A 72089-nucleotide genomic window follows, 5' to 3' on the forward strand; every position below is an offset into this window, starting at 1 on the left:
TGCTAAGGTAGGCAAGAAGCAGGCTGGAGACAAGACAGTGGGGGAATATCGTATAGGCACTAGGAATAGCAGGGGAGAGTTATAAGTAGAGTTTGCGGAACAGAATAATACGCGTATAGTGAATGCCTTCTACCCAAGCGGGATAGCCGAAAGTTGACGTGGAGGAGCCCGAACGGCGAGACTAGAAATGAAATAGACTTGATACTCTGCGCTAACCCTGGCATCATACAAGATGTGGACGTGGTCAGCAAGGTGCGCTGCAGTGACCATAGGATGGTAAGAACTCGAATTAGCCTAGACCTGAGGAGGGAACAGAAGAAACTGGTACATAAGAAGCCGATCAATGAGTTAGCGGTAAGAGGGAAAATAGAGGAATTCCAGATCAAGCTACAGAACAGGTATCCGCCCACACGTTAGGAAGAGGACCTTAGTGTTGAAGCAATGAACGACAATCGTGTGGGCATCATTAAGGAGTGTGGAATAAAAGTCGGTGGTAACTCCGTTAGACACGATACCAGTAAGCTATCGCAGAAGAGGAAAGATCTGATCAAGAAACGCCAATGTATGAAAGCCTCTAACCCTACAGCTAGAATAGAACTGGCAGAACTTTCCAAGTTCATCAACAAGCATAAGACAGGTGACATAAGGAAGAATAATATGGATAGAATTGAACATGCTCTCAAGAACAGAGGAAGCGTAAAAGCAGTGAAGAAGAAACTAGGAATAGGGAAGAATCAGATGTATGCGTTAAGAGATAAAGCCGGCAATATCGTTACTTATATGGATGAGATAGTTCAAGTGGCTGAGGACTTCTATAGAGAATTATACAGTACCAGTAGCGCCCACGACGATTATGTGAGAGGGAATAGTCTAGAGGAATTTGAAATCCCACATGTAACGCCTGAAGAAGTAAAGAAAGCCTTGGGAGCTATGCAAAGGGGGAAGGCAGCTGGGGAGGATCAGGTAACAGCAGATTTGTTGAAGGATGGTGGGCAGATTGTTGTAGAGAAACTGGCCACCCTGTATACGCAATGCCTCATGACTTCGAGTGTACCGAAATCTTGGAAAAACGCTAACATAATCCTAATTCATTAGAGAGGGGACGCTGAAAAATTATAGACCGATCAGCTTACTGTCCGTTGCCTACAAAGTATTTACTAAGGTAGTTGCAAATAGAATCAGGAACACCTTAGACTCCCGTCAACCAAAGGGCCAGGCAGGATTCCGTAAAGGCTACTCAACAATAGACCATATTCACACTATCAAGCAGGTGATAGAAAAATGTACGGAATATAACCAACCTTTATAGATAGCTTTCATTGAGTAAGAGAAAGCGTTTGATTCAGTCGAAACCTCAGCAGTGTTGTAGGAATTACGGAATCAGGGTGTAGATGAGCCGTATGTAAAAATACTGAAAGATATCTATAGCTGCTCCACAGCCACCATAGCCCTCAAGAAAGAAAGCAACGAAATCCCAATAAAGAAAGGCGTCAGCCAGGGAGATACGATTTCTCCAATGCTATTCACAGCATGTTTACAGAAGGTATTCAGAGACCTGGATTGGGAAGAATTGGGGATGAGAGTTAGTGGAGAATGCCTTAGTAATTTGCGATTCGCTGTTGCTATTGCCTTGCTTAGTAACTCAGGGGACCAACTGCAATGCATGCTCACTGACCTCGAGAGGCAAAGCCGAAGGGTGGGTCTAAAAATTAGTTTGCTGGAAACTAAAGTATTGTTTAACAGTGTCGGAAGAGAACAGCAGTTTACGATAGGTAGTGAGGCACTGGAAGTGGTAAGGGAATACATCTACTTAGGACAGGTAGTGACTGCGAATGCGGATCATGAGAATGAAATAATCAGAAGAATAATAATGGGCTGGGGTGCGTTTCGCAGGCATTCTCAAGTCATGAACAGCAGGTTGCCAATATCACTCAAGAGAAAAGTTTATAACAGCTGTGTCTTACCAGTACTCACGTACGGGGCAGAAACCTGGAGGCTTACGAGAAGGGTTCTGCTTAAATTGAGGACGACGCAACGAGCTATGGAAAGAAGAATGATAGGTGTAACGTTAAGGGATAAGAAAAGAGCTGATTGGTTGAGGGAACAAAGGCGACTTAATGTTATCTTAGTTGAAATCAAGAAAACCAAATGGGGGGGCATGGGCAGGACACGTAATGAGGAGGGAAGATAACCGATGGTTATTAAGAGTTACGGAATGGATTCCTAGGGAAGGGAAGCGTAGCAGAGGGCGGCAGAAAGTGGGGTGGGCGGATGAGATTAAGAAGTTTGCAGCTACAACATGGCCACAATTAGTGCATGACCGGGGTTGTTGGAGAAGTATGGGAGAGGCCTTTGCCCTGCAGTAGGCGTAACCAGGCTGATGATGATGATGACGATGCATTGTGGTTCCGTTATATTCCACCAGCTGCCCCAACATGTAGCAGATGCATGCTGCGGGTAGATGGACCTGGTTAACTCAAGCTGGCTAGGTGGCTATTTGTCCCCCCTCCCCGCCGTTTCGATGGGGATGCCAATAAACTCTTGTCATTATCATCATCTCCATCAACAGCAACGTACCGTACGTGGCACGAGTCAAGGGACGTGATATGTGCGCCCGTAGTCTCGATATCAGTGTTTATTCTTCAGTACGCGGTATGGCACCTCCTCGCGAGGTACGAACCTCTGCTGAAGAAGCCAATCGTAGAGCTACTCGCACGGCTGCAACCAGGCAACATCGCGCTCAGGAGACTGCTGTGCTGAGAGCAGGACAAGCCACCGCAGCACAAGCCGCAGCTCGCCATCGACGCCGGGCGGACAGTTCATTTCCTTCTGGCGAACATGACGCGAAGAGACTTCGCCGCGAAAAGCCTGTAGCGCGTGGTGCCGAAAGTGGAGCTCTTATGGAACCGCTCCTCCAGCTTACGCTGTGACTGTGCTGCGTGTGCCACGTAGGCCTGTGACTTTTTTAGTTTGTATGTATTACTGGCACCAGACGCGCTCGTCGGCGGCGCGCGCAGGTTGTCCGGTACTACGATATTCTCGTGCATAGTTCTCCACTTCGCCAGTCAGAAATGAGCGTCTATAAATAACTCGTTTTAAGGAACCATCACACGACGCACTTCCAAAATATGCCCGACTCATTGTTTATACAGATAAAATTATATACCAGGAAATGTCATTGTGATAAAGATATAAATTGAGCATTTCAATCGGAACAGACAGGCTACCATTGAAAGTCCATCCATGTGACAAAAAGGGCATTTATTAAAACTCAAATCCACAACAAAACGCATCGTTCACTTTAACATAACATTTAAGCGCCATCATCAGTCATGAAGCGTTTTTCTCTAAATTTGGCTTCTGTGAGTGGCACTGCTTTTGTTAGATTAGTTGGCCAGCATGAAAAAAAAATCCTGCATAAGAAGTGATTGTCCTGCGGAAAGGTCTGAGTAGGAGTAAAGTCCCATTCCACGGTTATCGACGAAGATCCTTGCATTATAGATGTACTCCCATAAGCACGGATGTCGTATTCATGTATTTCATCGCCTAGAGTACTACGTCTCACTAGGTATTAGCATCGTAACTAAGTAATAATTAACAAAGTAAGTACAAAAGAAGACAACCTACACTCTAAAAACTAGGAAGGGTATCGCAGGAGTGAAGCGGCCGGTTCACTCTTCAAAGCGTCGTTTTACTCTCGCAAAATGTCGAGGAGAGTGAAATGCATTGTTCACTCTCTCACCAAGGAGAGAGTGAAATGTGCTTTTCACTCTCCCCTTCAGAGAGAGAGTAGAATGCCCGTTCTACTCTTGCGGCATAGAGAACAAAACGTAGCCTAATCATCTGCTTCAAATGTAGGTGGCTGGCCCCGAACATGGCAATGTTTCATTCATGCACGCTGAGCAAAGAACACATCGTTTTGCTTCTAAGAGAACCGGCCGCCGCAGTTCAAAGGAACGCGTAGCGAGCGCTCTACTTTTTCACTCGGAGTTGCTCCACCGCGCGCGCGCGCGCTCAAGATCGCGGAACAACACAGCACCGGAGAAAGGTGACCCGTCCGCCCAGCAGCACAGCAGCAGCAAGGGAGATCCAAGGGAGATCGTATATCAGCCATCTCGCGTCGCCACGAAAACACGACAGTCGTTCGTCATGCCTTGGATATAACAGCAAATCCTCCACGGTAAGTGAATTCTAACTTAGGTGCACATTGTCCGTATATGTCATGCTATCGCCAGGAAGTCGTCGCTGCGCTTAGCCGACGCGATTGACAAAGGACTAGGCATACGCGCTGTGTCTCTCGATGTCAATCGAAAAAGCCAGTCGTCGCGATAACTGCATGTGATTTTATCACTTTGCCGTTGTCCGTAAGAGCTTTAAAGATCGAAAACGCTGCCAGAACTATGGTATGTTCAATAAGACGCCAGGCGAGAGGACGCTTAAAATGGTTCGCTCACCAGCCTGTGATTCCGAGCCTATGTGGAGCGTGATTAGCGTGCGTTTTGTGTGTTTGAATTTATTCAGTTTGGCAGTATACTGTGTACGGAACGCTGTTGAACTAAGGAATCACATAACAGAAGGCGTCATTTTGCTGGCAGCATGCTTTTTTTGTAAATAAACCGCGCGCTTGACGGTGTCTCGCGCAGGGGGAATCTGCGACCACTGAAGTTACGTGCAGCACCAGGGCTAGTTAGAAACTTTGCCGCAGGCATTCAGCTGCATGCTGCAAGAGGTCAGTTGGGCGCGTTATCTTGAACTTACTGAAAACGCATGAGGAGTCCATGTTTTATGCTGAAAAAAGTATAAACCCCATATAAGCGATCTTGCGTGCGGCAGCTACAAGCGACGCGATGGAGATCGCTGTCGCGTTCGCTCGTCGCCTACAAGTCGTACTCCGTGCGAGCGACGATATTGAGCGACGCCTCCCCGGTGTTGCCGGCATGAGGGCTGCAATCACGCGTGACGCGTGCTTTAGTAATTTACGTTGATGTATTTTACTATAAAAAGTAGCATAAAATATTTCCGGAGGTCTAGCCGTAGGTTCTTATCCTTGCACGTATAAAAATTGAATCATTTGCTCGTTCCGCGCGACAATCGGTAGTATTTGAGCTATGTACATGCAGTTCCGGCTTCGCGCTATTGGCTAGTCGCTCATAGCACTTTCGGGCGACGAGCGACGATTTCTAGATTTCCAGAACCGAGCCATCTGTTCAAGCGACGGTCCATTTTGTCGCTCGAAGCCGTCGCTCATCGCCGTCGCGCACTAAATCGCTCTCAGTGTTTATCCCTAAGACTGAACTGTTTTTGCTCATGTATTGAAATGGTGTGATTATAGGTAGGTCTGGTTTTGTCTCCTGTTGCGATTTTCGTGCACGGTGCGAAACTGAAAGGATGCTTATGTCTACGAACTCGGTGAATTGTCGAGCAGCTAGTTATGCATCGGCATCGAATATAACGGCTGCTGTGTGGAATTACAATTGCAAGTGCGCTTTGCATACGCTTATTGTTTTGGACATGCCTTTGCATTTGCTAATATGAGTTGGCGTGTCAGAGTTATGTCATATGAATAGCTAAATCGGCCTTCCTCTGGGGGTTACAAGCGTAATGTGTGCATTTTGCTATTGCATGGCAGATCAAAATGTGTTTATCGCTTGAATATTTTTAGTAGAGAAATAAAATATCAAACTAAAATGTTGCTTTAATTCCGTGTTACCATTCTGTCGTACACAGAACAATAGGTTCGTGTAATAAACTAATAACTGCCGTTTAACTGCAACTTTTACATGCCTTCAAGAATATAAAATGCTAGATTTCAAACTGCAGCAGTAAGTCGGGTCTGTAAAAAATGAACTCCATTTCGCACCTCATACATGAAAATAAGTTCATGCCTTTTAGTAAGCTTAGATGCAGGTCGCAGTGAACTTTCTTGTTAGTATTGAAATGTGGGTAAGCTTGCCATAACAAGCCTTGTTGCCCTTTTTTTATAGGCACATCCATATATCCATTGAACTGAAGGACAATATTTTCATCCCTACTGAGCATCATGTTTGCAGCTATAATCCTCAAATTATGGCTTCAGCAGTGGCACAACCAGGGATGGTGTGGGGGCACACTGGGCACGTGCTTAGGATGTGTCACAAGTGGTGTTTGCGATACACCAGACTCATGACAGACCTATGATGTCTGAAAATGACCAATATTCTATTCATTAGCAGGAGTATTCGAACATTCGTGCCGAACGAGGATGAACTGTCCGTTATTTCTTTTTTGTGTAAATCTAAAATTGAAGTTAATTTAGCAGTTGACTGTTGCAGTCATTTGGATGTTTTGCATGCATTTCACTAAGAAGACTAAGAGCTAAGACTTTCTTTTATTGCCATGGCCTTGACTGTCTTGATGTTGTTTTGCACCATGCCCTTGTGTTGACTTTTGAATACGATATTTTTCAGGCACCTGCTTTATATAACGGAAGAAGGCAGCTGCAAGGACACAAGGATGTGAAAGAGCCAGTGCAGCGCGACTTCACATAGTGCAGAGAAGCCAATGTCAAAAAATCAAAATACATTGGCATGCAATTTGGACAAGAAAACTAGTATGTGGGCATATTGGGTGTACCATTTGACCAAATGTAAACCAAGATACAGTATGTTACACCAAGATGAAAATTCTCACGTGCTCCAGGCAGTCATCTTAACATGATATATTTATGTAATGTCTCCGATTGGAAAGTCAAATCAAGTATGCTCTCTGGAGACAAACACATAGCAGCAAGTGTCATTGAAAAGTTAGAAATGTGTTTTAAAAAAGCTGATTAGTTCTGGGAAGTGACTGCTTTATGTCTTGCCTCTCAACAGATACATCCATGTGATAAAAAATAGTGCTACAATGAAATTGCATATTTGCTTAGTGACATGATACATACTTGCAATGAGCACGGTGCCTGTGTTTACTACAAAAAGCAACAGCCCATGCTTGGTTAGGTAAGGCCCCCTACAACATGCAGGCATGGGTGATCGGCGCTTTTTTTTTATTTCTGTGTCGTGAGGTTTATTGACGTGCGTATAGGTGCAATGGCACGCAGTATGGCTAGTACAAAAAAGGGGGGGGGGCAGATATATGTAGCTCACTGTACACGACACAGGGCAAAGGAAATCCGTGTTCAGCAACTATGTTAAATGCCATGTATGTAAATTTTACAACGCTACTCATTCGAAGCGCGCACAGGTGCATATTGAAAAGTTTTCCACGGTACATAATTTAGTGCGTAATTTACACTAATTTTGCTCTAACCACAAGGCATAATAAATTGAATATACTGCACGGAAAAACCTAGAGCGAATTAAATTGTGTGTCAGCTTCGTGTGTATAAATATAGTCTTTCCTATGCATTAGGTTTTTCGCGTAATGCATTACCAGTAGACAGCCTATCTTATCATGTGTACTCTGTTTACATTACAGTTGTTTATTAATTTACTCATTTGTTTTGCAACTTATGAAATGCCGGTGTATATATATTTTCAACATTTGACATAACCCTGTATGTTTTGTAGGGACAACCCAGGACGTGCATTTCTCAGCACCCAGTCAACTGCCAGAAGCGACTCGAACACAGGCTACCAGTAAGTGGACATCAGTTGCAATTTCACATTATGCAGTTGGCTGCTGCCTTGTACTGAGGCTTTCTTTTTTAATGAGATGGTGGTGTCGTTCTAATGTACATTTTGACCACAAAGGTGCGATCATGTCTCACAGAGGCATATATGGTTGCTATTCTCTGAGAGGGACGTGTTCTCGTGTTCGTGAAGCATTTGTGTTTGGCAGTATTGTCGCCCAATGAGTCAGATATAAACACTGGAACTCGCCACTGCCGGCAAGTAGTTGCGAAAAACACAATATATTATGACGCTGTAAAGTTATTTCATTAATTCGAAGGAACATTTTGCAGCGGGAAAAAAAGGTTGCTATTCCATTCCAGGTAAACATGTCTTTTTCTCACAAGTTATTTAACCAAACTGTGGATGCGTGAAATTCGTGACTTATGAATAGATTTTAATTCATCCTTTAGTAATGCTTCTAAAAGAGACTAGAAATAGCATGTGACTACCTCTCCAATCAGCAGATCATACACTTACAGTCATAAGTGGTAGTTCCATGCAGTCTCGCACTTTATATAACCTTTCCTTTCAGCAGCATTGGAACTGGCGGCTGCGTTTTCAGATGGAGGAGTGCACTTGGCACTGTATAAGTATGTGTGAATTCGGTTTTCTTTGTATGTGTCGGCTCACTGACACAAACAGTGCGAAAATCAGTTGTACCATGAGGCTGACGGCGCCTTCTGCTGCTAGAAATGCGGCACTTCATATTTTGTAGTACTGCATGACATTTAAATCAAAGCTAGCACATAAAATGATCAAGAAAACTAACCGCTGTTATAGCTGTTTTCCTCAAAGAAAGCTTGTCCTTTATGGGCTGTATTAATCTGAGCTCTCCACCGATGTTTCAGTAGTATTATCCCTTAGTAAGTGAGAGGTTGGGGGCAATTAATCGTGTTAGTCTTTAAATGGTGTCCTAATTATGTGTATTTGTTCCAACAAAGTTGTCTAGATTACTTTATTGTGTAGTGTAAAGCTTATGAAACCATCAGCAACTAGCGAGTTGCTAACATGCATATGCATTTGTCACTATACAGGTGGCACTCGGCTGTACCACTGCAGTGCTGCAGAAATTGCCAGCACCAGCGGCTTTGCAACAGCTGTTTCACAGCATGTCGGTATGTGCTAATTTATAGTTATGTTGGGATGGGTTAGTATTATGGACCACTGCTAATCTGTATTGTGACAGATCCATATGATAAGTGATGTAATGGGCACAGCGAAAACCTGTGAATGTTTTACTATGGTACATAAAAAGGCTCTCCTTTTCGTCACTGGAGCAGGGGAGAAGAGCATGCAGGCACTCCTGAATGTACATATATTTAAAAACATGAGAGACACACACATATATATATATATATATATATATATATATATATATATATATATATATATACATACAATAAACTAAAGACAGGGACATTCCATCTTTCATTTTGAATTGACTTGTAGAGCACAAAAATACAACACAGACCACAGAGAAGCCCGCATGTTAACAGGTTTGATACACACAATAATTCAACAGATTTGATACTTCAGGTGTGCTATTTTACGCAAGGGGGAAGGGAAAGGGGAGAAAACCAGAAAAAAGAGGAGTGGAAAAGAAAGGAATCGTGCCAAAAAGCATGAGAAACATCGTGCAGCCAGAATCGCCAGCAGGACATCTAAAAAGCACTCTGATAAAATTACATACAGGGAAACCTTACGTATTGTTTGTTTCAATCAACTCTGATCGCATGCAGCCATTACTGCAATCAAGTTGTTTCCTTATGTCATGAGGACAAACTGGGGGTGCAGGATAGGTCCAGAGAGGCGCACAGGGTTGTTTTCTTCATATTGTGGTGCTCCCACAGTGCTACACACTGCGGTGTTTGGCATCGTCAGTTGTGACGGCATTCTGATTTTGATGCGCGTGTTTACTTGAAATGTTCAAAAAATGTCGAGAAGTGGTTTAGGGGCCCTTTAAGCCACCCTGAGCAATTATTCGTTCAGATATATCTAAACATACATTAGTGATGATGCATAATAAAGTGATCTAGTCTGGCTCCTCAGTGTTTTAAAATTTTTGGTTTCGAGAGACATGTTTCCCGTGCCTCTTGAGTATCTCTTCTAATTAGGCTTAACTGTAATGTACACACACAATTGTGTAAGTCCTCCTGCAAGTATTATTCATTAAGCCTGGTCACTGATGTGCAAAGCTTGTGGTTAAGTTTTAATGTCCGTACTTTTTAGAGGTATGTTTAAAAATTCAGGCTGTTCTTATTGGTTCTTCGATGCAGGAGGCAATGCCTACGAAATTATTGGCCCTGATGACGAGAGCCCTCAAGGGGCAAACGACATCTCTCTTGCAGAAGTGAGTCCAATACCACCTGAAGTTACCATGACAGATGACACGGCAGCAATAGATACAGAGACTGCCATGTCTACTGCAGCTGCAACAGTGTACGAGGCAAGCAGCAGTGTGTCAGCATCAGCAGCAGTGTCAGAAGGAACCGCACCAGGCCTGGTAGAGCAACATGTGTGCTATCACTGTGACTTTTTTTGTAGTGCATACAACTCATTTGCTCAACATACAAAAGCTTGTCACCACGACTGTGAGCCAGTGTTCTTGTGCAGCAAGTGCAAGACTAAGTTAAGTGTTATAACATAGTACAAGCATCACCTTAAGATATGAAAACATATTACAGTTGTTGCCTCCCCAGCCAGCCCACATAGCGACAACAATGTGGAACACATGGTTGGACACACATCTCCATTAGAAGATAGTAGAGACTGTCAGTGTTGTTGTTAGATTAACTGGTCTTTGTAGGCAAATAGAAGGACAAACAGGTGTCATAAGATTGTTGTTTATGTTGTTGTTGAAGAGGTAAAAATATTGAGCAAATCAAAAACAACCACCTGAGAAAGCAACACTATCGAAATTTGGGTATCTATGTGCCGCCAACTCTGGTAAGGATGGCATAGGACAGAAGTGTGTTGAAAATCATACAGACACTGCTGTTCCATCACTGGTCACAGTGAGCAGTGACTTGTAGGGCAAGAGAGTCAACTGAAACGAACATTATGGCAGTGTCATGCTCCCATGTGACCACTTTCCATGTTATTTTGCATGATACAGCTCAACCTCCAGAAACGAGACTGCAACTTGTCTGTAAAAAGCTTTCGCAAAAAATTATTCATAACACAATAAACACAGCAGTATCTTCTTTTTTTATGGGTTCGAGGTTCCCTGGTGCAAATGCAAAAATTGCGGAAAAAAAGAACATGTGCCGTACTTGCACCTTTTTAACACGTACGAGGGGGACAGAACTTTTCTAGTCATGCATCTTCATCATACTATCAAGTTTTTAAATGCCATTTATAATTATTATTACCAGTTAAGTCTGAGTGCATTGTATGCATTTAGCAGGTGTAAAATCAGGTCAGTTGGATCAGATGCTTATCTGCAAGAGAGCCCTATATTCAAGAAATTTGAATTAAAATAGGTACATTAGAGACGCAGTCTTTCTGCACTTTATTGCGTGTGGTTTAAGCATTGCTCAATACTTTTGTGGATGACAGTTTCAACCGGCACAGCACTGCGCTTTGTCACGGTCAAGTGTCTTCAAAGCGGTGTTTACCATTTGTGTTGATCTGTTTGTGTATTCATAGAGCAAGTTCTTAATTTATTTTTTCCGCATTCTTGTGCTTGCACTAAGCTTGTATAAGGCAGTTACAAAATGGGCGTCACTATAACCAACTGTTCTGTTGAGCTTACACTAGCAAATAATAGTGTTCAGATGGCCGCACTTCTATGTAGGTGCACCGATAGCTTTGTGTATGTTCTCATGTTTGTATAAAGCTTGTAATAGCTAGTTACAAAATGTATGTCACTAAGCATTGTGATATTCTTTAAAGAACTGCATGGTTGGTTTTACACTTGTGAATTAGTATTGAGGCAGTGGTATTTCCATGTAGGCCCACTGCTAGCTTTCTGTGTGCTCACGTGTTTGTATTAAGCTTTTACAAGGGAGTTACAGCATGTACATCACTAAGCGCTGTGATATTTTTAAAGAACTGGTTTGTTGGTTTTACACCTGTGAGTAATAGTACTCGGGTGGCACTAGTCATGTGTAGGTACACAGGGACCATTTGTATACATTATGCTCATGTAAAGCAGTTACAAAGTGTATGTCACTAATCACTGTGATATTTGTTGAAGAATTGCTGTCATGGTTTTACACATGTGAGTAATAGTGGTCAGGACACAGTGCTTGCAATGTATAGTTGAACTTATGCAGTGTCAAGACATGGGCTGCATACGTGCCAAAAGAAATTTATGCCAATATATTGTTGGAATAATTACTGTTTGGATTTGATTAAACTCTAATAACATTTTTTCTTGTATCTATTGAGGTATGGCAATTTGTCATGCAACCAAACTGAGAACCTGAACATGTGCATACAAATAAACAGCTAATTTAAGAGTATACTGCTCATATTCTGCAAAACCAGTTTAACAAATCTTGTACTACAATGCTGGAAAAATGACAGAGCTAACAGGGATGTACAGAAAAAGTTTGCAGTGGCTGAAGGAATGCCCCACACTGGAGTTGGTAATGTTGCGTTTAATGGAGTAGAACAGTAAGTGCACTTCTATTAAAAATGTGACAGTCAATGCAGAAACATAAGGCAGACGAGCAGATGTGGCACATTTTTTTTCAGGGCCCTCCATGCCTACTACTGCATTTCTAGTCTTCCTATGCTCTTCGTATAAGCCCCTGTTCAGCCAAGGTTTTTACTCCATGACAGTTGTTCTACTGGGTTCGTAGCAATATTGAAGAAAAAAATGCAATTGTTTTCAAGAACTTTCGAGGCCCCGACACAGTAACTTCAAGGACCTCGTGCGATTTTTTTAGTAGTTTGGACAGGCAATAACTTGTTCAACAACATCGTTAACTTTAATGCAAACAAAATAATACAAAATAAGTCGCATTTCACTGATTTCAAACATTTCAAAGACTGCTAATTTGCCTTTCACCGCCCATCACTAAACGCACACAAGGAAGCATTTCAAGAAAGCGCGCAAAGTTTTTCTGCAATAGCACAATTAACTACTTGGACCTGCAACATTTGCAGTTTTTGAATACTGTTTGGTTTGACAGTGTATGGGATGTCATCTGTTGCCTCAGCTTTTCACCACCAAATAAGCAATAGTCATTTGTAATTTCCTTTTATTGTGTCTGTAGCTCTCAAGTTACTCATCACGGCCTTTCTTTGAATGCCTCAACTGTTGAGCTTCCTGCTTCTGCTCCTCCAAGTACATTTGTCGCCGGTTCCATGTGCCTAAAACTGGTATCTGCAGCTCCTTTGAAATTTCAACATTAAGGATGTCGCTTTCCTTCTGTTACCTCCACAGACAGTACTCTGTGACATGCGAAGAGTGTCACAGAAGGGAAAAAAACGCTTGGAAATCTCTGTTAAGTCTAGCCAAGTGTACAAATTTAAGGACTTTCCAGTACTTCCAAAAATTCCAGGGTTTTCAATGCCTTGAAAATGGCATTTTAGAAATAAAGGGTATTCAAGGATCGCTACAAACCCTGGATTCTAGCACCTAAATAATTTTACAAGCTTATTTTGGCATGGAGTTCGGAAATTCATGCTTGTTAGCTAACGCTGCACTATCTCTGTAGATTGAAGCCACGAGAGCGCAACCATTTTGGAGTAAACAAACGTACTGAAAGCTTTTAATACCACTCTTTTTCTATGGAGCTTCGTATTGCCTAGTTAAGTTTACGAATGTGCCTGGTTTTTGTGGGCGTTTCTTCGAAATTTTCTGTGAGAAGTAGATGACTAACCGCCGTATTCAGAAATGTATATTAATACGAAGCTCATGCTTGACTTTATATAAACGACTCCTGGTGCGAACGTCCCCCAGACGCTCACTGCCTTTTTTTTGGTGCGTTCACGACTTGCGTCATTTAGATCAAGCGAAGCATGGGCTTCAAGTTATGATTCATTTCTGAATATGGGGGTAAGCGTGCGCAATTCCGGGCAACCCATTGTGCCATTGACACTGAGAGGAAAAGGGGAAAACAAAGTTAACGCCCTATGCTCCTAAACTTTCGCGTACCTGTGGTGTGCGTGTATCGTGGAAGAAGAAACAGCGCAAACACCAGGACGAAAAAAAGCATCAACCACACCAGCGCTTCGTGGTGTGGTCCATGTTTTTGCGTCGTCCTTGTGTTGCGCTGTTTCTTCTAAAATGCTCAACCAACTAGCCGGCAAGTCCATCCTGTGCATATATATTGAACACACGTATGAATGTAGATGGTCTTCGAAGCTTTTATAACGAGCACTGCCACAGGATACGAGCAGTGCACGCGTAACATGCGGACACATTAGTCATTTAAACATGCGTGCCAATGCATGTGACGCGGCTATCGGCATAAGCAGTCTCCAAATGCTGGAATGCATGCTCTTCAAAACGATAACGATCCGCTGCTCATGCAGGACAACAGCTCACAGCGGACTGAACCAAACTCTAAACTAATGCACTTGAAAAGAACGCCTTCACGGCCGGGTGAGGCACGTCGAAATGCCTGGTACTGGCGTCGCAGTTGACCACATACGAATGGAACTGGCGGAAAAAATAAACAGAAATGCTCACCAGTATACGCGCGACTTAAATTCACATACGTGGATGGTTGGCACGATACTATGTATTAGCGTATTTTAGGAGACCATATAATGCATGGACTGGAAAAGCACTCGATCGTGAGCTGACCGGCACATTTGTTATTTTCCTGGGGTGTCGACAAGCCGTGAATAGTTCTCACGTCGTCGTCTACGTTGTATTCCTTCGTTAGTCGTAGCAAGGAATGGAAATGATGCAAACGTATTCCAGTACACAACAGCACAGCACACTGCAGCGAAACTCCACCCACCGCAGCCGATTCCTCAAATACATTTGTTATGTATATAACCTCTAAAAGTACACGACTGAGCGTGGTGGCTCTGTGGTGTAGTGGTTAGGATGTGTGCTTCGAATTGTATAGATGTGAGTGTACGCGGGTTCGAATCCACGTGATGTATAGAGCAATGTTTCTCCATAAGTATGTGATTCCCTCGACTATTAATTGTGTTCTAATTAGATTATGTGTCTCATGATTGTGAAATGTGCGAAGATAATTGCGGATTGAATGTTAATTAGCTTTTTTTTTCTCCGCAGTGGCGTTCGGGACACATACGCATAGGCCGATTCCGAGCAGTCACGCCTCATGGTAGGCAGCAAATAGCCAGGAAAAATGACTTTAAAATCCTGCATAACATTGCTCACGCCTATTCTGAAGGCCGCTTGGAATTGGGCCACTGACTCTGAGGAGCCGCCTAGGGAACGGTGTATCAGCGACCCTAATTTGATCTGATTTCCTGCCGGCATGCGTGGCCAGGATTTCGCTAAGAGGGTATTGGGAAGAGTACTAACACTCTGTTTGGGGGAGTAGAAGTACTCGGTCTGCTGGAGTGCCATTACCCCTGTGGTGGGAGTATTAGCACTCTGCGGAAGAGTACTAGCACTCTCTGTGGGAAGAGTATTATCACTCTGCAGAAGAGTACTAGCAATCCCTTGCGGTGGAGTAACAAAACTCTGTCAACAGGAGTTAACCTACTCTCTCTCAAAGAGGGTCGATCTACTCTCGAAAAGAGAGTGAAATATGGGACAAGCCGCTACTCCCTCAAAAAGAGTGCCCGACACTCTCTTTGTTTTTAGAGTGTACTAAATATAGAGGCGATGAAATGTTTTTTTAGAATACCACGGCCACGAAGCCAGCGGTATTGCTTTGTCAAGTGGCAAGCTGAGCCACGCAGACGCGAGCTCTTTCATGAACTTGCGACAGAGAGTCCTCGTGGTGACTTGTAATTTGCGCGGATAGCCCAATAGTGCGTAACGCGACACAGCCCGCGAGAATCGGACAGCCGACCACGATGCGAAAGAGGCATCCAACCCTCGTAATTCGTGCGCACGTTTTTGGGAAAAGGGTCTCCTGGCACGCGCATCGAGCCGGCTCCCATCGATTGGCCATCGCCAACGGCGGAAGGCAAGGCATTTGTCAGCCTTCTATCAGGTGTCGTCGCAGGGCGGAAAATGACAAAACAAAAAGGATTGAATAGATGTACTCGTTCTAAATTGCGCTGTCAGATACTGTGGGCGTTTGGCCGGGCCCACCGATACACCGCGAGTGCGAAGGACAGGTGCGCGTATTTGGAAGCAATGCCTTTGTAGTCATGGTGTCCTGTGGCGGCTGAAACGAGAGTGAGGCATATTGCGACAGTGCGAAAAATGCTAGTCTGTAGAAGCTGGGCATCGTTGTTCAGCGGAAGCGAGCGTGTGCATGCCCTGTAGAGCGGGTGCTTCAACGCCGAGCAGAATGACGACATCTGCACGTTGTGTCACAGTGTCGGAATCGAGATCCTCGTCAGAGACACGGGCAATAGCCGTGTTTTTTTTTCACCAGAAGTTATATTTTAACGAAGCTAGTGAGCTTCGAAATTAGCGTTTCTGTTCGACCAACCGAATGAATTGTTACTGTGTGGGTGTAGGGGAGATGTATGGTATTATTAACATATTTCATACCCATGTGTGTCATGAGAGGAGAAGCACACCAATTATTACGTGAGTGGCTGAAATAGCCCGTCCTAGCTCTTTGACTGCACTAATATAAAGATATGTGTCCGCTACTCATTAGCTTTGGCGCCTAAACCCCTTGAAGATTTGAGTCTTCTGTGGGGTGTTCCTCGCCAATGTCTATATAAACACTGCAAGTGGAGTGCAGTTAGCACCGCTATTGAAGTTTTCCGTTTTACCTTTCATTCGCCAGGATATAAATTGCAATGAGCAAATATGATATATATACGAATGTTGATTGCCACTAACGTTCTCATTTCGTTTCTCTTCCTTTTTATAGTGCAATAATTTCATAGCAGTTGTTTTTGGTGCAATATGATCACATCCATATGAAAAGTCGAGGGGTCATCGTCGCCTTCTTGTTTGCTTCCACGTGAGCTTACAGCATCAAGAGTTTGGGTGGCCAGCTGACCATAAGGGTTTGGGTAGTCGCTTCCCCGTATAAAAACGTATTACCGGTAGACTCGAAGAGCTGCCCAGCTCGACCATTTCGGCTCCCTGAACATGTGAAAACCACATAGTTCAACCTTTGAACCCTGTCCGGAATGAGTATCCCAGTTTAGCAGCTGTATTTTGCATCCCAGTTGAAATTTATGCGGACGTACTATACATTTTCTCGAATCATCGTTTATGTACACATTATTTTCTCCAATGTTTTGCGGCATAAAATTTTTATGAAATAAAAACGGCATATGCAGCCATGTAATCGCTCATTCAATGACGTAGTGCAACGTTCATGGAATGGCGTAATCGTTACCAGATGACTTTGGTTCGAATCGTGTGTTGTTCTGTAGCAGCTAATCTTCCCTATATTTTCAAACTACATTGGGTGACTATCTGCCTTCTCTTATATAGGTCGTTACAAGGATTTCTGCGTTTTCGACGCACAGCTACCGTGATGAAGAGGACGAGGACCGAGTTTTATATCGTTATCCCGAACAAGGGGAAAAAAGTAAAAATGTACAGTAAGAAGATATAATTTGATCATAAGAGCTTAATGCAATAACCCATTTCTCAAGTTTGACAATAAACAATAGCACCGCAGAGTTATTTAGGTAGTTAGTGCCTCAAATTGGACAGTGTGCGTGTATCGCTAAAATATTGCAAATCCTTTGTAAAAAAAGTTAACCATGTAAAACAATCTAAGGCACTAATACGGTGCAGCGACTGACCACTGACACCCCAAAATATTGTTAGTTGGCCCCGCGAAACATCCCTTCGAACCCTAATAAGCGCTAAAAATGAGCCTCCTTAATCGCAACTTTACTAGCACTAAGATTATGGTATGCGCACTCAACAAAGACTTGTACTTCCTTCTTTATTCTTGAGTATGTTCTGCAAAAAGTCTGCGCGACATTCCTTCAAAGCCGTGCTGGTAGTTGAGCTTTAAGGTGATGGTGACATGAAGCGAAGCCATAGGAAACACGTTTCAAGTCTTCGGGAACGTGGCAGTGGAACGTGCTTCCGAGAAATGTCTCCAACGCCGTACAACGCACTGACAGTCGATGTTATTTACAAGGATTTAAAGCTGTTTCAACCTAATGCTATTTCCCAAGTACTTCCATATTCAGCGCGAGATTATTGTGTATAGCAGTTGAAGGCTTAAAACATAGGGGAAGGTAGGTTTGAAGATTATGCCCACCCATTGAATTACAGGCAATAGTAGATTTATGCTCACCATGCTTGTGCTCATGGCATTTTACTAAATTTACACAATAATTATCAAGCGCTGGCGTATTACGTAGTTTGTAAGACATAGATTGCTTTGGGCACATTTACGTCGAGTGCAGGAGACTGTACACACACAAGTGTTAATTTCAACAAATCTTTTAATACAAACCGCTACAGATATTTAGAGGCCTACAATTTGCGCTCATGCGCACGCAAAAGTGCGCTAAATCATCTTCATAAGAGGCAGTTCCTTCGTCGACAAAGCAATTAAAGGCAAGCGGACACACTTGTCAGCAAAGCTTTCTCATTTTGCTACATCAGTAATCAGCCTAGGGATTTCATTTGGGCATCGTGATACGACAAAGCATTTTTTTGAAGCAACGGTTCACAAATACACCCACTACAATGCAGAACTAATCAGTCATCACGTCCTTTGTTCGCATTGTTGATGTGTTCTCTTAATTACAGATGTCTAAATGACAGATTACGAGAACACAGCAACAGTGCTAGGAAAGGACAGGATCAATAGTTTGCTCTTCTTTGTAACACGTATGGTGGTCAGCCGTTTTCTTTTTTTTTCGAGAATACTTGGCCTTTTCAAGGCAGAGAGGAAATCACTAGTCTGATTATGCAAGCAGCAAAAATATAAAGCCTAATTGAGAAGTTTGTGAGCATGCCTTCAATTCATTTGCCACGAAAATAAATGTTCTTCCTGAATGTGATTTAGTGCTCGCACAGGCCTCTTGCCTGGGCATGAGCATAATTTGCAGACCTATATATATATATATATATATATATATATATATATATATATATGAACCTGTTTTTAAGAAAGCATTTGTTAAAGTTGGCGCTTACGTGTGTCCACTAGTTTGTACTCGTCGTCAATGCGCTTAAAAATTTTAATGGACACTAAAGGCAAACACTGAGTCTACATGCGTTGTTGAAATAACATTCCAGAAACATTGAAGCGCTTGTTTAGTGGAATGAAGAGGCTTGGTTTACAAAAAGTTGCTTCTGAAGGGTCCGCATACCATTAGCGCAATTCAAGTCATCCGCCCCAAATGGGGAGTGGTGAGGTTACATACGCTATCACCGGCGTTTACAGCCATCGAAGCGTGAAACGGCACCTGGCAGATGGCGTTGCGGTTTTCTCCGCAAAATGTAAACGGGGGCCGTGGAGAAAGCAAGCCGAGACAGGCTGTTGGATTGGCCGCTGCAGCTGATCTTAGTCAAGTAGCGTGGACCGTTCGGGAATACCACGACATTACATGGGCGTGGGACTCTCTGCTACTTGAAGTTGTGTGAGTTACGCGAGCCAGCAAGACCAATGCAGCACTACGCGATATTGAAGATACTGAAACGCAAAAGTGCGCACGGAGCAGAGTGGAGAAACAAAACCTTTCGAACGCCCGCATCGTTGTCAAGGGTAAGGTCAAGGAGCTATATTTTCTTACTATCAGATAGAACTGGACAAGTAGCATTCGTTTTTCGTCTTATAATTCAATGCAATATTCTTCCTAATACGCGCGTTATAAGACTGGATAAGTATTCTGTAAGAGTCCACCTAGTGGACTGTCCATTTCGGGCGATGCTGATGAAATTGAGGACGACGCAACGAGCTATTGAAAGAAGAATGATGGGTGTAACGTTAAGGGGTAAGAAAAGTGCAGATTGGGTGAGGGAATAAACGCGAGTTAATGACATCTTAGTTGAAATCAAGAAAAAGAAATGGACAAGGGCAGGACATGTAATGAGGAGGGAAGATAACCGATGGTCATTAAGAGTTACGGACTGGATTCCAAGGGAAGGGAACCGTAGCAGGGGGCGGCAGAAAGTTAGGTGGGCGAGTGAAATTAAGAAGTTTGCAGGGACGACATGGCCACAATTAGTACATGACCGGGGTTGTTGAAGTATGGGAGAGGCCTTTGCCCTGCAGTGGGCGTAACCAGGCTTCTGCTGCTGCTGCTGCTGCTCATGATGATGATGATGATGATGTGCTGATTGTGTGGAGTTGTGCGATCGTGGAGAAGGCGAGCGGCCCCAGCCAGCCAGCGGCAGTTGAAATGGAGAGTCCAGTAGGTGGACTCTTACAGACTACACCCCCCCCTCTCTGGTGGCAAAAGTATTACGAGGACTGCCTTCGTCATGGTTCTAGTAGTTGAATGTTCCGGCGGAGTCTTTGATCGTCTCGTGCATTTACCTCATTTTGTCGATTAATGAAGCTCTGTTCTTGATCATATCGACGCCTTAGAAGTTCTTGAGCACTCACCTATCACTTTAATATGGCTTAATATTTGCCTTTAGTGTCCACTTAGGTATGTAGCGCCCTCCATTGCGCGGCGCCTACAACCCGGATAGCGCACGCCCGAAGGAGAATAAAGAGAGCACCTGGTCATGGCGGCGGGAAGCAACGGCTCCGGTTTTTTTCCGAATACCATTCCGATCCGCTGTCTATCTCCTTCGCAACTGAGGCATCAGCCTACAAATTGTGACCTAGGACGAACACAATGACTGATACAGCCGAACCCTTCACGAAACTGGACTTACTTCCGCAGGACGTCTCGTTGTTGCAGCTTGGCCACCCACCCTTCTGGCCCCGAAATCCGCAAGTTTAATTTCATATCAAAACACAATTGTGCTTCTACGACATCCCCCTCGTAAACGACGCGCGACTACCGTTCGCCTCAGGCCTTCTGCCTGAGGTGAGCAGCAAGCTCTCGGACGTTCTCTCCGCCCAACGGGTGCTGCACCATATGAGCACCTCAAGACTAAGGTGCAGGAAAAATTGATGCCGTCGGAACGCACCCGTCTCCAGCAGCTCCTTATCAAGGAGGCCCTGGCGACCGGCGCCCCTCCCAGCTGCTTCGCCAGATGCGACAGCTTCTCCGGGAGCGCGACGTTCCCACCCACTTAGTATTGCTTCGAGAACCTTTCACCCAGCACTTTTCCCAGCCCATACGCCTCGTCCTCGTGGCGGCGGGCGTCGTCACACTCGATTGCCTGGTGGAGCTCGCCGATCAGTTTCATGAGGTGACCTCCCCGTCCGTCACTGCTATCTTAACGTCTACAGACCCGGTGATCTCGCGCCTTGGGGCCCGCACTGATGAGCTCGCCATCTCAATCGCCGCACTCCAGTGCCCCGCACAGGGGAACCGTTCGCCTCGTCTCGGGCATCGCGCTCTTCCACGCACACGTCAAGCTGGGTTTCCAGCCCCCCGCCTCTCTGCTGGTACCACCGGCGTTTGCGACACCGAGAAACGAAGTGCATACTTTTCTGTTCGTGGCCGGGAAACGCCCAACCGAGATCACTGACGGTGGGGTGTGGTCTCGCTTGTCGTTTCAGCCGCCTTTTTATGGTAAACGACAAGTTCTCCGGCGCCCGGTATCCTACATACACGGGCGCAGAAAACAGCGTGGTTCCCTTGATTAAAGCTGATTGTTCCAAGTCGTCAGGTCAGTTGTTTCGTGCTGCCAATGCCTTTTCTACAGCGACGTATGGAGTCCAATCTCTCAAACATAGTTCACTCGATCATTGGCTCGGACTTCCTCTTCTACTACGACATGGAGATCAGCGTGCGGCATCGTCACCTCACGGAGGATCTGACTTGTCTCTCCACCTCTGAAGTCCTGTCCGACCTTGCTCCCATGGGCATCCGCACGCTGATACCTTCGTCTCTGTTCGGAAAAAATCTTGGCGGATTTTTCCGGAGGTAACAAAGCCAGCCAACCTCTATCAGCCGCCTAAACATACGGTGACGCACCACATCGTCACCTGTGGTCCAGCAGCAGCAGCTCGTCCACGCCGCTCGACCACGCCGCTCGTTTGGGGACCGTCTAGCTGTCGCAAACGGGAGTTCGAGCATATGCTGCGGCTCAGCATTATACGCCCGTCGTCGAGTGGGTGTGCTTCTTCGCTGCATTTATTGCCCAAGCGTGATCCAGGTGACTGGCTTCCTTGTGGAGACTATCGAGCATTGAATGCCAAGATTGATCACAACAGCTATCCGCTGCCTCCCATCCAAGACTTTACAAGGCGCATCGACGTGCCACTTTTAGCAAAGTAGGCCTGGTTAAGGCGTACCACCAAATTCTCATAAAACTCGCTGACACATTAATCACCGCCATCACGACGTCCTTTAGATTGTTGAAGTGCGTGCAGATGATTTTGAACTCCGCGATTCGGCTCAAACCGTCCAGTAATTCATCGCTGAGGTGACGCGGAGCCTTCCTACTGTGTTCGCGTACCTTGATGATGTCCTCATCGCCAGCCCCACGCGCGAAAATCATGAGCACCACCTACGTGCTTTTTTCCAACTTCTAAAGCAGTTCGGCCTGGTTGTGAACGCCTCCAAGTGTGTTTTCGGCGTATCTCAGCTCCAGTTCTTGGGCCATTACTTATCATCCGAGGGTAACGCCCTGTCCCGTCCCAGGTCAAGTCCATACAGGATTACCCCCAGCCTACAATGCTGCGCCAGTTACGCCAATTCGTAGCGCTTGTGAATTTTTCCGGCCGCTTTATACCACACTGCGCAGAGCTGCTTCGCCCCCTCACTGACTTTCTTTGGTCAACCGCCAGCCCGTCCTCTGCCACCTTAAGGTTATCGGAAACGCAAGCCGCCTATACTACCGAACAAGCACTTGCGAGCGCCGCGCTTCTTATACATCCGCGCAGCAACATCCAAACTCGGCTGATGGTGGAAGCCTCTAGCGTGGCCGTCGGTGCCCTCTTACAGCAGCGCATAAACTCCGAGTGTAGACATTTGTCTTGTTACTCCCGAAAGCTATTTCCTGTTGAGACCCGCTACATCGTCTTCGGTGGACAGCTACTAGCCATCAACAGTGCCATGCAGCATTTTCGGCATTTTCTGGAAAGTGTCAGTTTTTCGCGCTGACCAATCGTAAGCCAATGGCATATGTTTTGCGCAGCAACTCATCGAAGTACGTGTCACGCGTATTCCGCCATCTCGCTTGTATTTTAGAATTTACAACTGACATGCGCCACGTGAAAGTTTCTGACAACACCGACGCTGATGCCCTTTCTCGTATAGCTGCGGTTGACTCTCCATCTTCAACAGTCGACCGGGCCGCATTCTCTTCCACACAGCATAATGACAGAGAGCTCACCGCTTTTCGCGAGAGCCCCCGCACTCTTCGAATACGGCTTGTGCCCCATCCTAGCTTGCCTGAGCCTTTGTGGTGTGGTGTGTTAGCAGACCTTCCCGTCCCTTTCGTTCCGGCTTCACTACGACGCACCATTTTCCATTCTCTACAGGACATGTTTCCCCCACGTATTCGGGCTACCCAGCGCCTTCTTACCCAGTGCTATGTCAGCCTCAGAATTAACGGTAATGTGCGCGCTCTAACGCGCACGTGTCTGCCCTGCAAGACGACAAGGATCTACCGACATACCAAGCTGCCTCCCCAATCCTTCCTTCCACCCGACCGTCGTTTCGACCATGTTCATTTAGACATCGTCGGCCCTCTAACCGTGTCTCAAGGTTATCGTTATAAACTCGCCATGGTCGACCGTTTCACACGCCGGCCGGAGGCTGCTCCCATTCATGACATTACCGTTCAGAGTATTTCCCGCGCTTTCATTTCTGCGTGGTATCTCGCTTTCGTTGTTCTGACATTGTGACAACAGACCTTGGACGCCAACTTGAGTCCTCCCTGTTTACTTGCCTTAATCGCATTCGCGGCGCCAGACATTGCCTTACCACTGCTTATCACCCGTGTGGCAGAGGCATTACGCAACGCTTTCACCGACCACTGATGGCCGCCTTGGCTACCCGCATCAATTACGGCATCTGGGTCGACGCCTCGGCTCTTGTACTCCTGGGTTTGCGGGCCGTCTTCCGAGCAAACGTGCAGTGCTCGGCAGCGGAGCTGGTGTATGGTAGTTCTCTGCGTCTCCCCAGATACTTGTTTACATCAACCCAACTACCAGCCCAGGCACAAGAAATCCTACAACGCCTCCTAGACTTTTTTAAAGACCTCCGGCCCACTCCGTCCCGTCCTTTCCGCCACAATAGAATCTTCGTGCATGCCCGCGACTTGACATCTACAACACACATTTTTGTGCGCCGCGACGCTACTCGACCACCGCTAACCCCAGCCTACGGCGGACCATTCCGCGTCCTCCACCGCACCCCTAAAACCGCCACCCTTCTACAGAACGGCCGTGCAGAGACGGTCAGCTTAGACCGCGTTAAGCCGGCTTACGAGGAGACCGCGATGGAAAGCCTCGCATCGTCGCCTGAGCAAGTGCCAGAGTGACAGAGCCAGCCCTGATTCCGGTTTCGATTTCCAGTCTGGGCGGCCTCCCCGTAGCGCTCCTACCCCCCCCCCCCTCTTGGGCGGCGCCTAGAACCTACATGGTGCGCCCACGTGAGAATAAAGACGGCACCTGGTCGTGCCACGCGAAGCCACAGCTCGCGCTTCTTTTCCGGCATCGATTCGGGTCAGCCGTCTTTCTCCTTTGCTTCTGAGGCATAATAAGCCTACAGGTACAACTGCAACTGTTCTGAAATTCGTAACGATGTGTATAGAAAGGCGTAGCTAGAGAATACGGCTACTAGAAGTCTCACTTTATCAGCAGCTCTCTTTACCGCGGTAACATTTTAGAGGCAAAGGATGCTTGGAGAATTTTCCTCGCTTTCTATGAAAAATGACACATTTTAGGTACTTGTACAGCTCCCACAAAAACATCACGGTGCTTGCCTAGCCTTTACACATCGTTACTCGTTTTGAGCAGTGTTACTCGTTCTGAACTGCCGAAAAGGACGGCACCTGTCTGTGCAGTTAAATTTTATTTAAAAACATCACATATTGGCGTTCTTTGTTACACTAACGCGTCCAGTATACAATTGGGTATTATATAACATGAAATGTGTGAACATGCTGTATACTTGACATAAGGAAAGATAGCATTCCTCAGCCATTATTGATTGTTTTATCACTAGCACTTTCTGCCTTTCTATTTTGATATGGGTCATCTCTCCACCTAAATTTTTTGACAAAATTCTTATCTCATATATGCATTCCTCCTGCTTTTCAGGTGCAACTTCAGCTGTGAAGTAGAGCGCTGGTCCTGTCGTTCCAACTTTATCATCATTAAGTTCGTGTTTTTAATGAACAATAATCCTGAAACGTATGAAAATCCTTGATAATGAAAGGGCAGCTATCCCAAACTTATGATGAAGCAAGACTTTTCGCCAGTCTTCATTCTGTGCGGTGCAGGCTAGGGTTGAAGATATGCACGAGCACCACCAAAATTTGGGTGTTCCGGAGCATAGTGGTAGACCGTCGATTTCACCCCTAAATAGGAGCAGTATGAAGGCTATCATCATGATCATCAGCCGTTTTTATGTGCACTGCAGGGCCATAGGGCTCTACGAGCAATTTCCTATTACGCCTGTGGAGCGCTAGCTGATTCCAACCTGCGCCGGCAAATTACGTTATCGTCACCACATCTAATTTCCTGCTTTTTGCGACTGCGCTTCCCTTTATTTACCACCGATTCTGTCATCATAATGGTCGACCAGTTTTGAGCCCTAAGCAATGCATGGACTGCCCAGATCCATTTTTTACTAATGGTAATTATAATATCGACTATCCCCCTTTGCTGTCTGATGCACACAAATCTCCCTATCTTTTAACGTTACGCATAACGTTTAGCGTTCCATCACTCTTTGCACGATGCGTTACTGCATATCTTGTCGAGCTTCTACGTTGCACTTTTTCTACCTTATTGTTAGCAAGGGCAGAATGCAACGATTGTACGCATTTGTTTTTAGTGGCAATGACAAGTTTCCATGCAGGATTCTAGAATGTCTGCCGTATTTATTCCAGCCTATTTTATTCTTCTGTGAATTTTTCTAGTATGAACAGTGTACTCTGTAATTCCTTGGCTTAGATAAGCGTATTCCTACATAGATTTTAGAGGCTGTCTAGTGGTCATGAGTTCTCATTCTCTTGTCAGACTATTAACATTACTTTCCTCTTTTTCACATTAATCTGCAAACCGAAGGTTGTTGAGGTATTTGCCGTTGATTATCTCTCCGAAGCCTTCCCAGGCTATTACCTTCAATGCTTGTAAGCACGCAGGGAATTGTATTTCAGGGTTTGTCTTTCCTTGCCAGGCCCTTTCTCGATAGGTAATATAAGCTGCAGAATTTTGTAGATTTTCCCAAACTAATCACATACTTCTCCTGCACTCCTTTACTACTGTCTGGCTCGTCTCGGGAAAGGACAACTAGACGGTTTGCACAGGACGGCAATTAGAAATGTCCTAAGGCATCTTAGGCACCCCAAAATCGTCACAACACTAGCTAAGGCCGTTGAATGATCACTGTCACTGCACATGCTGCAGCGGGGACTGGGGCCCAATGACAGGATGCACCGCACACCCGACGGCCAAGCTCTCCTGGTCAGGCTGCGTAGTCTGCTGGTTTCACGCTTGGGCAGCCTATGCCGCCTATATGACGAGACCGTTCCCCACCTAGCTATGGGAGAGGCTCTTCCTCCTCCCTATCAGAGGCTTCCAGAAGTGAACCTCTCCCTCGAGGGGATAGCCATGCGGAGAACACCAGCCGCATCGCTGCGACAGGCGGCAGCCTGCCAGCTCCAGGAAGAGCTGAAAGAAAACCTGCTGGTGGGTATGGATGGCTCCGTCCTCCTGAGTGGGTCAGCAGCAGCGGCGTGCACAGTTCCAGACCTCACCTGCCACAGGCAATGCCGGCTTCCTTTTGCAGCGAGTTTCACTGCAGCTCAGCTCGCGGAGCTTCATGTGGGTGCCGACCTTCTAGCTGGGGATCGTCCCCAGCAGCCAGTGGTGGTGGTTCGCTACTCTAAGCCGATGCTCCAGGCTTTCTTCAGCCCACGGCAGGCAGGACTTACAGCGGTGCTGCTGCTTGACAATATAATGGCTCTAGCCACCACCGCAGTCACTAAATCTATCCACAGGCTGTCCTGACGCGCCGGGATAGCCGGTAACGAGGAGAAAAATCACCTACGCTAAAGCTGTCCACCACGATGTAGTCCCCTTTAACAGGGCGGTAGTGGTTTCGGACAACACGAGACATCGGCTGTGATGCCTGCTCACCTTCATCCACCCAGGCCCCAGAGTGGCTAGTAGTAGAACGGCCCCTGAGCCGCTCCCAGAGAGCGGCCTCTTTAGAATAGAGGGTTCCACGCTCCTGCGGTTACGGACTGGCTGGAGCTGGGCAGCGGCAACACTGCACGCGAAGGGCCACGCCCCGTCACCTGTCTGCAAGAGATGCGGGGACCCCGAGACTCTGGAGCACCTTCTTGGTGTCTTCCGATCGTTGGAGCAGGAACGCTCCATAGGCATCACCACCTGCAGACGACATGGCCTTCCGACAGCCACAGAGACCGACATGTTGTTACAGTGCATCCCCAACTCCATATACTGCGGAGCAAGCAGAAGTTTATAGATTCCACTCGAAATTTCACCTTGTGAGCACCTGCTCTGAGGATCAACGCGTGTCGCACATGGAGTGTATTACGGCCATCCTCCCTATTTCTCTATCCATTTTCACATCTGACTCCCTCTCCCCTGCCCACGTTTTGCCGTGCTCCCGCATGGGTAGCAGAATCAAGCGTCATTTCCCTCTTCTGATAACTATCTTCATATATACGAAGCAGGTGCTGCTATCACGCGCCGGCACCGGCTTGCTTTCCAAGATATAAAAAATGCTACACTAAGAGTTTGGTCCTGTCTTTTTGTTCCATCAGAAGGCCGATACTTTACCTGTCTACGTGGTCGCTCGTTGCGACGAATTCTACATACTGTGGCTTAATTAACATCGCATGTCGTGCTGCCACTTCTTCACTTCGGCTACACGCTTTCTGATAATGAAATTCATGACATGATCCGTCCTATATAACACAATAGATCGTGGGTTCCACTTCCACCATAGGTCGATTGTTCGACTCCCACCAATGTTTTTGGGTGTTGAACTAATCATCATCATCATAAATAACCTGGCTACGCGCACTGCAGGGCAAAGGCCTCTCCCATAATTCTCCAAATACCCCGGTCATGTGCTAATTGTGGCCATGTTGTACCTGCAAATTTCTTAATATCATCCGTCCACCTCACTTTCTGCAGCCCCCTGCTACGCTTCCTTTTTCTTGGAATCCAGTACGTAACCCTTAATGACCATCAGTTATCATCCCTCCTCATTACATGCCCTGCCCATGCCCTTCTTGATTTCAACAAAGGTGTCATTAACTCGCATCTGTTCCCTCACCAAATCTGCTCTCTTCTTATCCCCCCTTAATGATACACCCATCATTCTTTTTTCCATAGCTCATTGACTTGTCCTCAATTGAAATAGAGCCCTTTTGGTGAGCCTCCACGTTTCTGCCCCGTAGGTAAGTACTGATAAGACACAGCTGTTATACACTTTTCTCTTGGGGGATAATCGCAACCTGCTGTTCATGCTCTGAGAATGCCTGCCAAACGCACCCCAACTCATTCTTATTCCTCTGGCTTTTTCAGATTTTTTATCTGGATCCGCGGTCACTACCTGCCCTAAGTAGATTTATTTCCTTACCCCTTCCAGTGCTTTGATACCTATCGTTAACTGCTGTTCTCTTCCGAGATTGTTAAACGTTACTTTAGTTTTCTGCAGATTAATTTTTAGACCGACCCTTCGGCTTTGTCTCTCCAAGTCAGTGAGCATGCATTGCAGTTGGTCTCCTGAGTTACTAAGCAAAGCAATATCATCAGCAAATTGCAAGTTACTCAGGTATTCTCCATTAACACTTATCCCCAATTCTTTCCAGTCCAGGTCTCTGAATACCTCCTCTAAACACGATGTGAATAGCATTGGAGAGATCGTATCTCCCTGCCCGACGCCCTTCTTTATTGCGATTTTGTTGCTTTCTTTATGAAGGACTACGGTGGCTGTGGAGCCGCTATAAATATCTTTTAGTATTTGTACATACGCCTCGTCTACACCTTGATACCGTTATGCCTGCATGACTGATGAGGTTTCGACTGAATAAAACGCTTTCTCGTAATCAATGAAAGCTATATATAAAGGTTGGTTATATTCCGCACATTTTTCTATCACCTGATTGATAGTGTGAATATGGTCTATTGCTGAGTAGCCTTTACAAAATCCTGCCTGGTCCTTTGGTTGACAGAAGTCTAAGGTGTTCCTGATTTTTTTTGCGATTATTTTAGTAAATACTTTGTAGGCAACGTACAGTAAGCTGATCGGTCTATAATTTTTTAAGTTTTTGGCCTCGCTTTTCTTATGGATTAAGATTATGTTGGCATTCTTCCAAGAATCCAGTACAGTCGAGGTCATGAGGCATTGTGTATACAGGGTGGTCAGTTTTTATAGAACAATCTGCCCACCACCATTCAACAAATCTGCTGTTACTTGATGCTCCCCAGCTGCCTGGTCACCAGTGACACCACTGGTCGCGGGTTGAATTTTGTGCCGAAACGCCTGACAGCAAATTTTGTGACCCACGACCATATAAGGCTTTCGTCGTAATAGCCAAAGACAAGGAAAAACTAGCCTTTGATAGGACAGTTCCTGGTGTTTGGGACGTGTCAACAGATGGGCGCAAAAATTATCATTCACGGTGAATGACCAGCAATATTTGGATGACGCTGAGTAGGGCTCCATTCGCCTTCTCTAGCGCGGGTAAAACTATAGCATTATGTTAGCTGCGGGATTTTCTCTCTGTGGATTGGTCTGGTTAGCGCTGTAGCATATTTGTCTTGATTTTGGTACCCTGCTAGGAAGCGGCAGCCGTTATATCGACCGGAGGCACATGAAGATCAATGGAGACGCTATGAGATAAGCAGCTTTATCTAATGGTGTTATAGCAACCAAAGGCCGTGCAGCTCTGGCGCGTATTATATCGTGGTGTGCGCCACGGCCAGGATAGTTTCAGCGTATACTTTCGTACATGTTCTTCATTTTTGTTTGCGCGTGAAACCAATCTCGATGTCCTCACGAGCGCGATTAGCTGCCACTTTACATCCTTGCTATCTCGCGAGCTCCGAAAGCATCGCTGAGTAATATATATATATATATATATATATATATTCATTACGGTACTTGTAAAGGGAGCAGCTGTTCGATGACGCCGCTGAGGTGCCTTGTTTTAAGTTAGTTAGCTACAATTGTTAACTTATGAGGTAAATAGTTTCCTGCCTACCTTATTTCCACGTAACAGTTTCGCTGGAGGTTTTGTGTTCCGCGTTTCATCACAGACCTTCGCCGCAGCCGTACCGTCCATTTAACCGCTATGGCATGGCTGTTGTTGATGACACTTTGTCGTCGGCTGCAACATCACTACGGCTGTCACGTACACCCGTGAGCAAAAATGTACGGACAACAGAACCTCCGAAAAACTAAATTAGTTTGCAATTGGCGTTCATAAATCGAAATTGATGAGTACACTGAAAAGTTCACAATGTCAAGTTTGGACTGCACTCCTCAATTTCAAGTCGCATTCACAAGCTGGGGGAAACATCCCCTTTGTCGAGCAATCCCTGGTCTGCAAACCTTTCGTCACGAGTTTACGTGGCGTATCTCGCATTCGCACGTATATATATATATATATATATATATATATATATATATATATATATATATATATATATATACATATATATATATATATATATATATATATATATATATATATATATATATATATATATATATATATATATATATATTATTACGACCTTATCGGTAGATACCCGAGAGACGAGCCGCCGCGAGAACGACGACGAAGTGGGTCTGTGCCCTTGGCGCGAGAAAATGTCAGCCTGGTGCTCTGGCTCCAGTCCAGTGTAAATAGCTTGTAAATAGCCTCTTCCAACTGTCTCTTTCTCCACGTAACATGCTGGCGAAGTTGAGCAATCCTCGTCCTCGCCACGGAACTCCGGAGTGGTCGGTACATCGAGCTTGTCACCATGCCTCCCGGTGACGTGACCACCTCTGCAACGGTATTTCCCACGGTATTTCGTGTTAATTAAGGCACCCGCACGCACAGAGTATGGTGGCATGGGTAGAGGGATGGCAGAACATTGTTTAGGGCGCGCGTTGTCGTGCAGCGGGCCGCTTCCCCATCGGGACAGAGACAGAGAGGCCCACCCTCTCCGCCGCCTCGTGGGCCCGTTGGACAGCCGATAACTCTACTTCGAGGTTTGGGCTGCGTAGAACTGCATCCCAGTGGGAAGAATCGTTTCTTTCATTGCTACGTAACGCGGGGCACCGCCAGTGCATGTGGTCTGTATTCTCTAAGTCATTGCATAGTGCACATGCATTAGTTGTCTGAACTGCGGGGTAAATCCTGTGAAGACGTAGGGGGTTTGGGTATGCCCCGGTCTGTAGAAGCCTTAGTGTTAGAGCCAGTGATATATTGAGTTTAGAATGTGGAAGGGGGTAGATCCTCCTAGCCAAGTAAAAGTCCTTAGTGATTCTCTTGCATGAGGAAGGAGAGTCCCGATTGCGTGTGCCCCGAGCAACGCGTTGCCCGGTAGCTACACGATCGATGATTCCTCGCGCAGCATGGGGTGCCGATTCGTTGAGGTTGGGCGGGGCACCGTTAATCTGTCCCATGTGGGCTGGAAACCAGATGACTATGTGTGGCTTGATCTCCTTGTTCCCAAGTATCCTCAAGCAGAGCTGGGATATGGTTCCTTCGGCAAATTCCGAAAGGCTGATCTTGAGTCACTGCAGATCGCTGTCCTCTTGCCCAATAAGGCCATTGCCATTGCAGCCTGCTCTGTAATCTCAAATTACGTCGTCGGAATCGATGTTGAGTTTGTCACTTGACTTTCATGGTCTGCGCTAACCGCAACGAAGACCCCTTCATCGGCGTAGCGCGCTGCGTCTACGAAACTGTTCTCCGAAGCCCGTCACGAGCCTGTTTCAGGAGGGTGCTTGCGCGCGCGCGCCACGTCCTCCGACGTTGTGTTCCGGATGGACGTTTCGTGGGACGGAGCGACAGTGATGCGGCCGCACTGCTCTCGAGATATGCTGCGGAACTTTTTCTTGACTATTGTGGGGCGAACGCCTAGTTCCTGTGGGATGTGTCTTCCAGCTTGCTGGGTAGGTAGCCTGGCGAACTGGGCGTTTGGTGTGAGAAAACTAGCAATAGGAAGTAAAAACGCATTCAAATGAGAACGTCAAGTAATTTAATGAATCTGTCGTGAGCGCGCAGACTTCGGCCTTCGTCCTCTTTAGCGTATCCTAAAGTAACAATCAACTTTTTCTTCACTGCCTTTCCACACAACTTCTGGCATGACAGTGGAATGTTCTTCATGTAAAACCAATCTATACTTCTAAGGGACTAAAGGGGCAATTGCTTTCTAATCCATCCCTGAATATATTTACGACGTTATCCTTGAATATTGTTAAAGTTAGTTCAAGGGGATAGAAACAACGAGAGCAGCGAAGCGGGGCAGGGTTTTTAATTATGAATTGTACCTTCTCCATGAGGCTGCTGCTTGAAAGGAGCCAAAGAGAAAATATCCTAATTGAAAAAGTTAAGGCTTGTAGCGTGGCTACCCATGTGCGCTGGAGCCTGGTGTTCACACTAAATCAATAGAATGCCCACCTGGATGGTAAATCCGTGAGATCTTCCCTAATGCTCTATGAAGTAGGAAGAATGCCTCAAGCGACATGCCACCGCACGTCTTTCCGAAGTCTTATGGGCGACGTGATCAGTCATGTCTTAATGGAGTTTTCCGGCTCTTAAGGCTCCTCGGCGGCAGCGTGGAAAAGGATAGGCAATTTTTTGTATACAGTCGTACGACGTTGATAGATTACGTTCTTCCGCATCACAGCCGGCTTTCGATTCTTGCCACCTTGAGAGCCGAGACAAGCGCTCGCCCACAGGCATTGCTGAAGGCCGCACTCGCACCTCTGAAGATATTCTTCTCTGATTATATATATATATATATATATATATATATATATATATATATGTGTGTGTGTGTGTGTGTGTGTGTGTGTGTGTGTGTGTGTGTGTGTGTGTGTGTGTGTGTGTAAACGTAACAGACAACCCCGACAACTTGGAAATCATAGGAAATATTGCTTTAATCAGTGTTTTTCATAATTGCCACAAAAAAGCAACTTAGAATAGTGCTAACACCAAGTTCGTATTGAAGTTTGTACTCTTGCACTGAAGCTTAACGTTAATTAGGGGCAAGATTAGCCATCTGTGGCGCATCTGAGCATACATCAAAACCAAAGTAATGGAACCAGAATCACACTCGGCTTTTATTGACATGATTAGAAAGTTTACATGATGTTAATATACAGAAGGAGTTCCCGACGTCACTGACTGCAATTGGACCTCGGTATATATGCCGTACGTAAAGGCGATGGCTTTTTCGAAAGAAAGAGCAGGCTTCGTCATTGTGGATGGTCAATCCTGGCGACAGAGACGCAATGCGTCAGCTCGCCTTCAGTGTTTTTTTTTCTTTTTGTATTTCAGACATGGTTTTCTTAGCGATTTGCCACCATTTTTGGGTATCGAGTACGTCTATAGCCTCTTAGTATGGACTGATTATAGGAATAGCACTGCAGAATAATGTTGGCCGATATGTGCGGTGGAGTAGATCATCATGGCGCCACAGGTCGCTGCGATGTCCAGCGAAAAATCATAGCAAACCTAAGCACTTCTTATCACTTGCGAATGGAAATGTATCAATGTCCACTTGAACACCTCAGAGCGCTCCAACTAGTTTTGTGCTACGAGTAATGTTTGTGATAATGCTCGTTCCGCCCTTCTTGTATTAGAAGAGTTGATGATGGTGGATTTCGGCGTGCGCATGCTTCAGACTCATTAGCGGTACGTGCTGCCCGAGAAAGTAAGCGCAAGCCAGCGCGAGCTCGTGATGTTGTTTCTCAGGCAATGGGAAGTTCCGTTTCTTCTCTACTGCAGACGCTGTCGACTTTTTCGCTCCTAATGCCACTTGACGCTTTCGCGTCAATATATATGTGCATATATATACTTATATGTATATTGCATGTAAGGCCAGCACCTAACTCAGAAAGGCAGCGTCAGCAGCGTACAAAACCAATCTACGCTGCCTAAGCACGAACTCTGCTCCCGGAGGCATGGCGATGCGGCTACAGAAAGTGGCAATCGTCTTCACTACGAATGTGCCCCCGCCCCTTCTCCTGAGAGAAAAGAAGCCATTTTGGCGTCTCAAGGTGAAGAATCGACGAGTGATTTGTGGGTGAAGAAAAATCAGACAGGCACTAGTGCCTGGTGTCCATAAATTATATCTTCAGCCGAGCCCGGTCAAGGAGGCGGAAGCCAGATTCCGGCAATTTTACTGCTCGCACTGCTGGTGGTGTCGACGTCGTGTTTTGTGACCGGACCATTATAGCAAGTGGTAGTACGCTACAGGGCCCCTTCTAGCGAGGAAGAGGTGAGCTGGACGAATGGCGAAGCGCGAACAGCGGTGGTTCGAAACGCACGTGGCGGGTAGGCCTAGCGTGGTGGAGAGGGAATGACAGGAGAAGCGGATAAAGCGTCAGACTTAAAATAGGCAGGCTTTAAGTGGTCCACGGAGACGATATCTAACCGGCCGTTGATGACCGATAGCAAGTTGTTAGGTGCGCACTTGAGTACATTGAACGGACCATCATACCGGAGTCCGAAAGGAGGACACACAGCGTCGTGGCACAAAAAGACCTGCGAGCAGTTCTCAAGGCCAGGGTTGACATGCACACGCCAGGAACAACGTCGTTGTGGGGGGGGGGGGGGGTGGTTCGAGAGTGCGTATAGCACTGTGTAGATGGTAGGCGCAGTTGGAGCTGTGGGCGAGTCGTCGGAGGATTCGCCAGGAACTCGTAGAGTGGTGCCAAACGTGGAAGCGTCATTGCGAAGAGCTGTGCTGATGCCACGCACAAAGAACCGAAGGCGCTCGATCGATAATGAAGGAAAAGGCGAAGCCATGAGCGAAGCCTACAGTTGCCGTGTAACCGTTCGATGATCCCATTGTATACCGGGTGGTAAGAGGTAGTCTTGTGGAGATTGACACCGAGTAGCCGAGATAGATTGGCGAACAATGTTGAGTCGAATTCACGACCACAGTAAGTCGTAATGGTGGAAGGGGCACCGCAGTGGGTAACCCATAGTGTGATGAGTTGTCGAGCTATCGACTTCGCCATTATATCCAGGAGGGGCACCGCTTCAGGTCATCTGATGAATCTTTCAGTACAGGTTAACGGTAGTTATGGGTCCAACAATCAGGAAGAGGTTAACAATATTGGCGTGTAGATGGCTGACGCGGGCATTCGGGGACGGGAATGCGTCAAGAGGAGTCGCGGTGTGGCGATGTACTTTAGACTGTTGGCAGTTGAAGCACGCATGTGACCAGCGAAGAACATCTACGCTGCAACGGAACCACACATAACGAGAAGTGACGAGTCACTGTGTTGCGCGAATGCCATGATGAGTCAAAGAATTGCAAACATCAAATACGGCCTGGCGGTACGGACGAGGCACGTAAGGGCGAGGACGTCCAGTCGACGTATCACGAACGAGAGGCACGTCGTAGTAAGGAAGCAAGATATCTTCAAACATCAGAGAGATTCCGCTCGTGCGAAGCAGCGGGAGCTCGGCGTCGACACCCTGGGCGGCAGTCATGCAGTGAAGTCGACAACCGGTCGGCCGTGGTCCATTGCATGGATAGCGGCATGACAAAGTGTGTCCGCAACGGCGTTGGATTTTCCACTGGTGTGACTAATGTCGCTAGTGAATTCAGAAATGTAGGCGAGCTCTGTGACTGCGGGTAGCGTAGAAGGAGCTGCTGAATGCCAGGACTCAAGTCAATGGTTCATGGTTGATAAAGAGATGAAAGGGGCGTCCCTCGACAACATGTCAAAAGTACTTAACAGCCAAATAGACGGTGAGCAGCTCTTAACCGAACGTGCTGCTGCGGCACTCAGGGGATGCAAACTTCTTGGCAAAGAAGGCGATGGGCTGCCAAGCACTAGCAACAAATGGCTGCAAGCCTGCACCGACAGCGGTGTCCGATGCATCAACCATGACAGATGTTGGGGCGTCGCATTTGGTGTGGACGAAAAGCATCGCGCTGGCAATAGCTTCTTTGATGCCTCCAAACGCGCGATAAGCGGTGTTGTTCCTGGCCACGGGAGTATTCGGTGCCTTGATGCCCAGCTGAAGGTCGTGTAGAGGCTGCAGTATATTGGCGCGGTGATCAATGAAGCGGCCGTAATAGCTGGCGAGGCGAAGAGGTTCTCACAGTTTCCTGGTGGTGGGTGGCTGAAGAAACTCACGGATGGCTGTGGTGCGGGTGGCGAGTACACGAATGCCGAGTGTGTTGATGCGAAGGCCGAGGAAATCCGACTTCATAACGCCGAACTCGCTCTTCGGACCGTTAACGGCAAGACAAAATTGCTGAGTCTTGAGAAAACTTGACTTAGATGGAGCTTGTGAGCTTCGACGGTGGTGCTGCAGGCGATGATGCCGTCAAGGTAGGCAAATCATCACGTTAAGCCATGTAATACCTGTTCAACGAAACGCTAAAAGTTTTGGGCCGCATTACGAAGACGGAAAGGCATGCGCACACATTCGGACAGGCTGAAGGGTGTTATAATGGCGGTCTTGGAAATATCTGAGTGAAAGTGAAAGCCTACCACAGGGATATGGTGGTGGGCTTTCACCAGGTCGACCTTGCTGGAAATGGTGGAGCCTAGCAGTGGCAAAGTAAACTCCTAACTGTGAGGTTGCGTATCGCTCCGGGACAGTAGTCTTGCTGAGAGCACGGCAATCGCCGCCGGGGTGCCAGTCACCGGTCATCTTGGGCACCATACGGAGGGTGAGGCCCAAGACTAGAGGGGGGACGAATGAAGTCAAGGTCAAGCATGTGTTCAGACTCCTGTTTGGCGACAGCTAGATGGTCTGGCGCCAGGCGACGAACCCGAGCAAACGCGGGAGGGCCAGTCGTGAGGATATGATGTGTCATGCTGTGAGCGACCGAGGACTGGAAGGAGGGGGCTCGGAAGACGTCCCGAAAGTCGGCAAGGCTGGGTGACCAAAGGTCGGGAACAACCATGTGCGCCTGTAGAAGCCGAAGCGGTGGAGTGCGGCAAGAAATTTCTTGCACGGTTAAGCTCGTCTCGGAGTCCGAGATGCGCTTGTGCTACTCGATGGCGAGCTTGTACTGCCTTGTAGTGCGAGCTTGTACTGCACCGGAGATTTCAACCTCGAGCATGAAGACGCGGTCAGAATCATGCACACATGCGGCGGAAGGCGCTGCAGGAAAGTTCCTGGAGGAGTGCACTGTCAGTGAAAAGAGCCAGGCCTCCAGCTAAGGCTTGCATACAACGTAATAAGTCGGTAGGTTTGCGGTTGCCGAGCTCCTCTAACGTAAGTTGCTGCAGTCGATGCTGCTCCGTTTCAGTGGTGCGCTGGATGAGTATCGCATTAAGGAGGCCATAGTGGCGGTCTACAGGCTGGGAGCGCAGAACATCATGAACATTCGCAGCAGTAGTAGGTGGAAGCACTCCAACAACATGGTGAAACATGGTCAACTGCGAACTGAAGCGGTGGCGACGGAAGAAAGATTTGATGGTAATGAACCTAACTTCCGAGTCTGACGACCAGAACTGTGGGAGCTTGAGAGCGGATAGCTCGGGATTGCGGAGCAGTGGTGCTGACGGCAGTACTTAATCCGGAAAATCCGAGGCAATGGCTGACTGGATAGGATGCTTACTGCGAAGACTGCGCGGCTCGAGCTCCTTGCGGCGGTAGGCCCAGCGCAACGGCTGAGGCATCCGGACCTGAGAGCGATGACGTGAACACCGGCGTCATCAATTTGTGGGTGAAGAAAGCCAGAGAGGCGCTGGTGCCTGGTGCCCAAAAATTAAATTTCAGCTTCGCCCGCTCAATCAGGCAGAAGCCTGATTCCGCCGATTCTACTGCTCGCACTTTGTGAGCGTGCTGTTCATTTCGTCGTCGTCATTTGTGACCAGACCATTGTGGCACGTAGTAGTGTGCTACAGGGTCGTAATAGGATTTAAAACAAGGCATGCGAATGGTTCTGTGATCATGACAGCTTTGGTCTAGAGGTCATGTAATGGGCTGTACAACATAATTCACAAGCGATGTCTGCGCCACAATATGGTATGTATATCGGACGAAAGGCCCGTCAGAAAACCGGAACCCAAAACCATAGGAAAGAGTCTGAGAGAAGGAGACAGGACGGGAGGCCCTCTTCATGTCAAGATTTTCGCGCTCATTTATCGGTGGTCATGAAAGAACGTGCTAGCTGGCGGCATTTGTTCGCCTGGCGAGCAGCTTGAAAGAGGTGCGTACATTGAGATTGGGCGGGCTGGTACGGGAGAATGTTATCGAATTCGTCGAAGGTTCCCGGCTATACAATGGGATTAATGGCGAAAAGCCTGTAGCCTCCTACGCCTTAGTGTTGTGGACAGACGTCAGGAATGGCAGAATGACGGCCTAGTTGGAGTGTTCTAGCAGGACGCACTTTGGGAGCATGTCGCCAAAGTTTAGTTTAATCGCTCCGTCAAACCATTTGCCTCAGGATGGTAGGCCGTGGTAGTTCGATAAATGATGTGAAGTTCAGAAAAGAGCGCGTTTATGACTTTGGAAAGCACCACACATCCTGTCTATTTCACTTTGCGAGATGTCCCGTGACGGAGAATGAATTGTCGCAAGAGGAAGGACGGCATATCACTGCCTATTTACGTGTGATGCGTCAAGTCGTCGATGGGGTCAATTATAGAGCGGTTTCAGGATGCCTGGGCGTGCAGTTCGTGGGTCAGGATCGAAGGTGGAGCGTAGTTCTGCACGCAGGTGGCGAGGTATGACAAGTAGTCACTTGTGGACGTCGGACAAGTAGTTCCGCCAATAGCGAAGGCCATCGCGGATTTTAAATTTAGAACGCTAATGGCCCAGTGCTTATGGCCCACAAATGCTTATCGAAGCATCCGGGAGTTCCTCCGAAGCCATGTAACAGCCCGCTGGTGAAGAAAATACTTAGTCAAAGGCGGAGAGTCAGGCAGTGATATCAGCTGGCATAGGCGATCGGGAAAGCACGTCGTCATCGATGTGACGGCGGCAGGTCCGTTAGGCTGCCGCTTGTGTGATATGGTTTGCACTGGCAGTGGGAAATGAAAATTAGACAACGGCCTTGTAACTTGCTGAAGCAAGCAGCAATGTTTTGCACTAAAGACTAAAGACTGTTCTGGTGAGGGAGTGTCTTTGTTCAAGCTTAGTGGGCCTTCCTAATTTGGTTGTACCTGCATTAGTATAGCCTCACTCGCTCTCGGCATCCTCGTCGGTGTCAGGCGCCACTGCAAGCCTGCAGATGTAGTGCAATCAATAAATAAAATAAGTAAAGAAATAAGGCTTCGAAAGCGTTTCATCTATGCGGTATTGTAAACTGCCAGCTGAACGAGCAGTGTAAGAAAGCCGGAGAAACGGCTCTGGGGGTTGTCTAAGTATGGGTAAGCGTTGTGCCACTTGCTCATCTCCACGCAGCCCGGTGCGATTATCGATGGTATGAAACTTGATCCAGCCAATATAAACTTTTATCAACCCTTATAGGTAGTTGTCACGTTTGTCGGGCTAGATCCCACCCTTATCAACCCTTATCGGTTGCTATCAACCTTATCAGATTCGATGTGAGCTTTATACACCATTAACCGCCGGTATAATTCTTATCGCAATCGATCCGATCATTATTACCTCTTATTTGTCCTTAGCAACCTTATCGGACATGGTCCAACCATTATCAACTTATCGGTTCCTAACAGCCTTATCACAGTTTATCTGACCCTAATTAAGCCTTATCATTGCTTATTACTGTTATCAGAATCTCTCCGATAGCTATAAGCCCTTATCGCTCTTTGGCACGTTATTCATCCGCGTTGAACCATTATAAATTGTGATGAGACCCATGTAAGCTCTCATGACTCCTTATCATCCTTAATGACTAATGGACTGCTTGTCTGTCTGTGTTGTGCTATGCGAAGCGTATAGGACCTCAGAGATCGATGAAATGTCGGTAATTAAAGGAACACCCGAATCGAACGCGCATCCCGCAACCACCGAAACGAATCGGGGATTTGGTGTGTTTGCCATAAATTTTCGCAAAATAAGCGTTTTTCTGATGCCAAATATGCTCCAAGTCGGCTCTATATTTAGTCCTAGAGATGGATTTTCTGTATCATCACGGAATTTTTCAACAAAACCTTCATAGCAACTGTTCTTCTTATAAATTTGTTTTGTACCGCCGGTATAACACATTATTGGGGTTGGGATATATTCACCTTGTGCAAGCTTGGGTGTTTAGCCCAGTGGATTTCACTTCCGGCCACGCTCGTACGCGGAAGCAAAGTGCAGGGCTCCGTTGGAGCGGTGACAGCGGCCATGCCTGGTCACGCAAACTGGTTTTCGTAAGTGGATTGTGAGTACCAGGTTGTTGTGCCCAGTTTGTCTACAGGCATGTTTCTTTTAAAGATAGTTTTTTTTAACCCGCTGACGTAAGTGCGCGCACACGTAGGGGAGAAAATTTCTGTGACACCCTCGCTCAACAATCACTGCTTCCCGAGGTTATCGCCTTGGGGAAGGACCGCATGAGTAATGTGTCGACTATCCCGTGCATGCACATTAAATCAGTGAACAAGGTGGCCAGCAAGGGCTAACTGCAGGTAAACAGTTAGCGCTGCATCGGCACTGACTCGGCCAACAGCGGCATTCATATGAAGGTGCACTGACTAATCCATTGTGTGCCTGACGAGGACTTGCGACTTACCTTCACGTCACTAGCCAAATTCATGAGAAAACGGCGCGAGCAACGTGAATCCTTCATTAGCATGGATATCAAGAAGGGTATCTTTATCCAGAAATTAGAAGACGTGTTAACTGAACTGGTTAAAATCTATGCCATGAAATACAACGATTCGATTATACTTTCAAAATCCGAAAAGCTATGGGTCGGGGAAAAGGCAACGAAACGTGCGTGAAAAACGTGAAAAAAGATACGCCTGTCGGAACGAAATCTGTCGCATAGCTTACGGGAACGAAATCACGTCCAGTAACAAGGTTATTGAGCACGTGGTAGCTGAACATTTCAGTAACCTTCTAGGCCACCCAAAAGTTTCAAAAAATGCTTACAGGAAGAATTTTCCGACTGATCCACAGGGGCCAGGCGGCTCTGGAAGCATATGGAACTTGCGAAGAGGGAGCCACCCGCATCAGGCGCTTAACGTGCTCCATTTCATGATGGGCCAATAAAGTTGTTTCTCTCTCTCTCTCCATTTACGCAAAGGTGGACGATGAAGCTAAAGCGCGTCTCGAAGAACAGATTACTGTCCATGAAATAAAGGACGCAATTGATGAATTGACTTCGGTAAAGTGTTTTGGCCTTACGGTCTAGATGCCGCTTTTTATAAAATGTTTAAGAGTATGGTTGCTCTAATGCTGCTTAGAGTTTTCGTTGAACCTTATGACGGCAAACGAGTACCTTTATCGCTTTACAATGTCGCACACTGTACTCATACCGAAAGGCGATGATCCCGAAAAACGACTGTAGCCGGCGTCTTATCGCCTCATTAGCTTCGCCAACGTCGGCTACAATATATTATTGTGAGAGCAATTATATGGACACGCCAGACGCATTTCTGCCGTCATCGTCGGCATTGCCTTGAGAGAGAGAAACGAAACTTTAATGTCCACTGCTGTGGGCTGCAAGCCCTGACCAGGCACTGCCCCACTGCGCTTAGAGGTCCGCTAGTCCATGTCGCTGCAGCACATCTGCCGCCCGCGTCGTGACGGTCCTCTGCCAGTGCGCGTCCGAGGCGCGCAGTCCTCCCATTCCTCCCATGTGGAGTGCTCCGAGCCCCAGTGCCTTTGTGCCATTTATCACATAGTGGAGACCCGGGACGGGGTGCACTGAAAAGAGAGAAAGAAATGTTAGTATCCCCTTCAGTCAAAGCGTCTTTCCATTACGCACCAACACACTTCCCATTAAGACATGGCTTAACGGAAAAGGCATTTTCTTACCCTGAACAACTGATTGCTTTTTAGAGCGCAGCTCTTTGGCGTCCGTTCCTGGGTTTCGCGTCGTCGTCGGCGTTGTCGTCGGCGTTGTCGTCGGCGTTGTCGTCGGCGTTGTCGTCGGCCTCGTAACCAGCTCCGCCCCCCTTTCATCCCCCCAGCGCTAGCAGCGACCGACTGATACCGCTGGATGCCGCTGACGCCGCTAGAGAGTCAATATAACGTGACTGCATAGAACACCGTCGCCGCCATGCAGAAAGAGGAGGAAAGGGTCGCTGCTATCTCTTCCCTCCTCCCTTTATCGTGTTGTCCGCTTGCTGCGCGCGCTTCTGCCCCCATCGTTTGCCGCTGGGTGTACACGCCGCCCCCCTCCGCTTCCGCTTACTGCTGGTTTTTATTCAAGAAACCCGTAACAATAGAGCACGTATTCCTAGACTGTTGGGACGGAAGTCCGTCACTGGGACGGACTTCAGCGCACAATAAAGAAACAAGAAAGAGAGAGAGATAAAGAGGAAAGGCGGGGAGATTAACCAGATATCAGCCTCCGGTTTGCTGCCCTACACTGGGGATGGGAGATAGGGATTAGGAAGAGGACCGAGAGGAAAACGTTAAAAGAAACACGCACACACGGAGGCACACACACACAAGAGGCGTTCCAGTTAAAGACGTTCACAAAGGCCGGTAGATCGCAAAAAGCGCAGTAGTGATTGCACGGCCTTCTGTGAAGGTAGGCCCTTTCGATCGTGTAAAATTCTTTTTTCCGGTAGCCGTTGGTCGTCCAGCTCCTCTTGTTCGTGGCGAAGGCATTCCCTCTGTGGACTGTACTGCGGGCAGATGCACAAAATATGGTCAATCGATTCTTCATGGCCACCATGGTCACAGGTTGCGGTGTCGGCCATCCCTATGCGGAATGCATAGGCTTTGATAAAGGCAATGCCTAACCACGGCCAATATAAAAGCGTGGCGTCTCCAGGGCGAAGCTGTGATGGCACTCGAAGACTTAATGTGAGATCAAGTGAGTACAGTCGCGTATTTATTAAATGTGGCTCATTCCATTGTGACACGGTGCACTGCCGAGCAAGTAGGCGGAGCTTCGTGCTGCGTCAATTGTAGAAAGTGCAATTGGGACGTGGTGCTGCTCAGTATGGACTGCGCGGGCAGCTTGATCCGCCCGTTCATTGGATTAGCGACAATACAGAAACACTTTTCCCTTGACCCACATGGTATCTGAATCTTGCCGATATATAAATCAGATGATATACCGTATCATCTAATTATGATCCTACGCATCCACGCTTTGTGGAAAACAAGAATGAAATTCATGCATACAGACCAAGTTGTTTGACCGGTTCGCGAACACTTCAACGAAAGTGTGGTATATGGGACAGAGGTGTATCGTGCCGTCTCTGATGCACCGGAGTGGATTTCTGTACTTGATGATTTCATCTCGCTGAAAAACATGTTTATTCCGCGATAGCCAAAGTGTGGCTAGTTGGTATTATGCTTTGTAACTCATGACTTTAAATATCTAAGTCAGCAATGAAAAAAATACGTCTTTATTCCAGTTGGTAAGAAACTCTGCTCCTGAGCATGAGGCCGTAAATTCGAAACTCAGCACCGTCAACACCCTTGCGTTCAAATTTATTTTATATTATACGTTAATAAAATCTCTATCGCGAATCGTCTTACGTGACAGACGAACGGAAATGTTTCCTTGTTGGGCAGGCATAGAAATGCTTATGCATTAAGAACCAGTGCGGGCTCAAAGAGTCAGAAACATTATTAACTGTGCCAACCAGTTGATACAATATTAGTGCAATAAAATGAAGCAAGTGACTGACACTAAATGCATAGGCTCGCAAAGCCCAGCAGATTGATATTCTATTAGTAGGAATTGATGGGAAATAGTACACGGTAACAGAGTTGGAGGTAGCACTGGAACCAATTCCGCAAAAGAGCAATGCTCACTGATTCGCTGCGGGGTGTTAGATGGGCTGGAGGTTGGCGTACATATTAAATCGATAGAGTGATCCCATGGCTGTGTGTCTGTCAGCTTTCTCCTTATATTTTACGAAGTAGGAAGCGTGCCTCGGGCCCTTTGCTGCCCGTACGTGTTTCTGCGGTCTCATCGGCGAAGGGATCACTCAAGCGTTAATAGAACTTTTCAACCTTAAGTTGAGCGGATTGGTCCTGTCCCTATTTCAGTGGCGGTATGCTTACAACGGAAATGTAATAAATAGAAGGAAGCCAAGAACAAATTTTGAGGTTTGAACGACCCTAATTTGCACAATGTGTTACGAGAGACACCGTAGTAAAGATTTCTGCATTGATTATGACAACCTGGGCTTCTTAAACGTGCGCACAAAGAGCGTCACAGTAGCGTATTGGCGTTCCGCTTCCACCAGGCCATGGCTACCGTCACTAGGAATCTAACCCATGACCTTGCGCTCAAAATCAGAAAGTCACGGCCACTAAGAGACAAACATCGAGTCGAAGCGTTCCTGTGACGAATATCTAGAAAACACGAAAGGTTTCTGTCGGTATTGAAGTAAACAGGTTGCGTTATTCCTACTTCTATCACGCGCCCGGCAACATAGTCAGTATTGCGGACTTGAAAGAAGTGGATACGTATCCTGGGCAAGAAGAGTTCAAACCTGAGTGCGCAGAAGTTTCGCGAACAGTGAACGGTCAGTCCTCTAAATTAGTAACGGCATGAGGACCACATACTTGGGGCTTGACCTCGGGTATATGTGTCTGACAAAGAGTCGCATCATGCGAGCACACCCCCTGTACTTTTCACGATCAGTACACGTACTACAAGAACTGACATTTGGGCGAGCTTGTAAGAATTCATATTTGTCTTCAATCGCATAAAACACAAGGAAGGAAGACCGAACTTTGTGCCCTTTTTTGCGCTTTAAGTTAAATGTATATAAAAGCATTTCGGATTAATAACTTTCCGTCGTTTTCATTATTTTGAGGTGTAGTATTATGCATGTAGGGACATCGATACAATTAATGAACCCTATGATTGCTGGCGATAGTGCAGAGAAATCGTGGAACCAGAGTGCAAGAAAAAATACAGCGAAGAAAATTTTTCGCTCTCGACCACACGCGTCGTTTGAACGGCCTTTTTTGTATAAATATTATTCTCACTAGTACTGAAGTCTTCCTCATAGCATGTTACCATGGTTCTCTCAAGCAAAGTATGGGTATATCTGCAATCATAAAGATAAACCGCCTCCAAGCCTTATAGGGCATCGGGCCACGTAGTAGACGTGAACCTGTCTGTAAAAAAAAAATTCAGCGCCTACTCTAAATTCTTTAGATAAGCGATTGGGTAGGCTGCCTAAGTTTCCATACTGCCAAGACGAAATAATATTACCACATGCAAAATATTGGGTATTAACAATGTAAGCTTCAAAGCACACCTTGAAGCGCCTGCTGTTGACCCAGCTCGTTCACAGCTAGACATTCGAGCTAAGCGCGCCGGCTCCAGGAAAGCTGCTGATTTCTGCCGCCTCAAGCATAAACTGCACTGATTCCAATTACTGAGTTTCAGTCGCCACTTGATCCACCACGTAAATAGTTATTTGTGTGCGTTAGTTGCATTTGCCCGAATTATGTTTGGCGTCGGTGCCACGTGTTGACGGAGCGGCAAAACTGAACTTAAGTGTCTCCTAGTTTTGCTCGTGATAGCCGAACCAGACTGCTTAATTCGAGCGAGGGGAATACCTTCGGGGGCACTCTGCCGAGATGCCCGACGTGATCGCTTTGTCATAATTTGAAGTGAATAATTCAAACCATGCTGCGCACTTTTTTTATTTGTGCGACGCGAAACATTTGTGACGTTGTCGACAAGATAAAGGAGCCAGTATGTGCCTTCTTAACGTTTGGCACTCAGGCAGAGCGCTGGGAATTGTACTACTTCTTAAGGACTGGCTCAAGCACTGTCCCAGTGGAACTTGGAGCCACGCCCTGCAACGCTCAAAGACTATCCCTCTGAGAGGGTGCCTACATGGGCAAGCTTTCTTGACTGCATTATACGATATATGTATTCAGCGTCGCCCGTTTTAGTCGCTTTGAATAGGCACAACTCTGCCTGCCACTGGTCTAGCCAAGAATCTGATGAGGTTTCGCGTGTTTAGCGCAATTGGGTTGCACGGCATGGGCAACGTTCGAGCTCCTTCTCTCTTGCTCCTCGCTGCTACTTTTCTATGAAACTTTCACCCGCCGCATTTTAATGGCACCTCGTAGATTATCATTAGGCCTCGTCACAAGTAGGAGCTGTTCTCGCGTGCCGACGTAGCATATGAGGCGCGCACGCATGTGGAAGCTCACGCAAACTGTAATAGAGATGAATGGGAGACGGAGAGCCCAGGTTATGGCGTGTCAAGCCTGCTCAGCACGGGCTTGCGCATGTATTTACACGAGCGTGCAAATGTCTGCGGAGCTTTCATAACGTCGACCAGCGAGACTTACCTAGTTTCTTTTCTTTATTTTTCCCCATTTCGCCGCCCAGTGGCGGCTTCTCAGTGCGCATGGAAAGACGCAAGGACGACTGCAAGAATAGAGCATGGCGTTCTCAGCGAGAACATTTCGCCGACGTTTGCCAGCTGGTTGCATTAGGAACAACAGTGCGACGCTGTTCGGGCTTTGTTGAAGTGCTATAAAATTAAAGTACGAAAACGACCCTGGGCATTACAATGCCGCAGTTGCAATTTATTTTGGAGCCGTGCGGTGTTATTTCGTAGGTGCTTTTTATGTACACGGAAAATCATACTATGCGAATGTCTGCGTGGCTCTGAACAACATTTTGTCCAAGCGACAGACGTAAAAGCATAGCAGTGTGAGTGGTTAGGCAAGATATATAAATTAGTACTCATTTCGAACGAAACTATTTCGTCATCTCGGGCTCATGTGTTTAGATTTTCGAGCAAAAAATAATAAATGCCAATGCCAGACATGTCTAATGGGGCATAAATTAAGCAAATTTCCTGAACATTGTTCATATGCGGCGCAACATGGGAGCACCTGCCGGCTGGGGAGACGCATTGGTATTTTCCAGCTACTAGATGTCGCTGATATCGAGTTGCAAGATTATGACGCATAGTAATACAGGTAACATATCGAAGTGAGGACGAAAAACAAGTCGAGACAGGACAATCGTTAAGTTTCAAGAAAGATTTTATTGCGGATTCTGAGCATAAATGTACGCCCATCCGAATCCGCAGAGTAGACGAAGGTACACTACGACGGTGCAGATTATATTAAAGAATTCAAGGTCCTTTTTTGATATAGCCCCCAGTGAAATAAAAGAGGCAATCAAAGCTATAAGAGAGACAGGGAAAACGACCAACTTTAAAGTGGACAAATTCTGGAAATGGAGGCTAACGGTGGAGAAAAGACTTAGAAAAATGGAGGCGCGAGGGGATGACGACGATGAGTATCTGCCATCGGAGGCGGATAGTGTAAAGTCCATTCCTGGATTGTCGGGGGCCATCACAAAGAGGAAAATAGCCGGTGATAGAAAGGCAGCCTCACATAATAACAATGGAGAGCAATCATGGATTAAACGTGTGGCAGTGGAATTGTCGTGGGTTCCAACACAAGAAAGCAGCACTGCAACCGTTGATCAGGTCTTCTGACGCCAGACCAAAGGTAATTATGCTGCAGGAAACCTTAGCGGACGAAATTATGCTTACTGGGTACAAAGTTATACGTAGAGACAAAAATGGGGAGGGCGTTGGCGACCCTCATTGACAAAATTTGCCATACATTGAACACGATATTCACCTTAGACATTCCAGGTTTGAACTTATTCTATTTGAGATAATACTTAAAAGGAACACAGGCAAGACGCAAAGCATTTTCTGCTTGAATATTTACAGCATTCCTAAAGACATGAGACAGAGATTTAGAGCCCTCTTCAACAAGGTGCTTTCAGTTGCCAAAAACTCCACGCTCAATTTTGGAGGGGACTTTAATGCTCCCTATCACGCATGGGGATACACTTGGAACACGAAGAAGGGAGAGGAGCTATGGAGTCTTGCCATGGATCTGGGGTTATGCTTGATTACCGATCCGGCGTATCCCACCCGTTGTGGCACGTCCACAAGCAGAGACTCCACACCAGATCCTACATTTGTAAACAATTCAAGAGGAGCCAATTGAGAAAATTGAAACTTGGATCTCGGCAGGTATCATTACACCATACACATAACCATACACATACCGAGACAGGAAACTAGAATCTTCAAATTCACTGATTGGGATCAGTTCAGAAAAATCAGGACGAACAGAAGGAAAGTGGGGCCTCTAGATGCCGAGCGGTAGCTCCTTCAGACATGGGTCATCCAGATCAGAGAGGACGTCAAAGAGGCCACTAAAGAAATCAGGACAGAGGAAAATATTCAAGCTATCGACAGCAGGCTGGCGCATCTGATTGAGACCAAACTGGCTATATTACAGAGATGGGAAACGCAGAGACTTAACAGAAGGCTAAGGGAAAAAATAGCGCTATCAAACAGAGAAATTAACGATCATTCGAAGACCCTCGCGAAGCAGCAGTGGGATGAGATCTGTAATTCGGCTCATGGTATACTCAAACATGGAGGTAGCTGGAACCTCCTCAAGCACTTGTACAACGAGAATGAAACAAGGACAAGCAAGAGAACAGCTATAGCTAAGTTGGTTCATCAGGAAAGCCAAGATAAAACAGAGAGGGATATCATGGATAGTCTCGAAGCCAAATATCTGCCACTTAACCTAACGAAGGAGAGGAGAGCCCCGAATATACGGGAGGCATATGTGAAGAACTTGACCGGGACTTCACTGAGAGTGAAGTGAGGGCGGCTCTTCGCAGTCTTAATGGTAGATCGGCGGCTGGTCCTGACGGAATAACTGACAAGATATTAATAAATCTAGATAATGAATCAATTTCTTATCTAACTGAACACTTCAATGAATGTTCGAGAAAATGTGTATACTCAGAAGAATGGAGGGTGGCCAATACTATCCTCATACTAAAGCCAGGCAAACAACTCACTCTGGACAACCTCCGTCCTATTTCCTTAACGTCATGTCTAGGCAAAGCTATGGAACATGTCATCCTAAATCGACTCACGAAATACGTTGAGCAGAACGACATCCTCCCATACAACTTGATCGGCTTTCGCCCCGGGCTGTCAACTCAGGATGCTATGCTGCTGATCAAACACCAACTTATACAGGCCAGCCCAGCGCATACGAAAGCTCTTTTGGAATTGGATGTGGAAAAAGCTTTTGATCGCATAAAGCATAAGGCAATACTTGCCGTTCTCTCGGAGATGGGTTTAGGTAAGAGACTATTTAACATGACTCAGTACTTTCTTGGAAATAGAACTGCACAACTCATGCTGGGTAAGCTTAAAGCAGAAGCTAAGAATTTGGGAAATAGGGGCCCTCAACAAGGGGCTGTGCTCTCACCCATGCTATTCAATTTAGCAAAGTCCAAGGTTGCAAGAAATATGGAGAAAATTGAGCGTATATATTCTGTGATATATGCCGACGACATAACTATATGGAGTGCCAAGGGTAATGTAGGGCAGACAGAGACCAGATTACAGGAAAGTTTATATGTTGTAGAGAACACACTGAAAGACCTGGGGTTGAAATGCTCGGTAGCCAAATCAGAACTCTTAGTCATTACACATCGCAGAAAAGGTCGTAAACCAAGAGGTTACATACCAGAAGATGAGCCAAGAGTGTGCTTATACACTCATGAAGGATCCGCAATCAGGCTAGTTGAAAAAATCAAGGTTCTTGGATATCACATAGACGGAAACAATGATAACTATAGAACAATACAACATATCTCGAATAAAAGAGATGAAGTCATTAGGTTAATAAGGAGAATTACCAATAGACATAGAGGCTTATGAGAAGGCAGCGCTTTGAGGCTAATACACGCCTTTTCTCTCTGTCACTTCACTTATCTGGCTGGAATATTCAAATGCAAGCAGGCAGAACTGAATACATCAAGGAGCCCAATAGAGGCTGAAGTAGAATTAGGGCTGAAGTTAGGAACAAGATCAGAACCAACCCTCTCCCCAGAAACATGCATCCAGAATATGATGTCGAAAGGAGAAAGGCAAGAGCTAAAGCACTCTTGCAGAAAATGGAGCAGCCGAACCAACTGGCAGCTTTAGTTGATGCTGCCTGGGTGAAAGGTAAAGAAGCATATACGGCCATTATATCAAACGAAGGACCCCATGGTGGCGGAAGAAGCGGCAATTGCTCTAGCCATCAGGAGCAATAAGTGGGCCTGCATTTACAATGATTCGAAATCCGCTGTAAAGTGTTTTGATAATGTCTACGTAGCTGGAGTTGCAGTTAAAACTTTTTTGAAAATATTGGGATTATGAGAACTGAAATCCGATGGTTTCCTGCGCATATGGGGAAAGTGGACGAGACCCGCGTAAACCTCAATGAGGTTGCTGATGACATGGCCTGAGGAGTTGCTAACCGTGACAATCACAACGGAGCCGTTCACAATCAAGCCAGGGAATGTAGAGATCATTTAATAACATACAATGACGTTACCAAACATTACTATTTAGGACGCAGACAATTCCCATTACCACATTCAAAACTGAACAGGGCTCAGGCAGTCTCACTGCACTTATTCCAACCGGGTACATATCCCACACCGTACAGCATTAATAAAATATATCTAGAGAGGGAGATTAAGATGACTGTATTGGCATCATTGGAATCAGACATATGCTGGCGGGGTGTCCCGCGACTATCCTCAACCTCGTTGAAGAGTGGACACAGTGGGAGAAAAGGATTTAAAGCCCATTGTTTCAAGACTAACTAAGGGCAGTCCAGAGGGCCCATGATATCGCTGAAAGGCTTGGCCTGACAGTGCCAACGTGGGAGCGGCCCGCCTTGGCTTAAGAAGTCGAGCCTCCGGACCTCATTCCAATAAAAGTTTTCACACACACACACACACACACACTGACAGCCAACTGACGCAATCATCTCCTGCAAAAAGAAGCTGTGAAAAATCGTCACATGCAAAAAGGGAGTTGTTTACAGAATTCCCCTCTCCTGTGGAAGACACTACATTGGTCAGACCTGCAGGTGCTTGAATAGCCGTCTGCAAGAGCGCTGCAAGAAATTCACCAGTATTGCTACAGACGGCCAACTGGCAGCCCATTGTAAATAAAATGTGACGTGCAGTCACTCTGCCGGCCTTTTTCTTTTTTTGATCAGAATGTTGTCGTACATGGCTCATAGCAGCTACTGAAATCGCATGGGCAGGAGATGATTGTGTGAGTTGGCCACCAGTGGCTTTATAAAAGAAAGAGTTTGAATTCTTGGCATAGTCTGCATGTGGCAGTGTAGCTTTGCCTTCTCTGCAGATTCGGATGGGTGTATACAGGGTGTCCCAGCTAAATTTAGACAGAGTTTAAAAATATGTAAATGCCACGTAGCTGGACAGAACATCGGTAACGTTATTTGTCGTCGCTTGGAGATACTCAACCTACTTTTTCATTCCGCCTGATAAGTTAACTAGCTTTAAATAATAATTCAACTTTTCAAATGCTATAACTAGATTAAATTTTCGACTGAGATAATTGTACAGAGAAAGGAAAATCTCCCGAAACAACTTTCTGTTGCTCAATGAGTGCTACATGAGTGTTTTTCCGGGCATGAAAGAAGCCTAAAAATGCACGAAAAATTATTGTACGACTTTCGCGGACTTTTGTTAAACGCCGAAAAAAAATCACTACGCAACATGTACGTTACCACAAAAGTGGATCAGTCGTTTCGAAACCCCCTCTCCAATCCAACGAAACGCACTTGGCCCTAAATCTCACCTGAGCTCACCCCGCACTACATCAATTGGTTCCCGGTACACTTGGGACCATTGGAGGGGCCGTTTCCTAACCTCAACGAGACGGCACACCAGGCCGCACGAGACCTAACTCAACGTGTGAGCCCAGACTCTCTCTCGGCAGGATGGGATGGCGAGCGCGACCCCCTCGACACTTACAACGATCTGATCCAGCGTTATAAGTTATTCAAGAGCACCATGCCGCTACCGCACAAAGAACTCAACGAAGCACAAGAAGTCACGTACAGGCGGCTTTAGGCGGGCACCTACCCATGCCCGGCCTTTCTGCACAATATCTTGCCGGACGCGCCCGCCCGCCCCCCCCCCCCCCCACACTGCGTGTGACTACTGTAAAGACATAGCTAGCCTTGCTCACATGCTCTGGTGTTGCCCCCTGGCGCCGGGGGCCAGGACCACCAAGAAAGAGTGGGACCGAGCTCTGCGCAGCTCGAACCTTGAAGCACAGCTCTGGGCTGCACATTGGGCCCGCGACGCGGCGGAGGGGCATGGCCCCTCTGTCCCGACGTGGGAGCGGCCCGCTGCGCACTAATAGCGCACACCGACGGACAGCAAGGAAGTTATTCATTCATCCATCCATCTATGTTAATTATCTCATTAGGCGGAACATAAAAAATAGTCCAAGGAGCGCCACATGACAGCAAATCCTATTAAATTGGTTTCATTCAGCTGCGGCTAACCACTTTGTTTCTTAAATTCTAGGCATAAGTTACGTGAAACCCTTTCTATACTCTTTAGGCAAGGACACTCCCATAGAAAAAAATCAACAGCGGACACCAGGCGAAAAGTGGAAACAGGAAATACGTCACGCTAGCTTTAATACCTTGTCTACAGTTTGCTTACCCACTGCCAGCAAGACCGACGAGGCTCCTGTGCAGCCCTTGCAACCTGCAATTCCCTTCATCTTCGGCGGAATCACCGTCAGAGAGGTCCCTGCATCTTCATGAAGCGCACACGTGATTCCGATGTCGAGCAAAACAAAAAAAAAACGCCTAACGCAATCCATTTTGAACTCTCACAGTAATTCATCGCTGAAGCATGTACTATGTGAATCACAGATCTGAAAGAATTTAGAAATCTTTGCAACCAGTGTGGCACCGGCTTCTCCGCAGGAAATAAATTGTCCAATAATGAAAGGATGATAACGTGAGATGATATAAAAAGTGGTCCGGCAATAAAGCACGTTTTGCGAAACGCGATTAAGCATTCCATAGAGAAAAAAAGACATCACTAAAACGGCACATCCCTCGCTTTCTACCGTTAAACTCACATTAATCAATGAATTCAATCTTATCCTCCTGAGACCCACTATGGAGGTTTGTCCAATATATTGGACATTCAGAGATGAGACAGTACTCCTGTGACAAGGCTTTGAACCTCATGAAACCGTGCTGTACAACTTATCGGACACCTGACTAGCGCCATCTATGCAGCATTGATGAAAATACATCGTTCAAATTCCCGCCGAAACAGTTCTACAATGGCGGCATTCAGCGGCGCGGCGTTTTATTGCAGCTGCCGGAGAAGTAAGCACTGTTTCTCGTATGTCTAGCTGCTCTTAGAACATATCTTTGATTTTATATAAAGTTAATACAACAGGGTACGCGCAGAATACGAAATTTAAACTGTTCGCCCGCTTACTTTTTTTACGCTTGCTTTGATTTCGCGTGTCCCTTACGTTGGACGCATGGACTCAACCCGGCTATTTTCACCGCGCTTTTGTGATGGCCTTGTTATGAACACCAAGCGAGTACTGTTGGCATTTAGTGGCTTGTGGACGAAATCGCGTCTCATTTTTTCTTTAGAGGACCGGCCTCGCGTGTCTGATGAATTAAGCCGATAACATTTATTTTTTCAATCCATGGCTAGGACCCGCAAGACAGCTGTCGCAGGTGGTCTCGTAAGGGAAAAAAACATATCGATATCCCTCTATCAGATATTGTGCGCATGTGCAACGTCAACATGGGCGGTGTTGACAAGGCAGACCGAATGATAAGTTACTTTAGGATAAAAGCACGCGTTAACAAGCGGACAATCAGAGCCATCTTTCACCTCTTCGACATTGCCTTCAGCAACTCCTGGGTGCTGTACAGTCGCCGATCAACTTGAAGGTGATCGCGCGAGCATCGACCGGCGGGCCTTCCAAGCAGCATAGCGGCCGATTTTGTAACTGCGAAGATAAAAATTGCGCGGCCTCCTTCCCCTATTATGCGCTTCCAGGCTGCCACCATCACCCCCGAGACCAACTCGCCGCATTTTTGTGTTTGTTTCCCTTTCATGGCAGTGATCTGTGTGCGTCGCTTCCTCATGCATGTCTTGGCTAACAATGACGCTTCTGTGCAAAAGCTCATAACGCAATCGAAATGAATTCGCAGGTTATGCCGTGAACGGTGACGGGAGTGACAGCTTTTCAGGGAACACCATGAGAGAGAGAGGGGAGCTATTTGATGTTTCGCTCTCGACCGACGGTGGTGACGTAACATGGCGCTGCTGCTAGTTCTGGTCGCCGCACGAGCGATCACCTTCAAATTGATCGCGACTGTACATGCGGGACATACGCTCCCTAAAGAAACAGCGGAAAGAAATACTAAAATATATGCAGCTCCACCAATCTGTTGCTGAGACTCTCGTGGCTCCAGGGAAAAAGCAGGATGAAATGGAGAGTGAGAACAAAGCCGAGTGGCATCCGTCATCAAAGCAGGCTCGATTGTCTCCTCGAGAACCCCAAGAAAAGAGCACTACCCACTGCTCAATGGTGGCAGACACTGCAAAAGCTACCTGTTGCAGACTAAAGGGCTGCGACATGAAAACAAAGTTCTTTGGCACCAAATGTCGGCTTTTCTTCTGAATCACCAAGGGCAAAAAGGAGTTTTGAAATTGCCGACTGGACGTGAACACAAGACCAAATTTTTTGAGCAGAGGAATGATTTTTTATGTACTTTATTCTCTATACTGCCTTTCGAGTTATTAAAATATTTTTGCACACGAGTTTGAGCGCAATATCTGCCGTACGTCATTACGTACGCGCTGGGTGAAAAAAGACCGGGTAGCATCCCAGAGTCCAATAAACTGGACATCGCGCTGAGCTGAAACTATAACGGCTATTGAAAAAATATTTAACACTAATCACCTTCATAACCCTACTGACTTATTCAGAAAGTTTGGGGAAAATCTGTGCACCCAAATGCATCCCGGGTCTCCAGAGGATATAATAAAAAAAATATTGTTACGGCGAAGAGAAGGAAGAAGTTGAATCAGACTAGAAGAATTCAAAGTCAGGCAGTTGCCTGACCGCCATATATACCTCAGTTGTAAATATACATTATTTTAAACTCGTGGGCCTGCTTTCTTCATGCAACATTTTGGTGGAGGTGCAGGGGTACAATCACGGAACTTTGCAGCGGACGTCATCTACCTGCCGCCACAATGGCAAATCAACCGACACAAGCGACAACACTTCAGCAGCCCGTGCCGACGGCCATCCTCACTCATCCGCGGGACCCAGAGATATTTTGTGGCATGGACAACGCCGACGTCGAGGACTGGCTTACGATGTACGAGCGAATGGGCGATAACAACAAGTGGGATCAAACAATGATGCTAGCAAACGTGATATTTTGCCTAAGAGGAACTGCGAAGCATTGGTTCGACACACACGAAGCTGACCTAAAGAGCTGGGATGCCTGCAAATAAAAAATGCGAGACCTGTTTGGCAGACTTCTCGGTCGTCAGCTGGCAGCAAAAAAAAAAAAAGAACTTGCGTGCCGCGCTCAGACGTCCACAGAATCCTATATCATGTACATACAGGATGTGCTGGCCCTTTGTCGCAAGGCTGATAACAACATGACCGAGGCAGACAAGATTGCTCACATAGTGAAAAGGTGTTGCAGGCGATGCTTCAATCTACTGATGTGCAAGGATTTTGCCACTGTGGATGCAATTATAAAGGAGTGCCAGCGCTTCGAACAAGCGAAGGACCGCCGCGTCGCTCAAACTTTCGACCGATTGCGCAATACCGCCGCGACATCTTCTTGTGAAGACCCGCCGCGGTTCGTTCACCCCACAGTCCCGGTAGGTATCACGCCCATCGATCGCCGTGAGCTTGAGGCTATGGCTCCGGCTCCAGTTCGTTCCGACTGTCGGGAAAGCATGCCCGCTATCTCCCGTATACAAGCGGTCGTTCGGGAGGAAATAGCAAGTTTGGGCGTTCGGTCTCTCTGCTCGGTCCGCCATACAAACACCTACCAGATATCTCCTGCCGCTCGCTCTCAGACGCAAAGCTTTCCGCCACTCCGTCGCAACCCAGCTGACTGGTGCGCAGCGGATGATGAACCCATCTGTTCGAATTGCTCCGGTATTTGAGACATAGCCCGTCATTGCCGCAACCATTGTTCGTCGCCTCCTCGGTGGTCGTCTCCGAGTCTCTACCGCCAAGTACCAGGCAATCGTACTTTCTCGCCCTATACGCCGACTAGGAACATCAAAGCCGAGAGTGCTCCACCAAGATCCAGCCGCTCCCCGTCTCCGCAAGGTCGTCGGTCCCGTTCGCCTCCCGTTGACCGCTCTTCGTCCCCTTCTGCAACCGGTCGCTTCACTTCGGGAAACTAGGCGGTGCAGCTCCCGGAGGTGAAGCTGCAACTCCGACCCGGCCCACAAATCCTCTGTTCACCCTGCCTACATGTGGAAACCTACTGGACATTGAAGTTGATGGCGGTCCTGTTAGATCCCTCGTTGACAGAGGAGCGCAGCTTTCAGCTATGAGCGCTGCTCTCTGCCGAAGGCTCAAACAGGTAATGACACCCGCCGTACCGGGCAATGTGCGAGTCTCCGATGGGAGTACTTCACCTGTCCTTGGAATGTGCACAGCACGTGTGGCCATTGGGGGCCATTACACCATTGTTCTCTTTATCCTCCTTGAACACCGTCCGCACGACCTAATTCTTGGCCTTGACTTCGTTTCGAAACACTCTGCCCAATTTGACTGCTCCGCAGGTGTTGTACAGTTGGATCTGCTGCTTCCTGCCGGCGCAACAACTTGTGCTTCACAGCGGTTATGTTCTGCTGAGTTCGCAAGGCTGTCTCCACAAGCGGCTACAAATGTCCTCCTGACGCCTTATCCTCCCGTACTTGGTGGCGAGTACGTCGTGTCGCCACTTACTGACCTGGTTTTTTCGCACAATATCACCCTGCCGAGCACCTTATTCCGGATCCGCGGAAACTGCACTCGCGTGCCTATCCTCAATTTTGGATTTTCATCGCATGTGCTTCCACACGGTATCGCCATAGCGCATATCATTCCTTTGGAAGAATTTGGGGCTTTTTCTTTGACCTCTGAATCCGTCCTCAGTACCAACGGACCTTTGTCACCCACTCCTCCGTAGTCGACGCCTGCGGATGATGTTTCTAAGATGATCGCTCCTGACCTTCCTTTCGAGCAACAGCAGCTCTTCGTCACCTCCTGTCATCTTGTCGGGACATCTTCGATTTGGATATCTGTTGTCACGCATCGCATCAACACTGGTGACGCCAGCCTCATTCATATGCGGCCATATCGTGTCTCCGCAGCAGAAAGAGCCATCATACAGAAAGAGGTAGACAAGATGATGGACAAGCACACGATTGAACCTTCCAGTAGCCCGTGGGCATCACCGGTTGTTTTAGTAAAGAAAAAATACAACCCGTGGCACTTCTGCTTTACTACCGTCACCTCAACAGGATAACAAAGAAGGTTGTTTATCCACTGCCTCGCATTGATGACGCTCTTGACTGCCTTCACGGATCCCAATACTTTTCATCAATTGACCTCCGCTCGGGCTATTGGCAGATTAGCCTCGATGAGATGGACCGCGAGAAAACCGCCTTTGTCACACCGGACGGTCTGTACCAATTTAATGTCATGCCCTTTGGATTATGCAATGCGCCAGCTACATTCGAGCGCATGATGGACTCTCTCTTGCGCGGTTTGAAGTGGTTTACATGCTTCTGTTACCTCGACGATGTGATTGTCTTTTCGCCGAACTTTGAGAGCCACCTGTAGCTCCTCACAACCATACTCTCCGTCTTTCGCAGGGCTGGCCTTTAGCTAAACTCCTCCAAGTGCCATTTCGGTTGCCGTGGTATTAACATGCTCGGCCATCTCGTAGGCGCCGCCGGAATCCAACTTGATCCACAGAAAGGTTACGTCGTGCGAAATTTTCCTCTACCTTGTTCAACAAACGATGACCGTAGTTTTCTGGGCTTATGCCCTTATTTCCAGCGACTTGTGAAAAATTTTGACGACATCGCTCACCCTCTCGCTGACCTTCTTAAGAAAGGAGTCTCTTTCTCTTGGGGACCACTGCAGGAGAAAGCCTTCTCTGCCTTGATAGAGCGGCTTACAACTTCCCCAACTCTGTCACACTTCGACCCTTCTGCGCCCATTGAAGTACGAACTGACGCGAGTGGTCATGGCATCGGCGCTGTCCTCGCTTCAGCGTCAACAGGGCCAAGACCGTATTATCACTTACGCTAGCCGCCTTCTTTCCACGCCCGCGTGAAATTACTCCATTAGTGAGAGAGAATGTCTCGCGCTCGTATGAGCGGTCGCGAAATTTCGGCCGCACCTTTTCGGTCGGAGCTTCTGCCTCGTAACCAATCATCACGGCCTCTGCTGGCTCTCCATTTTGAAGGACCCAACTGGACGACTTGCACGTTCGGCATTGCGTCTACAAGAACGTACATATTCTATTATGTATAAGTCAGGGCGCCTGAATATGGACGCTGACTGCCTGTCCCGCAATCCCGTGGATCAACCGGACGACACCGATGCAGACTCGGACATCAGTGTTCTATCCCTCTCCGGCTTCCTCCATATTGGCGACGAGCAGTGCAAAGATCTTGTTCTTATGGAACACTTATGGAACGCCTAAGCTCCTCGCCCAATAACCCGTCCCTCCGGAGGTTTACCTTGCGCGATCGTAGCGTTTGTCCTGACGGCCCGGAGCTCCTCCTAGTCGTTCCCAAGCACCTTCGACTCGCCGTGCCCCAACAACTTAACGACGCTCCTACTGCCGGCCATCTGGGCATCACTCGTACATACGACCGCCTGTGGCGCCGCTTCTTCTGGCCCGGCATTTATCGCTCTGTGCGCCATTATGTCGCTTCTTGCGACCTGCGTCAGCGCCGGAAGATGCCTGCTATACTTCCCGCTGGTTTGCTGCAACCAATAGATATCCCTACAGAGCCCTTCTTCCATGTGGGGCTAGACCTCCTGGGCCCCTTTCCAATTTCCATCAAAGGAAACAAATGGATTGCTGTAGCAACAGATTATGCCACGAGATAAGCCATCGCGCGAGCGCTACCAACCAGCTGTGCTACAGATGTCGCCCACTTCTTACTATACGACGTCATCCTGCACCACGGCGCTCCTCGCCAGTTGCTGACGGATCGCGGCCGCTACTTTCTATCGAAGGTCGTCGATGATTTGCTCCGCTCCTGTTCTACAGAACACCAGATTGCTACCGCGTACCACCATCAAACGAACGGCCTCACCGAGCGACTCAACCGCACGCTAACTGAAATGCTGGCCATGTACGTTTCCGACGATCAGCGCGACTGGGACGTCGCTTTAGCATACATCATTTTCGCATACAACTCGCCCCGTCACGACACTGCCGGATTTTCACCATTTTACATGTTGTAAGCCGCGAGCCCACCTTGCCCTTTGACACGTTGCTTACTTCCGCAGTACAATCACCCAGGACTGGTTACGCTCGCGATGCTATTGACTTAGCCGCCCAGGCCTGAGAAGTCGCCCATCGTCACCTCACAGTCTGGCAAGCTTCTCAAAAGCGACGCTACCACCTTCGGCACCGAGACTTCCATTTTTCATTTGGTTCCCTTGTCCTTCTCTGGACGCCTTCACGTCGCGCCGGCATGTCGGAAATACTACTTTCCCTATATTCTGGTCCGCAACATATCTTACGCCAACTGTCCGACGTGACATACGAGAACGCCCCACGCGGTCAACCTTCAGTGCCCCCCAACATCACCAGCGATGTTGTTCACGTCGTCAGGCTGAAGCCCTATCATCCCCCCCCCATTTAGTGAAGCTCTATACTTGCACCGGGACGGAGCTACTCCGCCGGGAGGGTGATGTTGCGGTGAAGAGAAGGTAGAAGTTGAATTAGACTAGAGCAAAACGAAGTCTGGCAGTTTCCTGACCGCCATATACCTCAATTGTAAATATACATTATTTTACACTGGTGGGCCTGCTTTCTTCCTGCAACAATATTTAAACACACAAAAATGTACAAGGTAATAATACATAGGCCTAATATAAGTTCTAGTAAAGAAGGTCATTAAAGAGTGGAGCTGATCATTGTAATGATGTGTTATTCTATGGTTCGGGCGAATTTTTCATGCTCAAAAAACAATTATCCGATTTCATCAATGTTGTCTTCAAAGAAGATCTCTGCAGTTCAGACTTAAGACAACTGATCAGTATGCGTTCTGAGCTCTCGCGTGAATGACAGCATGTGTAACAAGTCATATCTCAGCAATGTATGCGATACAGACAGTTGCTTATATGCGGCATATCCCATATATTATGCAAGCCTCTAAAACGAGTTAATCTTTTTTGATGTCACCTCTGTGACCACTCTTCTGAATAGCTTTGACCCTCATCTGCAGTATTTGATCTCTGCTGGTGCTCAGCATGGACAGAGACTTTCTGATTCATCGTAACGGGTGGGAAGCGTGTCTTACAGCCAATTTTCACATATATAGCATAACATGTTGCTGGGCGAGTTGGCGCCCCATTAATGACAGGGTCAATAGCTCTAAAGCACGCACATAAAATGCATAGAGTACAAAAAAGTAATAGATAAAGGATACAGAAGAACAAAGAGCTAGTTTGTCTGTTTCCTTTTTATTTTGTACGCTATACATTGCATGTGCACGTGCTAGCGCGTTTCACGCTGTGAATAACTTATATAATATATACGCGCAAACTATTTTGTAATAATTTTGACGGAGCAGGCTAGGTTCACTGCTCTTTAATAATACAGTGAGCAGAACTTGCTGCCACTAAACTTTTCGCGACAATGATTTATGACCTATCCGCCCAGGCACTTAGAATCACATAACAATGATTACTATAAATGAACATCTTAGGCGAATTATGTTTTCTTGTCGTAATGTGCAAGCGTCGAACAGTGCACTTTGTACTGGAACAGCTGTGAAGGTTATTCTCTTTTATTCGTTTCTTTTTAATGATCACAAGCGAACGTGTTAAAGAAAATGTAACCAGATGGAACAAATATGTGCGAAGTTGAGGTCTTCAAGATCCAGTGAGATGTATAGGCAACGTAGAGATTATTTCAACGAGATTATCACTGCTTGCAAACACTGTGGAGTTCCTACACGAATGTTGTAAGCCATGTCAAGAGAAGCCTTCGGAAATGCCTTTATTAGTGGCGTTAAAATGTAATGCATGCAAGTTTACTTATTGTCATCGTGTGCCACATACATTTAATAGCATGCAAAGTACATGTTTTTGCATCGTGCACGTCGTAACTTTAGTGCTATGCAGTCCTATGCATAGCACCGCTCACAAGCTATGCAAAAATGCAAATTTCGGTTCGCGCGAATGCTCACTAAGAAACAACACAGTGATATCACGAGGCTGTCAGCACTGCTAGATGCCTTCCGAGGGCAGAACGGTAACAAGAACTGTATGCATGCATAGAGAAGCATTACACAAAAGAGAACGGCAAGGTTGACTATTCTGTGAGTGTTACACTGCTGCGCACTTTGACTAAAAATTACTGCAGGAACTCCCTCGTAGATGGCCGGGACTTATGACTGCGTAACGTACGACAATTGAGATGTAGAATGTTATATATATATATATATATATATATATATAAATATATATATACGTGTGTGTGTGTGTTGTCGCGATACGTACCACGCAGTCAGAGCTAAATTTAACCGCGCGCGTCGTTGAAACTTGGTGCAACCCGATAGTGCGTTTTTGTGTCCGTGAACAAGGGAACGGGTTGAGGAAGCTCACTGTGCCATAGTAGGTATAACTCGTCAAACTTAGCCTGGTCCTAAGCAGTAGTTATTAGGCCCACAATTGCGCACTTTTTTGCAGACACTTCAAGCTTCATCAGCTGTGGCACTCCTATGCTCGACACACACAGGTTCCATAAATGGCATGAATAGACTAGGGCAACAAGACATTGGGATATCCAACCCATTTGGCCATGGCGGAGGGTATGCGTCTCCATTGGGAGTGCAAGCATTGAATCTTGAGGCAAATGCCGCATCACCCACCATCTACGAGGGCGGCCGGCTCGAGTAGTGCAGTGTAGTCTATGGCAACACCGGAAACGGGATTATTTCTTTACTCTAGAATCGAAACACCTTGGGTTGAATAAACTGGGTCTCTACGAACATGGAGGAAGCACGATCACCTAAATATACCGTAAGACATCTACTCGTTCTAGCAGGGCACTAGTACCACACTAGTGCCATACAGCCTCTAAGCAGTCACAAGAGCCCCGCGACTACATCGCTCACAGAGCCTACGGCAGCTTTACTCTCGGAGTATGAGCTACTCGGAGGGGGGTGGTGGCGGTGGCAGCAAAATAATCAGCAGCCGCCTACGCCGCAAGGTTCAGTTATCTCTTCCATGCTCTAACTTAGTCATGATTGGCCTTGCCAAGCAACTGCAACAAGTCGACAATATCAACCATACCATCGACGCCGACGACATCACCATCTGGTCGTACCGAGGCAGTGATGGTCAAGTGGAATCAGCCCTCCAAACGGCGATTGACACGGTTGAAGCCTATCTCCAAGCGACCGGACTGCGCTGTTCGCCGGCTAAATAGGAGCTTCTGCTATACAAGCCGATTCAGCGGGGTCGCCCACCCAAACACCAATCTGATCACAGACCCTGTGACGCCATCAACCTACGCCTTCAAGATGGCAGTCCTATCCCACACGTCCCTAGTATCCGGGTTCTCGGTCTCACCATCTCTACCAACGGCTCCAACGCCTTGGCTCTCAACAAGATTTGTGCCCAGTCTCAAAACACTCTACGACTTCTTAAACGCATATCTAACCGACGAGGTGGACTCGAAGAAGAAAGCCTACTCCGACTCGTCCAATCCTTTGTCATTTGCCACATTACCTACGTTGCTGCGTACCTCATCTGGTACCGGGCTGAGCAAAACAAGGTCGACACCCTCATACGAGGGGTCTACAAGTAAGCACTTGGTCTCCCGCATTGCACCAGCAATGAACTCTTCAACCAACTGGGAGTTCACAACAATCTTTCTAAACTCATTGAAGCCCAACAACGCTCTCAGCTTAAACGGCTCACCCTTACTGAAACGGGACGCTTTATTTTGTCGACGCTTGGCTTCACCTACCATCAGCAACAGGGCCCCAAACAGCCGATCCCAACCGACAACCGTAGCTGGATCTACATAGACCCTATCCCTAGAAACATGCACCCTGAATATAACAGGGCCCGGCGCCAAGCTCGGGTCGGAGCTATCATAAAAGCCCTTGCCTACGTACCTGGCGTCACATTTGTTGATGCAGCCCAATACTCTAATCGCACACGATTTGTGGCCGTCGCAACACGCGATGAAGTCCTACACCACGCCCTCTGCGTCCCTACCCACACTGCCGAGACGGCTGAAGAAATGGCCATCGCCCTGACCACTTTAGATCCCACCTGTCACACCATAGTGTGTGACTCTCGCTCAGCCGTCACTAACTTCAGCAAAAGCCGTATTTCTCCCCAAGCTCTTCGCATCCTCTGCCAAGCACCACACTCTAAAGACAGCGTAATCTCCCTAACATGGATCCCGGCCCATGCGGGCCCTGTCCACCTACATCTCCACAATCTCAACGAGGTCACCCACTCCATTGCGTGAGGCCGAGTCAACCGCGCCGGAGTCACTGGAGATGAGTTGGACACCAGGGACAATCTGACAACTTATAACGATCTCGTTAAGGCCTTTTACCTCAGTCGCTGAACCTTCCCTCCACCTCACCCAAAGTTCAGCCGGGCGCAGGCTACCACCCTGGGTCTACTACAAACAAACACGTACCCTTCACCCGCCCGCCTCCACCTTATATTTCCAGACGTCTACGCTACCCCCAACTGCCGGTGCTGTGGAATTCACCCGGCTACGCTTCCGCATATGTTATGGGAGTGCCCAGCACGGTACACACAGACTAACACCACGACTCTCTCGTCGTGGTTGCATGAGGCTCTGCGGAGCTCCGCCCTCGACGACCAAGCCTGGGTGACCTAGCACGCCCGCGAGGCGGCGGCAAGGCAAGCCCTGGACGTCCCTTCGCGGGAGGCTTAGGCGCGGCCTAAGTAAGTAAAAGTTTATTCCTCCTCCTCCTACGGCTGCGCCTCCACTTTCTACCACCAAAACCGCTGCCATGGCCAGCAAAGTACGGCAGGTCTCGTTAAAGAAAGCTTCGAGTTGGCAAATAGCGCGCCACGCACAGCACGAACTTCAAAATAATATCCACTGCGCCAGCAATACTATATGGTTGAACCATGTATTGTTATGTTAATCTTAGTTGGTTATTCATTTTCACTGCTAAGTTCTTAAGTTCCTTCTTTATCCTTGCAATGTTTCATTCTGCATTGTGTATTTGTATTTTGGTACTCTGTATGTATTCCTCAATAATGCTTTCTTAAAGTCGTGCATACACTAGAGCATTCACCACAATCTTCACCCTCATCATCAAATGATTCTCTTTTTTTCTGCTCCCATCTCCTTTCTCCAATGCTAAGTAGGAGGTGAGAACTTCAATTCAGGCCGGCCTCTTAGGTTTTGTATCATAATCAATGTATCTCTCTTTCTCTCCTAATAGTACTCCAAACTTGAACAGTTGCATTCGACTACTGAATGAATGCTTCTGTAATTCTATTTTGTACATTTATGATAAGTACTACTTCATTCTTTAATAATTCCAAAGAATGTTTCTAGTCCAGTTTAATGTTAAGATAAATGTGTTTTCTAGGCAAATACTAGGCTGTTTATTCTTGCCTGCTTTTTGTTCAAGAGGGCGCTCCGCGACAGTGTTGCTACGGGTCCTCTTGCGGAAATGTACCAAAAATGTGCATATGTAACGTATATTTGAATAGGTTTAATAAAACAAGCCTTGTTCCTTTTCCGCAGGAATGAGAAGCTGGTCAGGACCTAAATTCAGGCCTACGTCTCAGGTTCTTAGTTGAAACGAACCTCTCTTTATCTTCTTCAGTACTTTTATGCTCAAGCGAAAGCACAGGAAGCACGTGCTTAGAACTGACTTTCTTTTTCTCCCGTGTGATCACTACATAACGCATGTTTTCACATATACAGGCAATAAAGCTAGTTCGATAAACATATATCATGCTCGAAAGACGTCAAGCACTAATTTATTAGAATGTCATTACAGGCTTATATAGATGAACACGTTAATTTTTTTCTAACACCTCACTCCATTGACTAACCTAGCGAATTTTTTTGCAGAGTTTGTACAGAACTCCTCAAAGCTACTTATTGCTTAAAAATGTCATGAAATTAAGGTGCCAAGATAATGATCTGTTAATTGCGGTGAATGAAATTCCACAAAAAAAATGTGTCGTCACTACCAATCTCGACTGCTCTTATCTCGTAGAGGCCATTTTTCACATCCGTTCGGACGCAAGCGCGTGTTAAACGGTGGCGCAGGGGTAGTGGGGCGTTTTGATTTAGAAACCAAGCGCAGAAAGCAGCCGTCTTAATGAAACCACTCTTTACTTTCTCAGGAAATATGTTCCATCCAGAAGGGCACACATTTCTGTGTTTAAATCATCGTTCCAGTGCAGCGGTGCGCACTCGGTATTCTCTACGACAAAATTGACTCGCCATCCCAGCCCTGCGAAACTGGATATCCAGCGCAGCTCTAGAAAAGCACAAATTCAACTGCTGAGGGGGTTTGCAATGCATTATTGCTTTAGAGTAATGGTATAGTAATGGTAATTTAGAGTACTGGTAATAATGGGAGTAATGCTAAACTTCACAGCACGCTGCCGTGCTGGACTCATCGTCGTTTCTTTTTCCCTTTGCCGCTCCTCGTATTCCCAATGCTCCTCAGGAGTGCTAAGTATGCGTTGCCTACGCAAGCTGCCGTCGCCGCGGCAGCAAGCGCAACACTGATCTCTACCAGGAAACGTATGCGGGGAGCGCTACGTGCTTCGCTTTGTTACCAGGCGTACCTTATCACCATTTATGTCGCTCGGATGCTTGTTTTGCGCTTGTTCTTTGTTGAAACGAATGGTGTTCTGTGTGTTGTATGCGTGATTGCAAAGAAAAAATGTACGCACTTGTCGTTTCACTTTGTTGAGTGCTTGAAGCCTGCTTCAACTCATCCGCGGGTCATCCGGGTATTACACCACCTGCAAGATCGGCCCACATTTTTTTCACACGGGCGGCGACACAAAAAATGGCGATCAACTAGAGGCTAACAGCTTTGCTGTAAGAAAGACGTTCTTTTCTTTCTTTGAAGCCTGCGTAGTGATTTGAACAGACACTACTCAAGTGATTGGCTACACGGCGGACAATAAAATCTCCTATACCGCTATTGTCTGCAAATATTAATGCCAAATTTAAACAACGTGACGCCTAGCAACGGTTGCCCTGGGCCACTATTTCTTTATTGATACCTCTTCTAAAGCTATTTCTTTTCGACCTTTTGGCCCTCCCTCAGTGGTCGGAGTGCCACTCCGCCCGCATTATCAATGAGGTCAGCTGGCCCTTAGCACTCGATATTAAGACCAGCAATTAAATCGAGCGGTAGGCGTCAATGCAAGATCGCGGCCCTGCTCTCCAAGTTTCTAATTTGTAGAGCGAGAGGGAGAAGGCAATCAGTACCTTCTCCAATTACAATCATTTGTTGGGACTGAATGATTCGTTCCAAGTATCTTGGTTCAAATCTTTCAGGTGTGTCAACCAATGATCGGGGGACAAATGGGAGCACAAATTTAAAGAAAATATTACGTGCTTTCGTTTAAGACTTTAAAGTGTAGAAGTAATAAACTAAAGAGTACACAAAGTCATTGGTCTGCAGTTGTGTTTGGTTCTCGTAAACTTGTCGCAAAAGCAAACAAAGAAAAAGAAAGAAGAATGGACCATGGTGATACGAAGACAGTTCGGTAAGTGCACGCTACACAATGTAGAACAGGACACGAATACCAAGATGGAGCAATGGCAGACACTGCTGTTCACGTCGTCCCTCGGCGACCAGCTCAAGGTGATGCAGCGAGCCGAGAAGATCGCAAGAGCCAGCGGAGTCCTGGACTAGGTGACCCGACGACTAGGGAATATTTTGATTATTCTTTCAATAGCGTCTATCTACCCTATCTCTAACTGGAGTTTTGTAAAAGTAACGTAATAATTGCGTTATCTTTAGCGCGTGTCTCTAATACCACTGAAACAAGAGGGTAGGTCACAAGAAAGTCGGTTTGGTGGCCACAGCTTAATTGTTCTAAGTAGTAAGATTGAACACCAATTTGGCTTCCGTTATGTTGCTCTTCAGATTTCATTAATGTTTAGTGAGGAGTGAGGAACGTTGATGTGTATGTCACATTTATACCAAGCATATTTCTCAAATTTTTATTTATTCTAAGCAGTCTGCTTCGACTCTCTGTGCTCTTGTCGGCATGTTCAGTTCTCATGATTTGACAAAGCAATGAAGTTAACCAGATATAGGGCGTGTCACACGTGACAGTTCAAATCAGACTTTCAAGAATAAGTTCGCCGTCGTTGACTGTTGGGATATTTGGTGAATCATGCTCTGTCGTTGGGCAGAATAAGGGCGGAAAGCATCTATCCTGTCCACATCGTTTCTTTCCGCCCTTATGCAGGTCACCGACACAACATTCGGCAATTAAGATTTGTTTGTTTTCTTTTTTTTCAGTGAGGCGAGCATCCCCTTTCCAAACTTCCTGTAGCGCTTCTTGTTTATTAGCTGAATGGCCCGAGACGCGGATAATGAAGAGTATCCGAAACTTTGCACGAACTTCGAGTGCTCGAACACTTTTTTTTCACTTCTGGGCGATTTGAAATGCTGAATTTACACATGTAAATTAGGCTTACAAATAAAGGGGTGTGCTTACATCCTAATTAAGGCGCCGCATACTAGCGCGTAGAACGTTTCCCATAGAAGACAACCAAAATCATATGGTCCAGTCTGGGGCTGCCAAGAATGTTTAGAAACTCCAGGCAAATGGCAATTAGCGTCGACACGGTGGGTGCCGCCGCCCTGACGCAGTTATTCTCTAATTATTTGTGTGTGCACTGAGGACTTTTCCAGTTGAGTGCCTTAACAGCGTCGTATTCCGAACTCGGATTTAGAAAAAAAGATCCATTCGAATGTTCTTGGAGTGTTCGCAGACCTTCCTGCCTGCATAAGGAAGAGACGATTTTGCGCTTTTTCGTTCGTGTCCCTTCAATAGAAGAACGCTAATTAGTGGAAGACTGCAAAAATACATACGGAGAAAGGCTTTCCTGCAAGATAAGTAACATCAGGTACCCTTCTTATCCGGCAATCCTTGTATTTTTTCTTCTTCCTTTCCATTTCTGCAAAATCTCGACGTTGCTTATACAGACCGGAATTGTTCGCTGTTGTCGAAAGCTTCGAAGCGATAAACCAAACTGGCTGGCAAAGCAATCAAAACGAATCCCTTGGAAGAGGTGTGTTTTGCCAATGTCATTAGTTATCGATATGATATTTTTATTTTGAATGCTCCTAATGTTTATGCAAGTTAGAGAGGAGTGAGTGTACGTATGTGGTAGTACCATATTGGATGCCGCAGCTTGAAAAGATGATTGAATACCTTTCCTTGGATCGAGACTGAGAGAACGTTAACGCTGCTGGGTTGTCTTTGGCAGAAGTGAATGGAAGTAGTATTTGCTTTGGCAACAAAGTTCCTTTAACTTGAGTTGGCATTCCAGTTATTATCAAATATCGAGATAGTAATCAAATCACAAAAAACAGATACCCTCAAAAAACCTGAAAAAAATTTGTACTTGACAAGAAAAAATAAAGGTCTGTGGAATCTTCGACGCTGCTCCGTTTGTCATTACATCAAGCACCTGAATTTCTTTCATATTTATTTTGCTTCTTTTAAGGGAAATTGTTGAGACGCAATTTACACTTGCAAATTGCCTTCATGTCGGCTTTTCTGTATTTACTGTGTTGCACAAATTGTTTAGGAACAGTGTGGTATATCATGTGGCCTTAAAATAATATAGTCATCTCAATACAACTAACTATAGACGCTAAGATAGCATTGTGCATATTGAGATCTGCGTTGTATTTCAAAGTACCACGACGTTTGAAGCTGTCCTTCATGCAGCACCGTCCGACAACGCTGTAAGCAAGACATATTTTCGAGCAGTGACGAGTGCCCGCGCTGGCATGTCATTTTACGTTATTATCGGAAATGCTGTTTGTGCCATGCTATGATGCTAGGCTGTTTCTAATTATACATTGTGTTTACGTATGCGTTTTCGAGTGCATTTTCTGCAATTCTTAATCACTCATTTCTAACGTAATAGCAACCTGCAGACCCTACGAAACGCATTTAATCATTTCCTGATCAGTTAGTTATGGAGTTTTACGTGCCAAAACCACTTTGTGATTATGAGGCACGCCGTAGGGGGGGGGGGGGGGGGTCTCCGGAAATTTACACCACCTGGGGTTCTTTAACGTGGTGCTAAATCTAAGTTCACGGGTGTTTTCGCATTTCGCCCCTATTCAAATGCGGCCGCCGTGGCCGGGATTCGATCCCGCCAACTCGCGCTTAGCAGCCAAATACCATAACCACTAAGCAATTTTGTGATCAGTTCTAACATTCATCACCACTGAAGGGAGGTAAGTCATCTGAAATCTCGAACAGATTTGCGCATTTAAGAAATAATCGGCTATACGTGATGACGGTGCGTGTGACCAAAATTTAGATTGAACGAAGCAGCACAGCTACTTAGGTGCATTTTCACGTGGTGGTGTATGCTATCGAAACGTTTGCGGAAACAGTACGGTTGGTACACGGCCTTACACAGTACCTCCCGCCAGGTTTTTCTTAGTTGTTCTTATGAAGGACTAAGACGTTGTAGTAGGGGCATAAGCTTTCATCACAATCTCCTCAATTTGCCGTCAAGTTGGAACTGATCGCGAGTGGCATTTTGAGCGTTATAACAAGATTACTTGTCCCCCCTCCGCCTACTTCGCCAGCGACAGCTACGGTGATAAAAGATTCGTTAACGCCATGAAGCTTAGTGCTAAAATACTTAGCTTTGCTGCTTCTAGTTGGTAAGCGCATCTATTATTGGCTGGCTAACAGTTTCCGATTTAATGAGTTCCTAATCAAAATGTCAACCAGCGAAATGTGCAACAAGGACTATTTTTAGACATCGCTTCATCGCTTGCATACCGCTGATTGAGGTTGCTTACCGCAACTATTGTCTAGCTTAAGCGACTCGCTTTGCGCTAAGCAGTTGTCTAAAAGCAGAGAAGACGTCCATGCTCCTTATGAGCAACTGAATGGAGTACAATTTTTTCTAACAGGTAAAGCACAAGTCAAATCTATGGAACTAGCTGCGTAAACTACTCTGTGTTCCTCTCTAGAACGTTTTGATGTGTTCGCATTTTACAGTACTTCCGGTACTTTCCAGAGGCTAGGTTTGCATCAGTGTATCTTTTTATCCAACCATTTTCCTACCTGCTTGTTTCATTGTGTACCTAATTCTCTGGGTGTTTGGTTCGTGTGGCGTGCTCTGCTTTCCGCTCTTGCTTCATGTTCGTTTCGCGGTGCTCGCTTTGCTTCGCGCAATTGGAAAGCGCGTTGTACCTATCTTTCAAGTAAGCTTACATTCTTTTAATGCGGCTTAGAGTGCGCATAAAATACGGATGATTTGCTTTATGCGTGACGTTAGCGTGCGTACTTCCTCTCAGGAAAAAAAAAGATTACCACGTTGTAGAGCAGAGGCGATAGCCTTCCAACAGTAAGCCGGTGAGAAACGGTCACTGGGAACGATAGACAATGCGCGTGTCAACACAGTCCTACTTGGCACGGCTGCATACTTGGAATACAAACAAAGCGTGAACGAAAAAGCGCGGGTATGTTCATGTCATCCACATCTTGTAGCCATCACACTCAAGCTCATCAAATAGCCACAAAAATAAAAGTACACGGTTCCTCTCAAAAATGTGTTTCAAATGAGCTCCAGGTCTATACAAAATATGTTGCTTCATCATGTTTTCTATAGATTTCCTGGCCCTGTTCTTCGTGACTACTTACACTTTAAATAATTTAAGCGGTGCCCCAGCGAAGTGTATTACCATTTTCATTTTTTCTTTGTTTGGTTCTTGGACAATATACAGGTTTATTTCATTCTTGATGGTTCTGAGCAACCAAGAGTCGACGGTGAAAAACATTAAAGTGAAAGGCAGTATTTAGCATTTTTGCTCACTGCCGCATAAAAATCCCAGAAAGCCACCGTTTCATATACTCCAATAGTCACCGCAACCAAGCACCGTCTCACGACGAAGCTACCGTCAGCCAAATGGTGAAAACCTGGGAGATGCAGTTCAAGCACCACAAGTAACGAAACCAAGGAGGACCTTAAGTACCAGGAGAGACTAAGGGTACGCAGTGAGCATCTGACTGCCTAGGAAGGACTGACATCTGTGCCGTAACTGTGGGCTCGCCAATGCAATGCTGCACGACAGGTACAGTTACGTGTTGTTATTATGCAGCTAGGCGGTAGTTCCCAATATATTTGAAAACATTAATTGTAGTATGGGGGGAAATCACTTATATAGTATTTATTAAACCTTGACCAAGCAGAGTGATGATGAGTATTGCCTGAAGTACAGTCTACTGTTAAAGGGAAGACTCGTATGTGCGGTCTTTACTGTGCCGGTACTCTATCTCCAAGTGGCGACTAAAGCTTTCGCATGTTTGCCTACAGCGCGAACAAAACAGACAAGATTGTAATCAAAGATTAGACGGGCACAGTTGCGAACGATTACGGCGTTGTCGTGGTATGTACATGCCCAAGAATTTTGTGCAGGG

Source organism: Dermacentor variabilis, chromosome 6 (assembly GCF_050947875.1).
Source record: "Dermacentor variabilis isolate Ectoservices chromosome 6, ASM5094787v1, whole genome shotgun sequence".
NCBI classification, from domain to species: domain Eukaryota; kingdom Metazoa; phylum Arthropoda; class Arachnida; order Ixodida; family Ixodidae; genus Dermacentor; species Dermacentor variabilis.